The 72,089-nt window shown below is 30.6% G+C and overlaps 2 protein-coding genes and 1 long non-coding RNA gene across 4 annotated transcripts in view; 1 reads left to right on the top strand and 2 right to left on the bottom strand.

Moving 5' to 3' along the window:
- The first annotated feature begins 21,678 nt into the window (after positions 1 to 21,678).
- Positions 21,679 to 23,158, top strand: LOC147806725 (uncharacterized). Its single transcript, XM_087168515.1, has 2 exons — positions 21,679 to 21,745; positions 22,491 to 23,158. The coding sequence occupies exons 1-2, from the start codon at positions 21,679 to 21,681 to the stop codon at positions 23,156 to 23,158; spliced, it is 735 nt and encodes a 244-aa protein (XP_087024641.1).
- Positions 23,159 to 28,178: 5,020 nt separating this feature from the next.
- On the bottom strand, positions 28,179 to 40,170 carry LOC147806724 (uncharacterized). Its single transcript, XR_015435744.1, has 3 exons — positions 39,641 to 40,170; positions 28,382 to 28,509; positions 28,179 to 28,297 (listed from the first exon to the last, which is right to left on the bottom strand). It is a non-coding gene; the product is annotated as an uncharacterized LOC147806724 (long non-coding RNA).
- A 31,910-nt stretch (positions 40,171 to 72,080) lies between these two features.
- LOC147806723 (E3 ubiquitin-protein ligase RNF10-like) overlaps positions 72,081 to 72,089 on the bottom strand; it is a 141,265-nt gene continuing 141,256 nt past the window's right edge. For both annotated transcript variants that reach the window (XR_015435090.1, XM_087167099.1), the window contains exon 16: positions 72,081 to 72,089. This exon is cut by the window's right edge and continues 185 nt beyond it. The gene's annotated coding sequence lies outside the window, so the exon portion shown is untranslated.

Below are 72,089 nucleotides of genomic sequence, written 5' to 3'. Positions count from 1 at the left end.
GTGAAGAAAAAATTCTCGATTTAAAAATAATGAATTCATGGCATAAGTTACACATCAAGAACTTAATTAATGTTCTTAAGCATTATTAACAGCAAAATTATTCACAAAAATTTTTACCGAAAGTCAAAATTAGAATAAATATTCTGAAGTAAAATTGTTTAGCAAAGAATTTAAAAATATATGTATTAAACGAACGTTACATTACCACATAACATTAGTAAGAATTTTGATTTCTATGTAGTTCAATAACGGTACAATGGCATAGTTTTTTATTTGTGTATTGTTTATTCTTATCTCGACCCACCCTATTCAAGGGCACACGAGAGTAGAACATGTATTCTACAGATAAAACATACATTAAACATACATAAAACGCATAAAATTACAACAATAATAATGGCTTATACAGAGAATAGAAAATGAAGCTGAAAACAACGTCAAAAAATTTTTAAGGTAAGAATAAAAAATTTTGTAACTGGAAAGCATTCAAACACTTAAGAAAAACAAAAGGGAAATTTAGAAAAGAAAAGAAAAATTCTAGACTGTAATGGAAAATTATTATTATTATTATTTTTTTTTTTTGAAAAATAAAAAAATAAAATTATTATTATTTTTTTTTAAATATAATTTTTAGAAAAGGAAATTTATCAAAAGCCTAAAATTGAATCCTAAACAAGAAAGTCTATTAGTTTAAAAAAGGATAAGAAGAAATATTTTACTAAGATAGAGAGTTATAATAATTATTATTTATTTTTCTTTTTTTTAAAGAAAGGGTAAGAACAAATAAGTTTTTTTTTTGAAAAAGGGGGTTTTGAAAAAGTTGCAAGAAAAAAGAAAATGAAAAAAAATATATAAAAAAAGTAATAAAAAAAATAAAGAAAAAAGGAAGTTAAATTTAAAATTATTGTAATTACTTATTTTTTTTTAGTAGGAAATTTTGAAAAAGAATGTTTAAATACATAAGTGAAGAACAGGCGAACCTATGGAACGAATTGTTGAATTCGACGTTGAACAAAATATTTTAGAAAGAAATTTTTAGTGGAGACATCAAAATAGAATTAAACAAATGGTTTGACCTGAGAAAGGAAAGTGTTAAAAACTTTTTTTTTCTCCTTTTAAATAGGAATTTGCAGAGTCAATTATGATCTGGGAAGATTAAATCTAAGTTCTTTTAGTCTAAGTAGATATGTTGGGCAAAAAGCGTCGGATGCTTTGCGGTTGGTGTTGAGATTAGCCTCTGGGTGATCTTGATTGTAGTATAGGCAGTTGACACACTGTATTTGATTTGAATGATAATGGGAGGTTGGATGTTCTTCACCACAGTTTCCACAATAAGAGCAGTTGACGCTACAGTTGTTTTGGTGATGACCAGGTTCTTGACAATTCCGGCATCTGATAAGGACTAATCTCTTTTTAATAAAGCATCTCGTGAAACCGACAAAGATGTAGTTGAGCTGTAATAGTTTGTTTGCCAGGAGATGTGAACATTTGAATGGTGCTTGAGAGGATCTCTTTTGTGCGGTATGGAGATTTTGTTGACTTCCACTCTGTCCCCGTCGTTAATGAAATCGCCGTTCGTTTTCACAAAATCGAGAATTTCATCGGGGGAGTAATCAGTTGGAACATTCAGCAGAATAAGAGATCTAAGTTTTGTTTGTTTATCGCTGAGATTGATACCTGAATTGAGCAGTTTTTCTTTAAGACAATTCTTATGTTCGTTGCTATGAAATTTGACCTCGATGAAATTGTTATTTTTGTAGATTTTTTTGACCAATGGTTTGGGAACGTGTTTTTGGATATCTTCAAGTAAACCGTCTGTTGTCTGATTCTCATTAGGTTTTATGATAAAAGGTGTGGGAGATTTGGCTTTTTGGAGCATCTCACTGTAAGTATAATCTTTCGATGGTTTGGAAACCTGTTCCTTTATTATGCCTAATTTTTCAGACACCACGTTGATACGATGTTCAATGGATGTGAGTTTGACAGCTTGGCTTGTGGATTTTGGGTTTTGATGTTTGTGAAAGTCTTAAGCAAGGCCTCTTTGCAAGCTAGTCTCTGGGAGACAGGAAGTCTAAATTTTCCACCCGATTTGTAGTCGATGTTTGTAGCTAGGATGGCAAGCAGATTGTCCAATTCATCAGAGGAGTCTAAGGCTTCTGAGACATCCTTTTTCTCAATGACGATTGAGTTAGATGGGGATAATGTTGGACTGGTGGATTCCAAATTGTTATTGTTGAGAGTTCCATCACAGGTTGATGTGTTGATAGAGTTCTGTGGCAGACATGGACTCTAATCAATTGAGGGATGGATGTCAAGGCTCACTATAGAGAAGGTTGGACGCTTAAAAGGAGATTCAAAGGATCTGTGTGAAGATGGTGTTGCTGCGTTCAGGAGATATGTCTCGAGGTGGCCTGGATAAACCATTTTTGTTCCTGTGAGTCTGTTTAAGGGTCTTATCACTTCCACTATTCGAACTCATCATAATAAATTCAAGGAAAGAAGCAAGAGGAAATAAAAATTTAAAGGGGATGAATTAATTTAGACAATGGAGAAAATAGCAATGGCGAGTCAATCCCGGGCCCCCTGGAGGCCTCCTAACTAATCAGTGAAACTAATTAAAGAGATGCATAAATCCAATGTTCCATTAGAGACTGTTAATGTCTGCTAATGACACCACCAGTCGAACTCTAGTAAAATTATACGAAAAATGCATGAAGAAATGCAATAGGGTCCGGTGGTCGGAGCGAGCGAGAAAAATTTCTATTCATTAGTTAAGAAGCAAAATATATTAGAAACAACCATCAGAAATTAGAAAAACGTGTGAAAACACGAAATAATAGGAAGTGGGTCCGGTGGTCGGAGTGTGCATGTGAGAAATTTATTTAATAATTTAATATAAAACAATTTGGTAGCTCGCGTCTGAGATTGAAAACTCCTGGAAGCAACAGTTTAAGGAAAATGGGTCCGGTGGTCAGAGCGAGAATGAAAAAGTTTGATTTTGTTACTAAATAAAGAAATGTTTTAGTTACAGGCATGAGATGTAAGAAAAACCTGCATGTAAACAAAATAACAAGAGTTGAGTTCGGTGGTCGGAGCGAGTATGAAAAATATTAAATTTAATGTTAAGTAAAAAATTTTGATAAGAACAATCGACAGAAGTTAAGAAAACCTGTAAATATTCAAAGGAATAAAAAGTGGGGCCGGTGGTCGGAGTAAATAAGATGAGTAATAAAAGAGGTAGGACTATGATCAGGCTGATAATTGTTCGACTGATAGTGACAAGCAGACAGTATTTAAGAGAAAATGTCTGATTACTAAACTAAAAATTTAGAATGAATAAGAAATTTGGTAATTTGAGTCATAGGAATTGTGAGAAGATTAGCACATAAGATATTTGTTGAGTTGGGTTAGGTAAAAAAGGAAAATTGGGTTGTAAATAAAATTAATGCTAAACAAGTTTAAAACTTGAAGAAATATTGGTCAGATAGAGATTAGCAAAAAACAGATTGGCACTTCGTCAGGGATAAAATGAAATAAAAATAAAAAATTAAAATAAAATAAGAAGGAAAAATAAATAATAAAATTTAAAACAAAAAAATATTGGTACAGGCAGTCGCTATGTTAAATATAAAAATACAATAAAACAACAAGTAAATTTGAACTGTTGTAAATGTTTTAAGCAACCACAGCAGATGATTTGGCCAGGGAAGGTCTTCCTTGTTCTTGAAATGGACCAGGGACTGACATAAATAAGAAGCTCTAAAATGTGTATTCAAATGAGAAATAACATTGTACTAAATTAAGTAGAAAAATAAGTATACAGAGACAAGGCAAATAAACATTTTAATAATAAGCATATAAGTAACTATATATAGAAGAGAAATAAGGCCCCAACGTATGTATGATGGTCTGAAAAAGCATTGTCCTAACCTACGTAGAACATAAAAAGAATATTAAATGAGATTGTAAAAGTTGACTTTGAAATTGATATATGACAGCATTTTGAGATTATAACTAAAAGTATAAAACTAAATGAGGGAAAAATATTTATGAATGGATGGGTCAAGCGTGATGAGAAGAACTTGACTGTATTTGTCAACATGAAGTTTGTTTTGATTTTGCTATGGAGATTGAAAAATCATTTATAATAGAAAAGTAATGTAACTTTAAAATTAATAAAAATCACAGGGTGGGTAAAAATTAAAAAGAAAGATATCGATCACTCACAAACAATTTAGAGAAATACATATTAAAATTTTGAAGAAAAAGATTAGGATAAAGTCAGCGTTTACAAAATGGTGAACATAGCGAAAGTCTATTCCCAAGACATGTCAAAATTTGGAAAGATAACAATCTGAAGGGTACCAGACTGCCGGAAATATTAAACTTAATGAGAAGAAAAAATAGTAAAAAATGAAGCCAAAGTTAGCGATAAAAATCCGCTTGCAGTGGATGGCACGTTAAAATGGCGATCTGGTACTCTAAGCCTAAGTCAAATGGAACATCGGATAATACCAAAGAATACCTAAAGAGGCCTTTTCATTTCAATTCTAACCTTCAGTAAGGATAGGTTCGAAAAGGGACGAAATATATTGCACCTCCAAAACCCGTTCTACTGTCTCCCTACATTTTTTGTGGGGGTGCGTGTGTGTAACCCGAAACTAATCAACTAACCACTGTCGCAGAAGGGGGATTGCAACCTGCGGGGGTCAACTAGCTTTCAAAAGATATCAGAAGAAACTCACTCTTCATCTTATATTATGCTTTTTCTCTTTCTAAGAAAAACTTAAAAAATATTTTTTTTAACTCTAAAACGACTTTATTTATTTTCAAAATAGTTTTATCATTTTATTTAACATGCACTTTTTCTAATTATATCTTGAATTGTTTATTATTTTGATTTGATTATTTAGAGAACTAATAATAACCAGAGTATTTAAATTTATAAAATTTTACTATGTAGTCATATGAAAGTAATTCATATAAAGTAACTACATTAATAAAAAGTTATTTTACATGAAAAATCCTAATTTCGGTTTAAAAACTTTACTGATAGGAACTTTGAGAAAAGTAAAAAAAAAAAAAATTTATATATTGTTGTAATATGAATAAATTGTTTGTAATATGAATAGAAAATATATGAAAGGAGCTAAAATAAAGACAAATTAAAAAAAAAAAAAAAAAAATTATTGCTGTTTGCAATATGAATAGAAAATATATGAGAGAAGCTAAAATAGAAACAAACTAAAAAAAAAAAATAAATAAATAAATAAACTGTTGCTAACAGCTCAGTATTTTACGACTCCTATGTTTACGGAAAAGACTCCTAGTTCTAAAATAATTGTGTTTTCGTATTTTAAGAAAGAAATTCGCAAGGGATTATGCCTCGTAATAAGCAAATAACTTCTTTAAAAGTACATTTATTACTGATGCAATGTTTTTAAGACATTGTAGAAGTGTAGTTGGCAGAATAAATGCTAATAAAAGCAAAAACTCAATGACAAAGAACTAATGAAGCAAATTATTTCAGATTCAAAATATTGCCTTGAGTTATTGAAAAAAAAATGCTGATATCCATAAAATGTTTGAGTAAAAACTTGCTTTCCGCGAAATAATGAAATCTTTCATGGGGAAACGAATTTTTTAAAAAATAAAGAATTTGATCCATTTTAGAAAGAGCATATTAAGAATTAAAAAATAAATTTGATCAAAACAGTGTGTAAAAAATTTCTACAGAAAATGAGGAAGAGGATTTTAATTACCTAAAGTAATCAACTAAGCCAATCTAAATATTTTTTTATTTGTAGGGTGACCCGGGGTAATTCACGATCACTCTGTTTCTGGGGTAAATAATGATCACCTAAGTTTTATTTTTAAAAAATTATTTTTTTTTAAATTTGAGACATGGACAAGAATGCTTGTACACTTTACTAAAGTATAACTACATTTAGTTAATAATAGTTTTTTGTTTAATCTAACAAAATAAGTATCTTTAAACTGCTCTCTGTATTTTCCATTTCAAAGATGGGTTTCAAGATGTGCACATTTCTGCAAAGATCCCCCTCCTTCTCTTAATAATAAATATTTTGAGTTACTTTCTTTTTCTTTGATATAAAAATAGTGTAAGCTTTTGTTTAATTGTTTCACATCTACTGTAAACATTATAATTGATTATAGGAAACTATATCAAATGTTGCCCCCTACAGATGGGGTAATTATTGATCACTGGGGTAATTCCTGATCATTGTCATTTCTTCTTATAAATAGTTTAATAAATAGCTAATAAATAGTTAATTTTCTTTTCTTAAATAACAGTTCATATTTATTAAGTGGAACAACTATAAAATATATTTTAACTATAATCACAAAATTTGTTTTTAACTGTATACAAGACAAATGTGCTCTGATATGCACCATTTCTAGCTTGTCTTACCTTGCTTCTATCTTAATTTTATGTCTGTACATTGTTAGAATAATTTTTAAGTTGATAAATCAACCTAATATAAATATGGTGAGAAATTATAAGCTTAAAAAGGATACTAAGCTTCTAGAAAGCAAAAATAGTGAATTTCTTTTAATGATTGAAAATGAAAATTTCAGTGTGAGAGCTGCTGCCAGAGCTGAAGAGTTAATCTTTATTCCTGCTTTTAAATAAAACGTTTTATTAGCAGCTTAAACATATCTTTTTGGTTTATTTGTTTGATCTTAATGTCTTATTTGTTAATTACCATTGTATAATTATTTTTAAACAGCCCATTTACTATAAAAACTGGTGATCAGTAATTACCCCAGAAATGATCAAGAATTACCCCGGAAATGATCAAGAGAAGGGGTAATTCCTGATCACTAAAAATTTAAGATCTTCTAAATTCTAATTAGATTTTCAAACAAAAAAAGGTAGAATAGGACTCATCTCATATAGCTTCAAACTTCCAGTAAATATTAAAATTCTATCTTGAATAGTTTTTTCACAAAATAGATGTTTGCATTTTTTGATCAATAATTACCCCAGGTCACCCTAGATTCTACGCTAGATTTCTCCAATATAAACCAATTGCCCCATAAATACTTAAGTTAAACATTAAGTTGAACACACACAAAGAAAAAAAAATCACAGTTGAAAGTATTCAAATCTAAAAAATATATATTGAGGTTGGCAAGCTAGAGTGCTAGGTTTAAAGCAAGTTAAATCAGTCATAAAATCTCAAAAGTGTAATTATGAAAAAAGATATAAATATACAAAGAAAAAAAGGGTTCACTAAATTTTTATGATAAAATATCTTCAACATTATGTAGTAAAAAAATAAAAAATTTCGAAATTATTTAAACTATTTGCTTTTTGAATGACAACAAGGAATTAAAGCATTTTGGCGAGAAGTACAGAAAACTTTTACGAAAAATGTTCTTATTAGGCTTGGGTATGAAATAAATTTGGCTCTTCTAATAACTGTCTTTCTTGGTACAAGTATTTAGGTTTTTAAAGAAATGTAAACAAAGTTTGTAAAAACTAAATTACGATGTGTTGAGTAACTGGTTGTGTTTCGGGTTAATTCGTTCATTTTTATTAAGTAAGAAATTTAATAGATTTGTCTTGATTATTGACAAGTTTATTTTTGTTACTTTTATAATCTAAACCTTCAAACTGATAAGCCATAGTGAATATAAGAGTGTACCTATACGTGATATAAAGTTAAAAGAAAATTAATTACTATTTACCTTTTATTTTAATGATAGAATCTGCACGAGATAAATCTTAATTAATTTTCCTATTCTACAACTTACACTATTACTGGTATATTATCAAATTCTGATAAATTCTTAAAGCCTGCTGGTTTACGCGGGGAAAAATAGTTCTTAAAGTATGGTATGAAATTACAAGAAACAGATAGATTTTGAAAGGATGAGAAGAGTTTTAAATGTGTACCGTGCAAGAAATAGTCTGGCCGAAGCAAATCGAAGTATTTATTATTATTAAGTAACGCCCACTAATGAAACTAGTTTAAGAAGTAGGAAACCAGGTTGCTGTATAATTTAGAAAACCTCAAGTATTATCTGGATGATATGGAAATAATGTAGTGGTACTTGCTAAAAGTGAAGCATTGGTAGATAGCACGATGAAAAAGAAAAACCAATGAATAAGGCTGAAGCAGCGAGGAAATGGAATACCAGCATCTAGTGATTTTTATATATGAAGTAGAAAACAAAAAACGAATCAAATATCAAGAAGTAGGTAGAATTATAAAAAGCAAAATGATGGTTAATACTAAGGAAAACAACAAAAAAGGGCTGTCTCTGAATCACTAAGTAGAGAGTATTAAATCCAATTTCGACCATTTGTCAGTAATGCGCTTGCGTAGTGCAGGCGAAAAACTTATCAGTCTTCGAATTGGTCACACCAAGTTGAAGCACCTTCATTTGCTGTTTGGAGAACCTCCCCTCTTCAATGCAATAACCAATCGTTTAACGTGTTTCGAGAGTTCTATTTTATGGATACAAGATTTGTTGGATGGCATTCACTATTGTAACATTTTTGCATATTTAAGTGCTGTTGATATTCTTAACTGTATATAAAGCTTTTGTATTTTATATTGTATTCATACATTTTATCTTATTCTATTCAATTCTTCGGTGCAGCATGTCCTGTTTTGTGTCATTAAACCCTACATTCAATCAATCAAGAAGAAAAGATAAGTAGAAATATAAGGTCAAACTTTAAGTGCTCTAGTCTCTATAAGTATTAAAAAAAAAAATTTTAGTCTCTAGATGTATAATGAAAAAATACTGTAACTAAAGTATGAGAGACTAAAAAATGAGAAGAAAAAACGATAAAAAAAGATAACGATGGAAAACGGTCGGTATATGAAGAAAACTTGGCGAATTTGAAATACTTGAAAAGATGCAGAAAAAAATTTGATGTTGGGGCCATCAACGCCGAAGAAGATTGGACACGAAATGCCGAATATTGGCGCTCTCTCTATTTTATATTATTTTATAACCGTCGTTGAACAGCCGACCCAATTTCATGGGTTTACGACTACTAATGTTCAACTCCGTAGCCTTGTAATTTTGAACCAATCCAGAAGACAAGGAAACTCCTGGATCAGTACCCCCAGAGGTATTGATTTGTTATGGGAACATGGAGGACTTTGAGACTCGACAGATTTAACGGGCATCAGTCACCATTTACTACACAGGGAGTCTTCGGCTGGCGAGGATCGAACCCACGACCTCTTGGATATGGGCCCAGCACCCTACCGACCAGGTTATCCCGGCCCTGCTCTCTCTATTGACGTGGTTAGAAAATTTAGTCACCTGAACCAAGGACGGCGCCAGTAGGGGGTCAGGGGGGTCAATTGCACCCCTGTCGAGCATGGCCAGCCCCTATATCGGGAAAAATTTAGAGTCTCGTCGGGAAAATGGTCTGGTCACATTTTTTTCTAAATAATGTCAAAAATTCATTTACAAATGCCTAATAAAAATTTTTTAGTTGATTTTTTATTTATTTATTTTTAAGAATTAGTAACAAAAATTAGTAAAATATATGGTAAATTCTATGTAATTGTAGTTTCACTGCACTACTTGTAACTTTGCCCATACATTGTTAAACTAGAGACCGGATGTGATTAGACATGGTTGAAATTGACTACTTTTCGAAGTCCCTCTATTGTTTGGCGCAGCATGTCCTCATTTGGACCTTGTGCCACTAAACCCTACATTCAATCAATCAATCAATTTCGAAGTCCCTCAGAAATCCTTTCCCACAGACACATCTTCATTTTTTTGGAAACTTATCTTTCACACTGCTAATAATCGCACCTTTTCTCTGGGGAAATATCTGACAAAAGCCTGAGGGACAGAAAGAGACGCAGGTCCTCTTCTTTACAAATTCTTTTTATGTAATGTGTTTATCAATGGCTTATGTGATCACATAATTGCTTTTTGAAATTTTCAAGCAAAATAAAATAATAAAAATAAAAAATAAAAAATTTAAATTTTTTCATCTTTTTTTTTAATGTTTTTAAATGAGGAAAATCATTTACTTATTCGGATTCAAGGTTTACATTTTAATCAACGCAGTCAATAAATATGCAGTCTGAAAAAAAGAAAAACGAACAGTAACAAAATATTATTAATTTATTACTTTTTTATCATTTTCTTAGTAGTTAAAAGATCGTTGATTGATTCAGAAAAACAATTAAACTGTTCGTATTCAATATCTTTATATAAACTGCTGTTTGTAGAAAATGCAACACCATGAAAGAATCATCAGAATCAAATGAAATTTAATGCAGAAACGACTTGTACTGATACAAATAAATGATGAAATTTTCAAAACAAAAGAAACAAATTAAGCGTCCGAAATCAGTATTTGGTGCAGCCACCACGCGCTGCAATAAGTGCTGCTATACGACGTGGCATGGAGTCAAACAGATGTTGAATATCTGCTTGAGGAAGAGAATTCCATATCGCTTGTATGCGCAACCAAAGTTCGTCTTTGGAAACTGCAGGACGCGGATCACGAGTGAGACGCCGACCAACCATATCCCACACGTGCTCAATAGGCGACATATCCGGCGAATAAGCAGGCCAAGGAAGAAGTTGCATGCGTTGTGCTGAACAGAAGTCTCTAACAGTCCGCGCAACATGTGGGCGTGCATTATCCTGCTGAAAGATAGCTCCAGGGATGCCTTGAAGGAAAGGAACGACTTCGGGCTGTAGCACTTCACGGACGTATCTGTTGCTATTGAGATTACCCTCAATTCGTATCAAATTGGATCGTCCATGATACGAAATCGCACCCCAGACCATAACTCCGGGTGTTCGACCACTATGTCGTTCAATAATACACTCAGGAAGGCAGCGTTGACCGGCATAACGTCTAACACGAACACGGCCATCATGGGTCCACAAATTGAAGCGTGATTCATCTGAAAAGACAACTTGGTGCCAATCAGCTCGCCAGTCTCTGTGCTCAAGAGCCCACTGCCGACGCAGCCGTCGATGATCCGCCGTGAGGGGAATCCTGTATAATGGCACCCTTGCACGCAATCCACGGCGCAGCAGACGACGACGAATTGACGAAGCCGACAATTGTACACCTGTAGCAGTAGACCAATGTGCTGCCAGCTGCCTGGAGGAAGCTGTGCGATCATTCACCGCCATGCGGAGCAGGTGTCGATCATCGCGCTCTGACGTCACCTTCTGTCGTCCAGTGCCTGTTTTTCGAGTTGTTCGGTGCTCGTCGGTCCACTGCTTCCAAACTCGCATCACTGTGGAACTGTTCCGCTGCATACGAGCTGCTATTGCGCGATAGGAAAATCCTCCTTCTCGAAGGCCGATTATCCTCCCTCGTTCAAACTCCGTAAGTTGCTTGAATTTCTTATTCTTCCGTCGTGGAGGCATACTCAGGTCTCACTAAACGTTTGCCACTAACAAATAATCATAGACTATTTTCAACGTCCCGCTACAGCACTTTATTTATACGCTTTCAGCATCAATTCAGAGGGCGCTGCGCGCGCCACGCACGCGCGATGGCTCTGAAACTTTATTAATTTGCATAATATCCTATAATTGACATTTGCTGCGAATTTCATTTGATTCTGATGATTCCTTCATGGTGTTGCATTTTCTACAAACAGCAGTTTATTAATCATCATAACAAATTCTCATTGACTTATTTTACGTACAGTGTATGAAATGAAAAAAGGGAACACCCTGATTAACTTTTCATTTAATCATATGTTCACGTACAAAGAGTCAATACCATATTTTAAGTTACGAAAATAAACAGAAAAGCGCATTCTGTTCTGGATAAACATACAAGTTTGTGTATAGTTTAGGCTTTTAATTTTCAAAATGCGGAAACAGCCGCAATCTGGAAGATATGGTCTGAAGTTATGGCAAAGAGATAGTTGGAAAGTTTGGGTCCTTTATTATTAACTTAACTCTTCGATTATAGCCCATTATCTCGAGAACTTTTTGAGTGTATTGAAAAATATTTGCATAAAATTACAAAAAAAAACATTTTATACACAAATTTTTAAGCAAAAATAATTTTAAGCAATTATTTGTTATCTTTTATTAGTTTATTAAATAATAGTAAAATATATATAATTATATGTTCTACATATTTTTACATTCTTTTAATTTCAAAATACAAGCTTTCAGAGCAATCGATCAATTACTTTCTGAGTTATCAAATTTTAAAGAAGTCAGTTTGCCTAAAATTTTATTTATCTCGAATTATTCAACCGATTTCATTCAAATTTTGTATTTTACAATTTAAAATTACCTTCCATAAAATTATATAAAAATTTGAATATCTTGCTATTTTATATTATTTTATCCATCGTTGAACAACCGACCCAATTTTCGGGTTTACGACTGCTAATGTTCAACTACATAGCCTTGTAATTTTGAACCAATCCAGAAGACAAGGAAACTCCTGCATAAGTACCCCCAGAGGTATTGATTTGTTATGAGAATATGGAGGACTTTGCGACTCGGCAGATTTAACGTGCATCAGTCGCCATTTACTACACGGAGATTTCAAAATTAGGGATTCAGAATTTTTCCAACGTATATTATAAATAAAAATATAAAAATTATTAAATATTTTATAACTATTTAAAACTATATTTTTTGCATGGCATTCATTACCTTTAGAAAAACGAGTTTTTGCAATTGTATGAAAATTTTTTCGATTCAATCAAAACGCAAAACGCTCTTGAGATATGACGAGATTGAGATATTATTATTGAACTATTATTTCGAAGCTATTACTATGCAATTACTATGAAATTAACAAAAGAGAACAAAATGAAAGGCGTTTATATCTAATATTAATATTGAAAGTGAACATCATTTCACCTTATTTTGCTCGTTCAATCATAATCCTTAGAATTATCAAAGCATATATATATATATGGATAACCACCAGGTAAATTGCCTTTTTATATAAAAATGAAAAAATATTTTGCTCTTATCAGCAATATTGACATATACTTCAAACGAATGTACAGTGTGCAAAAAAATAAATGGACCCACCGGAATAATTTTTAATCTTAAGTTCGGATCTTCATGTTCTAGGACTCGTTCTTAATGGTTCGAGAGGGTGACATCAAATATACTAATTAATTAGTCCAAACGATATTTTAAGTTATGAAATTAGACATGAAAACGTACTCCGATTATTAAACATAACTTTTTTCGACCGATTCGGATTTCTGACTCCCAAAATATAGTAGTTTCAATCTAGAAATATTGTTTTAATAGTATTTTCAGGAGCGCGCTTGAAAGTTAGGACCCTTTAATGTTAACATTAGTTTTTGCGTATTTCACTATATCCCAATTTTTTTTAAGCGAATTGAAAAAGTTTTGCATACAATTCCAATCAGATCAATCAATTCCTATTCGTTTTTCTGAAGATAATTTCATGCAAAATTAAAATTTTAGTAAACATTTATTATTACTTTATTTAAGAGAAGTCGAGAAACTTAAGAAATGTGAGGTATATAATTTTTTCATCATTTGAAATTTTAAGTGTCAAAATACAAAATTTAAGCAAAATTGGTCAAATTAGACCTGAGAAATAAAATAAAAACTCTTATTTTTTGAAATTTGGTCCCCTAACTTCTTAATTTTTAGTGTCCATTTTTCGTAACTGTGACAGCAAAAGCAAATTTAAATCGAAGAGGAAAGAATGTTTCGCATTGATATGTGGTAAACAATAATTAATTAACTGTCAGAAAGGTTATTCGCTGCAGGCGTATGTCAATATGAAAAAAGCTTTTGCAGGGCGAAACAGAAATCTTGGTAGAAAGTGTGCTTTCAGCTTTGCAGAGAAACAAAAACATAGGCAGACAAACAGCAGCCATGTGTGGCAATTTTTTTTAAAAATATAAGTTAGTTAATATTCGTTTCTCGGACGCAATTTTAAAATTTGTAAATTGAAAAATAATTACAAATTTGAGGTATAGTGTTTGAATCTTATATTTTAAGCCGATGGACTTACTCTTTTTCTCAAAAGGAGAAATTAGCATTCTGCCGGACATGGATGTTCACTTGAAAAGCATCTTTGAAAAGAAAAAAGAATCGCAAGGAGAAATTTTAAAAGTTTCTTTGTATTTATTTACAATATATATTAACATCGAGTCTCTTGTTTAAAATAGCCCTTTTTTGTCCGTAAAATTATACTATGTAACAATTTTAAAAAAAATTCTAATTTTACAATTTTATGGGCATAACCATTCCGAAGTTCGTTCAAAACGGGGCATGATATCTTTAGATAGAATAAGTGGATGCAAAAAATGTACTTACAGCTTTATTTGCAAAACATTTAAATGATTCAAAAACCAATCAATGCATATAGAAATACATTTTAAATAAAAATGTTCTTTAAATGTTTTGTTAAATGTGCATGAAATTTCAAATTTTTATTAACGAATAATTTTTGCGCTATGAGAGTAAGAAGCGTAGAAATTTTTTGAAATAGCGGTTACTGCTACTACTATTTTTATTTATTACAGAAGTAATTTTTACGCTTACAATGTATGGTAAATTGCACCATACAGTACAAAAGGCATCGATAACAGAAAATAAAATTTAGATTTAAATTTACATTAAAAGGAATCTGCACATTATGGTATCAATATTAGAGATTTTGGGTTCTTAGAAACACACTTGAAAAAAATGGTGTGAGAAAAAAATGTAAAGAATAAAATTCGTTTTAATTTAAATATTTTGAATTAATTTGTTTGAGCCGTTCTTGGTAGGTGCCATTCTTGGCCTGAGCCAGGAAAAAAATGATAATCTCCATGATTAATTGAGATGAAGAATGTAGATTTAGAAAATATGTGTTGGAAGTACAAAAAAAGTGTACAGAAAATTCTGGACTTAGAAATAATGAACTCATGATATAAGTCATGAAATTTAAAAATTAACGATCATGAATGTTAAAAACAAAATTATTTACCAAAATTTCTAGTGAAACACAAAATTAGAAGTAAAAATTGGAATTGCGATAAAATATTAAAAAATAAAATTTAAACTTATGTTAAACTTATATGCTAAACAAAGTATCAATTTACGTAAATAAAAATTTTTATTTCTGTACAGTTCTATGATGATATAAAAATTATTTATTTGTGTATATAATAAAAAAAATTTGGTTATACTTAATGTTATTTTGTATATTGTTATAATGCGTACATAAATTAGTTTTATGAGATTAGCATGTTAGTATGTGTGGCGCTAATGTTAGCTGGCACTCACTCAAATCATAGAATGACGAACTTTTATATGGAGAAATATTTGCCAGAAAAGATGCATATTTTTGCTTTTCGGTGACATGTAGTGAAATTGAAGATTTCGTAGGCTGAATTTAAAACAAAGAGTGGACAATGTCAGCGACATCAGGCAAGGAATGTTAGCAGATCTGTAAAAGCAGGCATATTTGTGAGAAAGTGGAGGTTTTAAGACAGAGAGAGAGAGAGATGGAACAAGTGTAGAAATATCTTTATGATGGTGGTAGAGGACAATCAGCGAGAATATTAGTTTTTTAAATATATATTATATCAAATGTTGAGTTAAAATCTTTATAATGACATTTTTTGTCTTGTTTTTATAAATTTTTAAACTTACGCCAAAATAAATGGATTTATCCGAGTTCATCAAATTCAGGAACTAATTTTCCATAACAATTACAGTAGGCCGTGACGGCAAGTCGCAAAATTGGGTTAAAATTGAAATTAATTTTATCTGGTAGTAATTTTATCTATCTTTTCCAATTATCAATTTTATGTTCTCAAAAATATTTTATTTTACTCTAACTAGAAATAAATGCTCGTTAAAGGGCTAAATTGCAGTCACGAGTATGATAAAATATTCAAAAGTTTACTCTCGATGGAGATACAGGCATCAAAAGAACATGAAAAGTACAGAAAAACAAGAGCAATTCAAATAGATTTTACAATAGATGAGATACAAAGTTCACTCTGGAATGGAACTACAATATTCATGGTAGCAGTGTTATTTTTAAATCAAATTTTGCACGTAATATATGTAATTAACATGAATATTAAGACAAAATGTTTAAGACAGTCATGTCAAAGATACGGCCCGTGGGCCACATCCGGCCCCCGGTTCGTATCAATACGGCCAGCGATAGCGATGTGTCACAGAAAGAAGAATCGTGTTTTTTAGAGCTTTTAGACTTCACTCGATTCCTCTACGGAAGTTTTAAAATGTGCACACTACATTTATAAGTAATTTCAAGGGCAGCGCGTGATAGACAAGCGAGAGAGATAGACAGTAACGTCATTTCTTAGCAACAAGCGGAATCTTCGACTGGAATATACTTAGCAGCACAACTACGGATGGCGCTCCTACCATGGCTGGCAAATATTCGAGAGTTGTAACTAAATTAAAACAGAAAGCATCAGGGAATTTTGTGGGATTTCCCTGTATAATTCATCAGGAATCATTGGCATCCAAACACTTCAAAATGGACCATGTCATGCAACCTATAATTAAAATAGTAAATTTTATAAGGAGCAGAGGACTAAATCACCGACAGTTCAGGCAGTTTTTACAAGATTTGGACGAAAATTTTTTTGATGTCCCTTATTTCACCGAAGTTCGTTGGCTCAGTCGAGGAGTAGTTTTAGAAAGATTTTTTCCATTACGTGACCCAATTCAAGCTTTCATGTTAGAAAAAGGCAACCCAATTGATTATGACAATGACTGGTGGATTGATTGTGCTTTTTTGGTAGATATGAATTAACACTTGACTGATCTGAATGCAAAATCTGATTGTCACTCAAACGTATTCATGTATTCAAGTCTTTGAAACAAAGTTAAGGCTGTGGGAAAATCAGGTAAAAAATCAAACTTTGGATCATTTCCCTCATTTAAAATCATTTGGTACAGTGAACCAAAAAAAATTGGATCAATATTCTCAACTGCTGCAAAATCTTATCACGGAATTCAACAAACGTTTTGAAGACTTCTAAAAAAAGAATGAAACGGACTTCCCAATTTTCAACAATCCATTCAATTTTGAAGCTTCACAGACACCAGTTCATTTGCAAATGGAGTTGATAAATCTTCAATCGGACAGTATTTTGAAAGAAAAATTTAAAGAGGTTAACACTCCTACATTTTATACACAATATTTCAAGAGTTTGGATAACTACCCAGAATTAAAAAAGCATGCAGCACGCATTCTGTGCATGTTTGGTAGCACCTATTTATGGGAGCAGATGTTTTCCGTCATGAAAATAAATAAAAACAAACTTCGCGCAAGACTTACGAATGAACATCTCCAATCAATTCTTAAAATAATTATAACAAATATGAAACCGGACATAAATGAGCTTGTCAAAAACAAGGGAAGTCAGGCATCTGGATTCTCGAGCTCAAAATAATAACCATCTTTTATAACTTTGATATGATTTTTAACAACCGTATATTATAAACTATATAATTAGATAAAGAAAATTTTATAATAATTTAGTACATTTTTTTTATTTGCATCTGGCCTGCCTACATATTCTAAATTTAATATATGGCCCTCTGCAAAATTGAGTTTGACACCTCTGGTTTAAGACGATGTTTTCTTACATCAAATTATATTACTTATTAATTTCTAAAAATGCCGGCCAGGTGGCCGAGCGGTTAGCGTGCCTGACTGCGAAGTCATAGGCTGCGGGTTCGAATCCCGCTCTGGGCATGGATGTTTCTCTCTCTCTTTGTGCTGTCCTCTGTTGCGTGTATGATGTGTGAATGTGGCCCACCCTATAAACGGGTTTGTGGCAGTGTGGCGTGGGCAATGTTGCTCGCCTCCGTGACTTTGGTTCACAGGTGCCCACTGGGTAACGCGAAATGAGCAACAATTCTGGCATAGTATAGGCAAAGATTCAAATTCAGTGCCTGCCATAGGAAAAAAAAATTTCTAAAAATGCCTATTTTGAATATTTGAGGAGAGTTCTTCCTTAATTGTTATCCAAAGACAAGTTTATGAGAAAACTACTCTATTAATGACTAAGAGTTCTATTACTTTATTAACAACTAAGTTTTCAAAGGAGTGTGTTGTTCTTCATCCTGTTAAGATGACCCTGCTCAAATTAGGATTTCTTATTTTTTGTTAACGATTATTGCTCTTCAAGCTTTAATGTCCTGACCTCAAAGGATGTTTACTAACACGGACCATTCTATTTTCGACTTTTACCGGTCTTTGTAGAGCAAAAACCGACCTTCTTATGTAATAGGCATCTACGAACTTAAAATATATCAATTAAGCAAAAAATATTTGCATTACAAATTACACCTACATAAATATTTTGAACTCTTACCACCATTTTGGACAATTAAAATATAGAATACTTAATTTATAACTTCCACCATAAATACGAAATGATCAATAATTTATTGAGTAGTTTTATAATCCTCATTCATTTTATTCGATATGTTTTTCTACGGCATACAATATTACAATGATTTATAACATTACCAAAACTACAGTAATAAAGCGTTTGAAAAAGTTTGTATATTATGAAAATAGATATGCTGAATAATCTTTATATATATATTTCGACTGTTCGTGTGTATGTCACTGAACTCCTCCTAAACGGCTGGACTGATTTAAATGAAATTTTCTGTGTACCTTCAGAAGGATTCGAGAATGGTTTAGATTCACAATAGAACATTCTGCCACAAACCGTTCCAGCGGTATCAGCGAAAATCGAAATGGAATTTTCTGATTGGTTAAAAGTTAGCCATTGTTTTAAATTTTGCTGTATACGAATCAGTTTTCAAATATCTTGAAGATAACAACAGTGATATTTTCTATCTTATAGCTCTATTCTTTTAGAAAAGTAAATTACATATACTTTAATATTTAATCATAATTCGGTTCTTTATTTCAGGTGAGCACAAGCACGTAAAATCAACGAGAATAAGTTTCGTAATTATTGGTCGTATCACGGATTTAGTATTGTGAAAACTGTTTAATAAAAATCAAGGCAAAAGCAAATTTTATTCATCTTGCACGCTTTTAATAATTATTTATATTTAGTATGCAATTTTAGCTCAATTCAGTATGCAATTTTTCATTGCTGACAGTTGTCATTTGAAAACTATTAGATTGTTTATTATTACAAAGTTTGCGAATTCACATTCATTTTAATTATTTCATTAAAAAAATAGGAGTAGACTATATTTGAGGGTGCCCCTTGACTCTCACCAAGTTGTGATAGCGGTTGATCTCCAAGCTGGCCGATGTTGAATCCCAATCGTGATTCTGATTCGTTTAAATTTCAGCGTTATTTTTAAATGTTCAACGGTATGTGTAATTTCAGAAGTCCGTTAGTTCTATGTTGGATACCGGCTGGTTAGGTTACTTTTGCTTCTGATCAATAGGATCGAAGGTATGTGGGCAGTCATAGAAAAAGGACTTTAGAAAAAAATGTCATCGCCATTCCGATACCACAGACGCCATTTTCAATTCGTATTTCGCCGAATTTATGTGGCGATGGAGGAACACAGATTCTATTCATGATAAATTTAGACAGTATCTAACTGCTATTAGAGAATTCTGTGCACCTAAAACTGAGGAAATTCAAGCTTAATGAATAAGTGAGATGTTTTTTTTTCCTTTTCTTTCTGTGCTTACTCCATTAATTTTTATTTCGATTCAAAATGCATTTTATTGGGTTCATTAATTTTGCTTACATTGGGTTCATTGCAATTTTATAAAGTTTAGGCCGATGTCTTGCTGAAATTTTCCAATGTATTATTAAAATATCATTATGTTTCGGCAGCCATTCCTGTTACCGCGGTGTTCCGCTCAAACAGGAATGGTGATCAACATAAGTTACCAATTTCGTCAAGGGGCACCCACAAGTATATTTTTACCAAAAATAGATTTTTGTTTTAAATTTTATCATTATTATATTTCTTATTTAATTTATTTCATTTTTATTGCTTTTTTATTATTTAAAATAAATACGTGAATTTTCGAATTAGCAAATTTGCGACCACTGTCAACTTCTACATTTCTTTTTGCTTGAAAGAGAATATTTGCAAAAATATGCCGCCTAAACGAATCGCTCTTAGTCGATCAACATCTCAAGCACGCAAGAAGAGAACTAACCGTGTTTCAGAAAAATCGGAGCAACGGGAAGAAAGACTTGAAACTAATCGAGAACACAATGCTTTAGCCCGTTCCTTAGAAACGTCTGAGAAACAGGAAAGAAGACTGTTAACAAATCAACTACGCACTACTCAAGCCTGTTCCTTGGAAACATCAGAGCAACGGGAAAGAAGACTGTTAACAAATCAACTACGCACTTATCAAGCCCGTTCGTCGGAATTATCAGAGCAACGGGATGCAAGAATAAAAATCAATCAAGAACGCACTTCGCTATTCAGACGCTGCCAATACTCTGATTTGAATCTGAGTGCATTTCACTATGATCCGACAACCAACTATAGTCTTTCACCCAAGCGTCATCATCGGAAAAATGGATCAATTATGTATGTTTTGTAGTGCTCTCAAATTTAAGAATGAAACAGCTGGAATTTGCTGTTCTGGAGGCAAAGTGTAACTACCAGATTTAACGTCGCCAGCTGAGCCATTATCAACGTTGTTATCGGGTCAAGCAAATCAATAGAAACTTTTCTTGGCGAATATAGGTCAGTACATTCGTGTTTCCAAATGACTTCATTCGGTGCTGCTACAAGTATCGGTGCGCATATGGACAGCTAGAGTTATTTATTACATTCACATGCAATCCTGCTTGAGCTAAAATTAAAGAGCTTTAGTAACTTAGGCAAACATCATCGGATCTTCATGATACATTATCACACGTGAGTTAAAACAAATATTAAGCTCTAAACTTGGTTTTATTGCAAAAAGTCATGTTTTTAGAGAGACACGGTGTTTGATGCATTTTATTGAACGGCAGAAAAAGAGAATTGCCACATGATTTGGCTTATTGAAAAACTCACACCAGGACAAATTGGTCAGCTCATATCAGCAGAAATATTCATGACGCCATTGATCCAGAATTATTTCAGATCATCATCCAAAATATGTTTCATGGTCGGTGTGCATCACCATACATGTCTGTTTGAAAATGCACTAACGATATCCTGGAGAATTAACTGTTGAGACTATCACTGGTTTTTTCACCATTAAATAAAATTCTCTATTCAAATCATAATCACAAATCCACAAATCTCATTTACACACTTAAATACAAAATTTAAATTCAAACTGAAAGCGTTGCAACGCACGCAGGGTACAGCTAGTCTATTTATAAAACTACTTTTTGCAAAAGAATAAATTGTTCCAGGAAAATTAAAGTGATAAATAAACATATTATATATTGGCCATAAGCGATTATAACATTACCATTGGTTTGTTTAGTAAAAAGTGTATGTCTGCTCTAGTTAAAGAGAACCATTAACCATTAAACACATCTAGACCTGGTGTTCTAATTTAAAAAATAAGAGTTATTTTAATTCTAGCTTATTTACTTTACTCTTGGCGAACCTGCATAACGAGACTGTCTAAAGTCGACAAAAATAAGAATGCAAAAGCAATCTACTGAGGAGTGAAATAACCTTATCGAGGCTGTCTGAAGTGGAAAGAAATAAGCATGTAAAAACTATCTAATGAGGGCAGAACAAGCTTACCCAGGTTTTCAGAAGAGGGCAGCCTCAGGGGGTTTATCTTCTTTAGGTAAACACGGGGAGTCACGCCCCGGGGTACCCTAGTCATCTGTCCTCCCTTCGTTTTCTTCTCCCTTTTTTCCTACTTTCTTCTTTCTCTTCCCCCTTGTCGTGGTTGCCATATTAACTGTTTAGGGCTTTTTGTCTGTGCTCGATCACCACCCTGTAGTATCGGACCCAGATGGAAAGAGACCACCCGCGTGTTTGCCATGCGTGGAGACCCGTGTCCCTGGAAAGGGGGATCCTGGCAGTTGAAGGGCATCTTGGTACCCCAATACCCTGCTTTTACCCGTGCTTCAGGTAAACGGGAGGTGCACATTGGCCTGTGTGCTAGTCACAAACGTCATCTGTTGGCTAGGGTCAAGCTCGAGGTCACTTACTGGGCAACTCGTTAAGGATGGAGGCTGCTTCAGTGGTGACTTTCGGGCGTATAACTATTGGTTAGCATCGTTGTTAAATAGCGAATTTGTGGGATCACTAATTTGTTATTTGCATCCCCTTAGTTGGACTCCGTGGTAAGTAGTGCCGCTGGTAGCTGAAAGTTGGTTTAATTTTCTATGGATAAAAATGAAGTGGTGGTCAGTTCCGCACACCAATACAAAAATAGCGGAACACCTTTAGTACCATTTGAACACGCTCAGTATTTCTTGATAGCTTTGAGAACAGTACCTAATACGTCATTTAGAAAAGTTTCTCCATTTTTGATACATAAGGCTCTTCTAGGAGAAGTAGCCTCAGTTAAAAAATTACTTCAGGTGACTTGTTAGTTCAAGTCTCATCCGAAAAACAAGCTACTACTCTGTTTACTTGTACAAACATATGCTCGTTCTCTGTTAATATTACTCCTCATAAAACTTTAAACACCTCACAAGGCGTTATATCACAGTCCGAATTTATCAGTTGTACCAAAGAAAATATTGTAGAGGAATTGCGTGACCAACACGTTATTGCTGTTCAAAGAATAAAGATTCGTCAAGATGGTCAACTTATCCCGACAAAACACCTCATTCTTACATTTGCTACTCCAAACTTACCATCTGCCGTCAAGCTTGCCTGGTATAACTGCCCGGTTAGATCATATGTGCCAAATCCTTTGAGATACTTCCAATGTCAAAGGTTTGGACATTCAAAGGCATCTTGTCGAAGCAAGCCCATCCGTGCTCGTTGCTCCAGCAGTGACCATGCTGATACAACCTGTGAGTTACCACCCCATTGCGTCAACTGCAAGGGTGACCACGCGGCCTACTCCAGGAATTGTACAAAATGGTCACAGGAAAAGGAGATTCAGTCCGTCAAAGTTTTACAGAATCGCCCGAGCCCCACGTCCAGGCGTGTCCTATTCTGCGGCTATAAAGGTGACCAAATGCTCTCTCAGTACGCAAACGAGCCTTCCACCTTTGCATTCTGCATCTCATCAGGTTAAAAATGCAGCCCAAAAATCGAAATGTAACTTTAATGCACCATCAAACAGAACAATATCTCCTCCTCCTAAAATTGTCAACTCAGAAAAAACACACCCTTCCCCAAGCAGCTCGTATCAACAAAAATATCCTTAATTAAAAAACCTGACATATCTCGGAAGAAGAAAGATCCTAAGTTCAATCAGTACGTCAACCAATCCACTTCTGATGCTCCGAAGAAGATGAATTTTGACGTAGAATTCATACTTGACTGATCTTAAAATACTTGGCGTTACATTACAAAATATCCATCCATTCCATAATTAATTTTATATCCTGGACTTGTCGTGGCATAAGAAATAAGCTTTCAGATATAAAGGATATTATTTATAAATATCAGCCTGCATGTTTCGCTCTGCAGGAAACTCATTTATCGTCATGTCATAATTTTAAATTTCGTAATTACTCTTGCATCCGACATGATTTTGATGAAGGAAGTCATCCTCATGGCGGAGTTGCAATTTTAACCTGCAATGCATTACCATCTGCACATTATTTATTATCAACTTCATTACAAGCAACTGTTGTTCAAATTCACATTAATGTACACTGTTTGTTCAATTTATCTACCTCCTAATACATCTGTTTCTCAAACAGAACTAAATTCATTGATTATACAATTACCTTCACCTTTTATTTTGCTCGGGGATTTTAATGGCCATAGTGAATTGCGAGGTAGCTCCGTCTCGGGGGGCTCTGATCGGGGATGTAAAATAGGGCAGCTTATACAGGACCATAATCTATGTTTGTTAAACCAAGACGAAGAGACTTACTTTCATATTCCGACTCATACCTTTCACTCCATCGATTTAGTATTATTTTCACCAGCTCTCTTGCCCTTCATAAACTTTTCTGTTTGTAATGATCTGCTCAATAGTGATAATTTTCATTTCATATTCTATTAATGTTCCCATGAGTCCTAAACCATCAGTTTTCATACATCATTGCGCTAATTGGCACTTATTTACTCAACTTGCTCAGATTACTGATGCTATGGTAACAACGTAAATGCCGCAGTGAATACTGTAATCAGAAAGGCTGCAGAAGAGAGTATTCCAAAATCTTCAACTACTCCTCCTCGCCATCGTAAGCCTTGATGGAATTCAGAGTGTTCAACCGCTTACAAGGAACAGAAACGACTTTGGAGCCTCTGCGAACACAAGCCCTGGGCTCGATGGGATAACTTACCAAATGCTCCGCCATTTGAATATTACGTCTTTGGGTAACGTCCTGGTTCTGTTTAATAGACGGAACAGACTTATCCATCATGTTGGTGTGAGGCAATTGTCTTCCCCATATTGAAACCAGGCAAGAATCCTAAGGATCCGGAAAGCTATCGCCCTATAACAAGCCTTTCAAGCTATCGCCCTATATCGCCTTTAACAAGCTGTCTGGGAAAGACCTTTGAGCGCGTGGTTAACACCCGCTTAGTATATTTCCCAGAAAAGAACCATCATATACCTAAATTCCAGAGTGGTTTTCGAAAAGGAAGATCTACTACTGATAACCTTATTGCTTTAGAGTCACGAATTCGTAACGCTTTTGTCCGACGTAACCATTTTGTCTCTATCTTCCTAGATATTGAGAAGGCTTACGATCGGACATGGCGATACGGAATTCTTAAGACACTCTACGATATGGGACTTCGTGGTAATTTACCCATCTTCCTGAAGAACTTTCTGATGAAATGGTGGGTAAAATTGCGTTCTACGTTTTCAGACCTCTACCTTTACAGATGAGGTGGGAAACGTGCAGACAAAAAAAGGTATTTTTAGTTGGGAAGCCAGTAAAACTTAAAACAAACTATCCTAAATTAGAAAACTTAATAAGTTAAAAAAAAAGATTGAAAAGAAAAGAGAGAGAAAAAATCTTCACTACCTGCGGCACACTGGGCCTCCCTCAGTCTCAACCAAGTTAAGACAGTCAGAACACAATCTTACTCCACCCAATGAGTTTTCCCGTGCCTCTACCTTTACAGATGAGGTGGGAAACGGGCAGACAACAAAGGGTATGTAAGTTGGAATGCTATTAGAGACTATAGAAAACTATAAGAAAAAATAAATTTGCGTAATGAAATTCATTTTGATCAAATTTCTAACTTTGTAATATAACTTAACTCTAATTGCACAATGTAGAATTTTATTATATGCATATAAAATTAAACCAAAGAAAAAAATTGCCTAAGATATAGATAAATAGCAGAAAAAATAAAACAAATAATAAAATATCTAAGATAATAAATATATTTTTATGAATAAAAAGGGGATAAAAGTATAGCACAAGAAGAGTCCTTTGCCTAAAGTATGTGTGGAAAAAAAGGATTAACATTAGAATATCCATTTACGAAATTAATGAGAGTTGAAATCTCCTTTTACATTCCATTTTCATTCTCGAGTAACAATAATTCATTAAGAACAAGATAGATAATTATATAAATAGTAATTAAGAGCTGAAACTTAAGATGAAATTACTTTAGGCTGTTTTACAATGTCATTATTTACAGTCCCTGGCCAAATTATTAGACGCACTTTAAGTTTCAATGAAAAATTTTAATTATCAGGTGATGCTATACCTTATATATCAACCCATTACATGTATGTTTAAATATAAAGCCTATACACTCGTGTAAATCATGCCGTTATTAAAACACTACAGTGCGTCTAAAAATTTGGTCTAACAATATCTAATATATATAATTCTCTTACGTGGCTCCCAAATTTTGTCTGTATTTCTTTTCCACCGGTGGCAACAGTTTTTATTTTTAAAGAAGTACTTTGTACAACTAAATAAGATTCTTTTCACAACACTTAAATTTTTGCTTTATTTTCTTCATATATACAGAGAACAGTCGGCAAAGAATTCTGTTAGGATAAAAAACATATCGTTAAAAAAATAGCGAATTCTAAAAGAAATAAAAATAAACAACTTAAAAAATAAAAATGCTGTTGCCAGCCATAGAATTTTTTGCAAGTTAACTTAGCAACATAAATCAAAATGTCATAGAAGCGCAACTAGATCAAAATTATGATACCTGAGCACCTGACGTAACAAATCCTTCAATACTATAAGTGTTGTATCGCCGAATGCCCAGATAATATTGAAATGTGCAGGTTTAGAATTTTCTACAGTAAAAAGTTTTCGGAACTTCAGTATTCAAAAAAGTATACAAAAGCTAGACGTTAAGAACGTATCCAATGAGCGAGCAAAGCGAGCATTGGATTGCGAAGCAATCCGAAATGAACTGCGAAAGCAGTTTCGGGGGTTGGCGAGTGAGCAGAGGGCGAAGCCTCTTAGTATTAAATTATTACAACCAACATTCGATTTTTTAAACGAAGAAATAATGATTTTTTTTTAATGAACAAAAGCTTTAAAAAGTTTTTATTATTTCCGGAAATTTCTACAATTCATGTGTTAACTCAAGATATCAAAATGTTTAGATCTAACACAAATATTTCACGAATCATTATGAATTTAACAGGAATAATACGCTGAAAATAATAATTTTAAGGTCTTTATCACAAATAGTAAAAGAGTATTTAGGTGATACTTTAGGTGACTGTTAACGTGCAAAGAAGAAAAAAAATCACATAAACTTTTGAAAAGTAGCAATCGGAGGTGCTTGTATTAATATAATGCTTGATATAATAAATATTTTACATTTATATAATATATCGTCTAATTTATAGTATATATCGTCTAATTGTATCCATTGATACACAATCAAGTGCAAACCAGTTTCAGTAGCGTTAAAACAATAAAGCTGTATAGAGTATCACCTGTATAATTAAGATTCTTCATAGAATCTTAGAGTGCAACTAATAATTTGGCCAGAGACTGCATATTAAACAAAAATGATATTTTTAATTTCAAGGCATTTTTTTCCCGATTAATTTCACGTTTTGAGATAATTTTTAAGACTTATAAACTTTAAAAAAATGAAGAATAACTTATAACATTTTATTTTTAACTTGATATGAAGCCGCGTCAAGTATTTTTTACACCACATGTCGATGGGAAACTTTTTCCCCACTTATGATAACACGACCATCTGTTGACAATTTTAGAAAATAGATTTTTAAAAAAAAAATACCAATGAATTGTTCTTTTTTTACATAAATGTGGGAAAAGTTTGCTTTGGGAGCGAAAAGAGAGATTGGTACAAGGGAGCCATTTTTTTTCTGGTGCGTGTTTTGCTTTTGTACATTTCTTATAGAGTATTTTTATAATTTTAAGCACTGAATTCATTAATTTTAATTTTATTTTATAACAGTCGCTGAACAGCTGACCCAATTTTTGGGTTTACGACATTTAGTGTTCAACTCCGCAGATTTGTAATTTTATATTCAATCCAGAAAACAAGAGAATTCCTGGATTAAATGTTGATAGAAATTTGCCTTCATGGAGGACTTTTGACCCAACTAACCCATGTTTGCGTTACATGGAGAGGAAAATCACGAGAACCTCCCACTGTTAGCCTGACGGCAAGGGAACTCTAACCCATGATCCGTCTACCAGTGAGTATATTTCACGTCAGCACTTAGGTTCGTGCAAACCGGATGCGGTATTCGTATAGACCAGCCATCACCGGTATCGAGCCTGGTTTACCTCATTGGAAGGCTCTATCTGCTGCATAATTGAGCCTCTGAATTCATTAATTTCGTTAGGCAGGGATAGTCATGTTGGCAGGGCACTGGACTCACGTCCAGTTGAGAGAGGGAGTTTGAATCCACAATGCCGAAGACTCGCAGTGTAGTAAATGGTTACCTGTACTCGTTAAATCTATCGGGTCACAAAGTCCACCATGTTCCCATAACAAATTATGTATCTGGAGGTACTGAATCGGAGATGGATCGTTCTTTGGTTTAGCTCAAAATTATGATCTGTGGTTGAATAAATAAGGCCGCCCTATAAATGGGTGCGGCTGAAGTAAATTCTTGGCCATAGATGGCGTCACTAGAAAGTAAGAACAATAGCACCCTTTGACTTAATGGCTTACAACAACAACAACAACATTTATTTGGCTATTTATAAGCACATGTGTTCCGGTGAGTGGCCAAATCTTTACTAGAGGTAAAAGCTTGAAACCACCGCATCAACCGCTCCTAAAAAAAATATCGTTATTAGAAATCAAATAAGTTTTAAGTAATAAGATAAATGAATTTCCTTTCATAAATATATCTCAATACCAAAAATATCTTCATACAACAGTGCTCGATTCAATCCCAATACAATCCCTTTAAAGGGTTAATAGGGATTGTATTCCACCATCTTGGTCTTCTCGGTGACAAATCTCTGGAAAAAATTTCGGGAATTCCTGGAATTCGGAAGAAACAATCTGTTACTTTCTGTACAATAAGGAGAAAATGCTGGTATTTTTTTCGATCTTAAAATGGTTTTAAGCAACAAATATCCCGATAATGTTATGCCACGTAAATTCGCACTAATGTTAGGGAACGAAACTTTTAAAGCAGGTAATGGTTGGCGTTTTCGGGAATTACAAGAAGTTCACTGCTGAAAGAACGAAGCAAATGAATGGAAGAAAGAGAACTTCAAAAGTATAAACCGTTTATAACAGGCTGTTTTTTCAACTCCCACCCGATCGAGCATTTAAGGGAGAGAAATGTTACGGTATCAAAGCAAAGATTGACTGTTCTTCTGTGTGCCAATAGCACAGGGACACACAAAATTCAACTTCTTGTTATCGGCAAATCATTGAAGCCGAGGGGCTTCAAAAATGTGAAAAGTCTTCCCGTGGAATATAAAGCAAATAAAAAAGCTTGCAACAATCACAATCTCCATAAATATTTATATTATGCTAAATATTTGTGGAGATTGTAAGAAACTTATTCCTTTGTCCTATGTTTTTTTGCTGTAACTTTAAAAATATTCAACACAAGTAATCAACATTTTTAGAGATATTTCAGATTATTTACAAACATATTGATTAAATATTTTAAAACTGCTTAACATATGAGTATTTAAAGTAGTTCTTTTATATTGCGCATGTACAGAAAAAAATTTTCTTTTGTAAATTATTGTCGGTAACCTCAAATCTCTGAAGGCATTAACCTCTATTGCTAAGTAAGAAAAATCGCACGAACTAAACACCTCAAAGGTTAATGAATAATTTTCTCTGCATTTATTGAGAAATTTAAAAAAATGTCAAATCAGATCAAAACAAACTGAAAGTGTCTTTACCATTATTTTAGGGTAATGTATATATATTAACAAACTAAATCTAATTACTTTTTTAAATCTAGGAAAATACTTACAAAAAAAAAGGATTTCATTTATTTCCCCCATTGAGGTTAATAAAAACATTTACAACAGGAGACACCTGATTATAACAAAAAAATCAGTAATCTTGATTCAAATTATATGACATACTCAGTAATTTAATCCCCCCTAGATGGCAATAGTAATAACATACCCTCAGTATGTTGTTGCTAAAGATTTCATTTAAAATCAATTTAATATTTATTATGGTTTTCTATACTCAGCTATATCACTGATTCATATATTCTCAAGCATGATGTGTGCTATTTCTAATTCATGCCAAAGTGAAATGCAATGTGGATAATGTAAATACAAATCACAATGAATCCCTAAATTTGCTAGCATAAAAATCATGATGTGTAATTTGAAAACGATGTGAATACAAAGCATACTGTATAATTCATAAATTAAACGAATAAGACTAACTCTGGTTATTAGTAACTTACGTAAACATACGAGTTATTTTTAAATATATAGAGGAATTACAAAGAAGATAGATTGATTGAAATAAAATGAGTTTCCTTCTGTTATCAGCTGACATGCGACTGAGGGTGATGGGAGGTCAGAACAAAAAAAATCCTTCTATTTGATAGGTCAAAAATCTCTCAACATTTAAATAAATATAAATGATTTAGTTTTCTGAATAAACTAAGTCAAGAAAATTCATATTGAAGGCAGACAGTATAGTTATGTTAACTTCCAAAAATGGAAAAGAGGAATTTTCTGCTAATTATTCAAAATTACGCCAATGAGAATTATTGAGAACCTCCCCCCCCCTCAAAAAAAAAAGAAATGAATAAATAAAGTTAATATTAAGATTAGTTGTTCTTTAAATATTTTGAAATTTTTTTTAAAAATAGACTAAGATTATTTAGTCTTCAGATAAAAGAGTATATGGCTGCAAGAAATTATAATTTTTATGTGATTAGTTTTATGCTAAGTTTCGATTGTGATATGACATGATTTTTTATGATCAAAAAAAGTTTTTCTTTAGAAAATAGCAATTAAATTAAATTTAATAACTCTAAGAACAAGTTGAAATTTTTCAAAAAGGAAGAAAAATGCAATGCATATCTTCAGATATATGAAGGTAATATTAAGCTCTATACTTTTAAATCAATTTCTAATCTATTAAATATAATTCTCTTACGTGGCTCTCAAATTTTGGCTGTATTTCTTTTCCTCCGGTGGCAACGTTTGCTTTGTTTTGAAAACACCAAAGCATTCTGCCTTTTAATGATGTGTTTCTGATCTAATATACATAATTCTCTTACGTGGCTCCCAAATTTTGGCTGAAGTACTTTGTACAACTAAATAAGATTCTTTTCACAACAGTTAAATATTTACTTTATTTTCTTCATTCATAGAGAAAACAGTCGGCGAAGAATTCTGTTAGGTTAAAAAACATTTCGCTAAAAAAATAGCGAATTCTAAAAGAAATAAAAATAAACAACTTAAAAAATAAAAATGCTGTTGCCAGCCATAGAATTTTTTGAAAGTTAACTTAGCAACATAAAACAAAATGGCATAGAAGCGCAACTAGATCAAAATTATGATACCTGAGCGCTTGACGTAACAAATCCTTCAATTCTAAAAGTGCTGTATCGCCAAATGCCCAAATTAACAACTGTGTTCTTAAAGAAATTCTATAAAAAGTTTTAAATAAACAACCTACTTCTACAACTGCTTCTTGAAGAACTTGGCTCATTGATTAAAAATATTGTTTTAATTTTACAGTACTACTTCTACTTTCATTATTGCTATGACCCTCTTTCATTACATTTTAAAACTTCATGCTAAATTTGAGGACTTTAAGTTGTTTTGTGGTTGAATACTGACATTTAGAAATGTGTACATAAAAAAAATAATATTTAGAGGTTAAGAGTTGCCTCAGAAAAATTTGAATTGTTGACATTGAACTTAACAATGGAAACAATCGTTTTTGTGAAAAATTGAATTGTATTGTTGACATCAAAACTAAAAATATTGTGTTTCAACTTAACAATACTACCCTAATTTATACTTTAGAATTGCCTCGGAGAAATTTGAATTGTTAGCAATGACTTAAACAAAAAGTTTTATTTTAACTGACAAATACTATATTATAATTTTAACTTTTTCTAGGACTATACTCATTTTCTTACTCTTTTCTTTGTTTTTTATACATTTTATATTTTTGTGATAAAATAAAAAACTTATAGTTGTTCTGCTTCTGAACACTGATGAAAACACAAAATGATGGGCTTCATCAACAATCAAAAATGTATACATTTATTTTACAAATTCCATATTATTAAGGTGGCGCCCTTCAGAGAATTAAAAATACAAAATTATCTTCATCAAAGCCGATGCTTTACATCCGACGTTCAGTGGCAGACTACTATTTCATATTGTTTTACAGCACATGGCTTTAGCTCTCTGGTGGCAAAGACTTTAAAACAAAACATACAACAGTTACTTTTCTCAACAACTGAAATTTAGAATAGTGTGATTAAGAAAAATATGCGAACTGTTTGCAATTTCAAATTAATACTGAAATGTACAGGTTTAGAATTTTCTACAGTGAAAAGTTTTCGGAACTTCAGTATTCAAAAAAGTATACAAAAACTAGACGTTAAGAACGTATCCAATGAGCGAGCAAAGCGAGCATTGGATTGCGAAGCAATCCGAAATGAACTGCGAAAGCAGTTCCGGCGGTTGGTGAGCGCCAGCGAGCAGGGGACGAAGCCTCCTAGTAACTATATAAACACTTAAGGATTTACAGTCAATTTAAATTAACATAATAAGCATTATTATTCAGACATCATCACATCACAACTAAATATAGATCAGAGTTAAAATTGCATAGTATTCATAAGCAGTGAAAGTTTTGTATAGTAAATTTTTTAATCCGAAAAATATTTTAAATCTGAAAAATTATTTAAATTTTAAAAAAATATTTATGAGATGAGAAACCAAAAATATTGGGAATTATGAATCAGAATGTGAGGATGATTAAGCCCTAGCCATTCTCAAATAAAAACTAAAATACAATGATTACCACAAATTTATGAAGGGATTTTTCTTCTTAGTTAAGAATTTCTGACAATGTGAGTAAAATTTAATTGTACCTTAAATATATATAATTTTTTAACACCCAAAAGAAGATGATCATTGAATTTTCAATAAAATTCATAAATACCGAGCTATTGGTGAATTTTGAGTATTTACACGGGTAAATATCCAGGGTATTTGCCAAGTTATAAAATCTAAAAGCATGGTATGGTAAAAAAGAAAAACGAATGAGTAATAAGGATTAAAAAAATACACATAAAAAAAGTTAAGACTGTTATATGTACAGCAAATTTAGTAACTAACTATGTATTTTAATTGTTGCGTTATGGAAGAAAATATAAAATCTAAATAATGAAGAAAAATATAACTTATAAGCAACTAATTTTGAAATCGAAATTTTACAGTCATTCATTCATTTTATGCATATTAAATATTTATGTTTTTGAAAAAAATATAAAATCCAAACAATGTTAGAAAATATAACTTATAAGCAACTAGTATTGAAATACAAATTTCACAGTATCTTATCTGCTGTATCATATTTTACAGATATGACTTAAAATTCCATTAAATTTAAGCTAGTTGATAAATATGCATGTTACAGTGCTGACACCCTATTCACAACAATGCTGATAGTACTTTTCTTATTCCTGTGATAAGAAGAAGACTGGAAGAATTTAACACTAAGTAAAATTAATGAGAGGATGATTTTAAACTTTTAAGAAGTGATAATTGATCAATAGGTAACCATACCAATTAAAAAAGTGTTTACATAATAGGATGCTAAAAATATAAAAGGTAATGTAAAGTATTTAAAGGTAAATAATAGTAAATGAATCATTTAGGTAACAAGACTGAAAACCAGCACCTTAGTTATACATTTAGCAGGTTTATTATGTTACAAAAATAAATTAATAACTGACCCACATGTTAAAAATTAATATTGTAAGCACATGACCTTGTACTTTATCCATTAATAAATTTAAAGGTGATTTCAGTAGTTATTAAAAATTTTAAAACACACAAGAAAGGGAATTACTGGCCTAAATTATTTCCTAATTATGTAAATACTTGCAATGTAAATGCCTCTAACTACCTACTGTAAATTCTTGCGAGTGATTTTTTCTAAGCATTCTCCGCAAAAAGGGGAAAAAAATGTAGTAAATTTGAAAAATGACTTCAGAAAAAGAGCAAGAATGTGGCAAAAAATATTTCACATTTTTTTTAAATAACTTCACAGAGAAATACCTCAAAATTATGCTATTTTATGTCAAATAACAAAAAAAGTAACATCGTTCCTCTGTGTCCATACATAAGAGTATAGTCATCTAATGTATTTTATTCTATTGAAATAAAAAAGCTGTACAAAATTTCAAAGTCATGCTAATAATGTCAGTATAGTAGTTTACTTGCCTTCAGTTACTATCTATATTGTCTCACAATAGAAAAAATAATTATTAGTAAGTTATTTCAAAAACTGAATTAATAAAAATAAAATGTTAAACCTTAAGGTGCAGTTTTTCTTATACAGGTCATAAACGCTACAATATAAAATAGAAAACTAAAACTTAGCCATTAATTAGCCATTTTAGAAGACTTTTCAAACATAATGTGAAAAAAGTACACATATTTCAAATTAATGTTTATGGAAAAAAGAAACAAAAAACACTCTTAAAATGTGCTTAAGGTGTACAATAAGATCTGTTTAATTGCTTGCATAAATAATAATCAAATTGTTCTCTTCATAATGTTAAATCTTTTTTTCTTCCTCCAGCAATCGAATGTATTTTAATGATTTCAGTCCAAGTTTCCTCTATAGTGATTCTTTTGACTGCAACATCATGTTTTTAATTTTTCATTGCTTAAATTTGCAAATTTTAATGATAGGGCTGTAAGTAAATTTTAACTAAAGTAATGGGTGTTTAGAGACCTAATATTTAAAAATAAGGGAATAAAAAAATATGCAAATATTTATACAAAATCAAATATAGCATAAACTAAATTCAAAACAGGAAACATCAAATATTTTTTTCCTCTTGCTTCATTAAAAAAATTACATTATTTTTTTTCTTCAAATTAATTGATTTATAGTTTATAAAAAAAATTGCAATAAATGATTTTTTCTTAAATTTATAACAAGGGATAAATCTTTTGATTTTGTAATAAAAAATTTGAAAGAAAAGTCTTCAAAAATACTTTTATATTTGAGATGAGGTTTGATTTATTGAGGTTGTAGCTATAGATGTGGGTCAGGTAAATACCCAAGGTGTAGGGTATTTACCCAAGCATTTACTTTCACATTGAATGAATACCCAAAACCGGGGATTTTAGAATTTTTTTATTTTTAGGTGTGTAAACAAGATTTGTTTTGCTTATAGTACGGAGAATAATATAATTTTATATTTAGTTTTCACAAACAAACTTGAAACTTATATATCAGTTTCAGAATAAATACTTCAAAAGACTATATGATACAATGTTGCATTAGAATAATACATATTTGCATTAAAAAAGTAATGTAAAAAGGTTAGCAATGTGTAATGTAATAAAGTAGACATTATATTAACTCATTTAAACTAAAATTGGTACATTTTGAAGAAATCTTTTTTTATTCAATTGAATTGGAAGAGATCAATTATCACAGAGAATTGAATTTAAATTCATGATTAGATTTAAATTGTATTAAATGGAAGAGATTGTCAATTATCACAGAGAATTAATTGAATTTAAATTTATGAAATTCGTTGAAAGTAAGTTTTTAAACAGGTTTTGCTTATTCAGGGTGAGTTTGTAACTTTAATATAAGTGATATAACTAAAACAATAAATTTCATTTTAAATTCATTCATAAAATTATTTTATTTAAAAAAAAATTTGCCGTTTTTTATTTGTTATTTTTTTAAGAAAAAAAATTCAAGATTATATTCAGCTTTCATCTGTATTAATTCTATTTTTATTAAAATAATAAGAATTATATTAATTAATAATAATTATATTATTAAACATCAGCCATATTTGTGAAATTTCAAAATTTCATTTTAGTCAAAAGAAATATTGAATTATGCAATATAACTTTAATATATTACAGAATTTTTTGTCAAACTTAAGGCAATTCAGAAAATTAACCAAAAGGTAGTTAAATTTACTGATGGTAGTCATCTGCATATAGCATAAAAATTATTGTGTGTGTGTGTCCTTTTTACACTCCTAAACCATCTGACCGAAAGTTATGAAACTTGGGATACAGTTCAAAGAATAAGAAAGGCCACTGTTGACATTAGAGCATTCTCTGACAAACCATTTGAGTGGGATGATGAAGAACGAAATTGAATTTTTTGATTTGTTAAGCAATAACCATTGTCATAAATTTAACGATTCAATTTTCCAAATATTTCGAAAGATAACATTAGTGATAATTGCTAGCTATTTAATCAACAAAAAAAATTGTTGATTGCACGTATTTAAATATTTAATTATTTATATTCACCATATCAGATAAATTCAATGAACATTGCCTGGTAGCATGCTTGGCTTACATCACTAAATGTATACTTTGTCTGATACAACATTGTTTATTTTTGTTTATATTAATTATTTTACAAGTTTCTAAAACACTAATCATTTAAAACAAACAGTAATAGAATAGGAAAAATATATATTTATGTATTTAAAAGCAAAATTAAGGGGAAAGTGGTACTTTTTCGATTAAGAGAAACATAAAAAATCGATGCCAATGATGCTTAATTAATTAAGGTAATATATGCATGTTGAAATAAAAGAAATAAGCTTTGTACTAGAAAGCAAAAGTAATGGAGTAAAGGCATTTATTTTTCTAGAAGAAACGTATTAAATCATCATACTATCATTGATGACAATAATTGCTTAATTAATGTTGGTAATATGTTTTAACTGAAATAAAAAAAAATAACTTATGAACTAAAAAGCAAATATAAAGAGAAAAGATATTTATTCATGTTTTGAGCAACCGTAAAAAATCAGCATGTTATTATTGACACCAATCTTCAATTAATATTGATGTGTATTAATTATAGTAAAATAAGCTATGTGCTTAATTAATAATAATGTGTATTAATTAAAATAAAATAAAATAAGCTATGTGCTAAAGAAGTCAAGCTCAAGGAGGGAAGATTAAAAGAATTTATTTAAAAAATTGTAAAAAATAACCTCTCACAAATGAGGCTTAATACATATTTATCACTGACGGAAATGTGTATTACTGGTATTATGGTGATTGGTAAATTGGTTTTGAGAAAAATTCTACAACAGATTTTCAATAGTTTCAGAAAATATTTTTCCACTGGTAGCTAAGATAGTGTATGCCAAGTGCTAAGTATACTAAGTAATTTTTATTTTTATTTCAATGGTATGGTTTACAATGGTATGAATGGACAATTAATTTGTTGCTTCCTTTTATTTACCATTGCCAAGTATTTGAAATAAAAAATCATGCAAGCATACTAAAAACTAATATTTATTATTTTCGTAAGCAAAAACAGTTCTGTTACATTAAACATACCCATATTGACCCAAAAAATTTGCTATTTTTTCTAATTTATTAATTCCCTTAAAATTGTCATTCACCTGGTTCTTCCATTAAGCTTTTTAATTGTGTCCTATATGCCATTTAATTTTCAGCATGATTGCGTTGTGTTCTCAGTACTGATTTATTGATTCTTTTCCTTTAGGAGAAAAACAGTATATTTTGTTATAAGAAAGATATATTTTGTTATATCCCTATTCGAAGAACGGGTATTCAGCTAGTATCTTTTTAAAATCTCATTTACTATTTTCAATTTAATATTCATAACTACCAACATTGATAGAAAAAAAATCCAATAGATTTCACAAAATTTAAACTTTGTGATAACTGTTGCATAAGATACTAAATATTTTACATATAAAGAATTTTAGAAATATTTTGACATAATGTAAAAACTTTAATATACTTATAGCTATAAATGGTCTACAATATTTTCCAGTTATGATTGATATTAAATGAACTTGAAATTGTTTTTTAGTAGAATTTTAAATAGTGAAAGATAAGTAATTTATTATTAATAGTTAAAAGATTTTTAGTTAATTTAAAAGGAAAGTTCTGAATTAAAATAAACAAAATACTTATGAATGAGATTCCCTTCAATATGTGTTAGTAACACTTATTTAAATATTCAAGTAAGCGATGAATTGTGTAAAAATTCGATTTCTATCAGGATTTTTTTAGGGAAACTTACTCAATTTTAGGGAATTTTCCTTATATTCAAAAACGAATAGAATTTTCCTTAAACCAATAGACCAGGAGAAATTGACAAGATCCAGAAATGTAATGGTAAATTCAATAAAGTTTGAGGTAATGAATATTAAATTGCAATTAAATATTTTTAAAAATTAAAATATCTTGTGTTTTGTATTAAAAATACATCTTGCAATTGGTAATATGATATATTTCATAATTTTTAGCATAAGAAGAAAAGGCAAACATGCATCTTTTTATTCTATACTTCATTATAAACAAAGGCATAAAAGATATTAATGCAAATAAAATTAATTCCAATTAATTATTATTGATTTCAATGCTTTTGTTATATGCAATTTCACTTTTTATGTCCTAATCACACTTAAGTTAATAGCAATTAACCTATGAAATAAAATAAAAAATTCAAGTGAAAAGCAATAAATGATATGTATTTAAATAAAATAAAAAATTCAAGTGAAAAGCAATAAATGATATGTATTTAAATAAAATAAAAAATTAAATACTCTTTCTTCATTCCTGTAAGAATTATTAAATTTTCTCTCTCTTTCTTAAAGATTAGGAATAAAATAATAAAATTAAATATAAAAAACTATTTATTATGCTATTTACATAGTAAAATATATAAATCCTTGCTTAGAGTATCTCAATAAGCTAAACATACAATTTTAATAGGGGGCAAAGTTTTTTTTCCCCCAGATTAGTTTTATTTCAGTGGGGTAGAAATTTCATGATCTCTTTCAAACTTGATATACAGAAATATTTAAACATGTAGCATATATTTTATATCCCTTTGAAAATCATACTTATATTAAGCTACACTTCTTTTAATTTATTAGTAATAAAGATGTAGAAACTCAAAAACTTTTACAGTCAATTTATCACAGACATTTATTATTCAGAAAGGTATCACAACAGAATATGAATCAAATAAGGCATTTTGGATAATTCATATTCCAAAAAAAGATTTGCATGATTAACTTTTTTAAAACAAATTACTTAACTTGAATAAATTTTGCAGTTCAAAAATATATTTCTGGCAAAACTTTCATCATTGATGAAATCAATGATGATCATTGGTGATCATAAGTTACAAATATTGGGAATTATGAACAGAAATGTGAATTTAAAGTTGCCTCAACTGAATGAGATAAAAAAAGGCTTGACTGAATGAGTTTTTCTTCAAAGTTAATTATGAATTAACTATTTGACAATGCAAATAAAGCTCAATTGTGCCTTAAAATATACATAGTTTTGTAAAACTATGTAACTATGTAAAACTATGTAATACAGAACTCATTGAATTTGCAATAAAACTGATAAATATACAGATATTTATGAATTTTGGGTATTTACCAGGCTAATTATCCAAGGTATTTACCGCAAGTTATAAATAACCGGGTATTTTACATTTATAGTTGCAACATATAAATGCATTTTAATATTTGTAGACATAGAAGAATGTGTGAAAAGCTCATAAACATTTAAACTTGAAGCATAATGTGCTTTCTTCCCTTCACTTGAGGGCTATGTTGCTCATATATTTGTTTTTATTATTTAAGATTAGCAATCGGTCTAATTTTTTTTGGACAGTTAAAAAACCTTAATAAAAAAATTCGTGATTGTCAATTAAAATGACTTCACACGATCTCTTGATATATATGAATTTAGGACAATACATGTCCTTCGAAATGAAGAAAAATTACTTTTATTTCTTGAAAAAAACTACTTTGAAAAATTCTTATTCTTAAATGTTTTCCACTAAAATTAAAATGTTTAAATTGTATAGACTAATGCAATATGTTAAAAATATTACACTAATTATCAGCATAAATCTTACTTACCAGATGAAACAGTGAAGACAGAATTGTAGTCGGACATGGTAGCCTGCCTGGTTGAATCATCTTGTATGCATGCAGATTGGTTTTACTTGATTTGTTTGTGATCCTTCTTGCCTTTTTCCAAAGCTCATGTCATACCTTCTTGTTGATGCTCATAATAATTTCTTTTGACCAAAAGATTGAACTTTTCCTTCAGCCTCCTATTGAATCAATGTGATTTTACTTAAAACAATTATTTATACACTTGCAGAGATACACTAGCTATTATTTATACACTGGCTATCAGTATTCAGAAGTACAATAGCACTGAAAGTTTATGGAAATTAAACACTAATACAATTTTAAGATGTTTTTATTACTAAAGTTTATAAAAGTACATAAAGGGTACATGAATTATAAAATTGTTATTTACGATTAAATGAAAAAAAAAATAACGCTTTAGAAAAGGTTTCAAATTAAAAAATATATATCACTGATATATTTAGCTTAGAAAACAAAATGAATTTAACTAATAACATGTCTCATGTGATGCATCAAGCACTTTTATTTTTTACTTTAATCAGTCAAAAAAAAAAAAAAACTGTGAAAGGGTGATTAGATATCCTGCTTTTTTGCTTCTATCAATTTTTGTTTTCTTGTTTCTAGATATCTTTTTACTATTTCTTGCTATCAGCAATAGTTTTAAGAGAGGCAGGGGCAATTTATCATAGAATATCTATTTACACTAAAATTTCTTAACTCTTAATGTTTAAGAAAAAAATGACATTTTAAACAGATTACTTCTTCTAAAAACCATAATTTTTATTACTCGATTGTAAGACTGTCATCTGAACAATGAAATTGTCAAGAAAAATCTTCACTTTTTCATTATATATGATTATTGATAATAAATCAATGATTAAAGATAAATGATTGTAGATAAATCTTAATGGTTGGCATCTCTACATACAAAAGCAAGTTAGAATGAAAAACAACCCCATAAATATTTCCTGATAGAACAGCATAAAGAGAAAGTGACAAAAGAAAAAAGGCAGGTCAAATGACATAACTTTTTGTGTTGAACAATCTTAAAAGTTTAAAGGAAATTAAACATTCTTTTAACGGTTTAGAACAGCACTATAATTATCTTTAAATACTTTAATTTATGAGCATTACAAATTTTATAATGAGATAAATAAGACACTTAATTAACATCCATTGCAAACTAACTTACCAGCTTCTCCTTAAATAAGGTAATAAATTTGAACAAGAATGACAAACATAAATTTTTTAGAATTTTAATAGTTTCCATTCATACAAGTCAGGGCTCGCCAAGTGGGCCCACTTTGATAAAACCTGCCTGTGTTTTATTGGAGGGGGCTCTAGATAGAGTTCATATTGTGACTGTGTAAAACCTTTTGCCAATAATTACCATTGAAATCATGAGATTGCTCTTGAACATCAAATTAGATTCAATAAAAATATGTCAAAAATATTAAATAATGTTGATCTTTACCTAGAAGCTATAAATTTGGAAAAACATTTATCAATTGTTTCTAAAGCTTTGAATACGCTTCAATCAGAAAACACTTCAATTTCAGAAGCTGTTGAAATATGGATGAATCAGAACCACATTTTGTAAAAAGATCCCGGCAGACCGTTCAGCCATCTCATTTATTAGCATACATCATCGAAACAAGAGGACAACTTTTAAATGATAAACAAGAGCAATTAGCAGAAAACTGGCTTTCTAATCATCATCTAGAATTTCCTCCAGGTGTAATGGCCCTCATAACTTCCGATGCTGAATACTTTCCAAAATCGATGATGCTTGACAGTATTATTTAACAGTTTTAAACACAAAAATGGTGCAAAATTATGGCAAAAAAATGAAAAAAATTCTAAGCTTACACAAAATTTCTGACAATTTTTTTTTCTTCCTTATTCTCAGCACCAGCATCCTCTGCTTTCATTGAAAGACACTTTTCGACTTTTGGTTTTATTTAGAGTAAACTATGAAATAGATAAAGCTACAAAACTCGTAAAAGTGAATAGCCATGTAAGAAATGTGGACATTTTGAATCTGGTGAATGATTACATTAATAAAGAAAAATTAACCTTTAAAAAAGTAACCTTTAATTAATTAAAACTTTTTTGACCTTTACGTTAACTCTTAACATTTGCTGACAATTTTTAACTATTTTGAGAAAGTTTATATCACTATTAAAAAATAGTTAAAGAATAAAATATTGTTTTCAAGATTTTTTAAATATTATTTTTAAGATTTCATTTGAATATAATTTATACTGCTTCTTTTAAACATATGTTTAAAAAAATTTAAAACAATTTTTTTCCTACTAAGCGGTTCATTAACAAATTTAAAGTTTTATTCTCCAGTTTTAAAAAAATAAGCTAAAAATGTTTATATATGCTTTTTTTTTATAATTTTATAGACCAACTGGTGTCTTGAAATAAAAATATAAAGTCAAAATTAGTTATCTAAAAATGAAGTCTTTTTTTTTCTACGGTTAAATCTTTGAAAATGGGATAAGTAACTGATAATCTTTATAATTATATGTAATTTTAATTTCACTTTCTATTCATCTTATTATATAAATATGGAAGACCATTAAATATTTATTTCAGTTTAATTTTAGTGAAAATAAAAGTCAGATAAAATGTTAGTTTCTACTGATTATAAATTTATAATGTATACTATATATATATATATATATATATATATATATATATATATATATATATATATATATATATATATATATATATATATATATATAGCATAATAAACAAAAACACGAAGAAAATAAAGTAAAACAATAAGTTTTATTAATTGTGCATAAGCTACAAGTGAATAGAACTCATAAAATAAGTTCAAAATGTCTCTACATTGAATGAGAAATGAACAAATAAACAAAAAGTATGTGTTCATTTTCCATTAAACGAAACTTACTTAATAAGGGTACAATAAATGAACTACATCACAGAAGAACAAAAACATAATCTTAAATGGAAAGTTCATTAAATGGCAACTTGACTTTAATTTTATTACTTAAGTTAGCAAATTTATTAACATTAGTACATGCAGTTGATAACAAAATGAATTGAGCTTTCTAAATAAATTTTCAATTCACTGTTTTCTAAGATAATTTTGTCAGATATTATCATTGGCAATAAAATTTGTCTTTACAAACTCATAACCAATATAGCAATAGGTAGCAATTTAAAAATATATAAGCAATCATTGTTAAATAAGCTAATTAATTACATATGTAGCAGATAAGGAACTAAAATTTTTGCTTTCAAAAATTTTTTCTACCTAACTTTTCATTTACTTTAAGTAAAAGTCTGCAACTAACTACAAAAAGAAGAAAAACACATAACCACTGTTAGGTGCAATTCATAAAATTATTTTAGAAAACATTTGTAATATTCATCCAAATTAATTGTTTTCCTTGGTGCACATAATGGCAATTTTTAAAAGAAAAACACACCAATCAGGGAAATTATTGTTCATGCAAACTTCTAGGCAAGGTTTGCAAGGGGTCCCATTTGCCTTTTGAATAAAAAATTTATTCCCAAATGCTTTTTGAACCTGATTTTGCACCCCAATAGATTAAAAGAAGAAAAAACATGTATTCGATATTTTTAATAAGTTATTTTTATGATTCACAACTTTCTCAAAATTTGAGGATTACACTCATTTTAAAACCAATTTATAGAATGTGCCAATTTAACCTAGGAATTATTTTTAAGTTTAAACTAATTGTCTATAAAAAAAAATTTATCGATAAAATTAAAAATTTTGTATATATTAGGTGTCATAAAAGTGAAGCAAATATTTGTAAATAATGCTCTTTTTTGTGTTGGGTGCCCTTTTCTCAGTTTTTAGTGCCCTGCTCCTTTTAAGGTCAGGAATGAACACTGCAAACTTATTTTCTCAATATAAAAATTACAAAACAAAGAAATAAAAATAATACTTCAATTAAAAATAGCAATTGGAATTCTGAGAACTAAATAATGTTTAAAAACTTTAGAACATTTCAGATTAACAAATCTAAGTATTATACAATACATATAAGTTTATCAAGAAAATAAATAAACAAATGAACAAATGAATATTAAGCACTGTCTTAAACTAGCAAAGGAATTATTTAAGTTTTGTTATCTCTTACTAATGATAAAATTTCTTGTTTACAAAAAAAAAAAAAAAAAAAGATAATTGTTGGAAACAAACCTATTTCCAAAAATTGTGCGAAAAAATATTTTCACGCTTTTAGCTTACTTGTTTTTCATGTTTTTTTTTTTTTTTCTTTCTTTGTGCTTGTAATTGTAGTTCTTTTCGCAGTAGAGCTGCACAATGGGTCTGGGAAACATCCCCGAGGATGATCCGAAGACATACCATCACAATATTGATCATCTCCAGTGGGGATGACACCCTCGCTTCGGTAGAGCGACAACCTGCGCGCGAAGTCGAGCACTTTACGGTAGTACAGTTTAACGAGGACCAATATCGCACACCCTCGGACCCTACGCAGACAGAACCAATTGGTCACCCACCAGTACACTGAAAGCAGCCAGTGAAGCTTGACTTCGGTGATCTGCTGGAAACCGTCTCTTAATGCGGTTAGTCCATTGAGTGTTTTTTTTTTTTTTTTTTTTTTTTTTTTTGGAATGTAAATTTTATAAAAGGTAAGATAACCCTGCGCAGCAGACTATATGGTAAAAATCGCAAAAAAAGATCAGAAATAATAATATAATTCTATTAGTGCAAGTAGCGGGTTTGAAACCCGTTTTAACCTTGGATTTTTCTTTGCAATGTCCTTCTCTGTATTTTATTTTATAGCCGTCATTGAACAGTCAACCCCATTTTAGGATTTTAGACTACTAATGTTCAACTCCGTAGTCTTGTAATTTTGAACCCAATCCAGAAGACAAGGGAACTCTTAGATCAAGTATTGAGGAGAAATTTGCCGTCGAGGAGGACTTTCTGAAGCAAATAACCGGTATTTGCGTTACATGGAGAGGAGAACCTTCCTCGGCTAGCCTGAAAGCAAGCGAATAGTTTAACCCTTGATCCGTCTACTACTGAGGATATTTTTCGTCTGTACAGTGGTCGGTGCTAGTCGGGAGCGGAATTCGGATGGACCAGCTACCATTGGGATCAAACTCAGGTCATTGGGAGGCAAGTGCTCTATCCCCTCAGATACCCTTCTCTGTAGTGCAGCCATCGTTGAACAGCCAATCCGTATTTCTTTAGCGTGTTTATGACTGTGAACGTTCAACTCCGTACCCTTGTAATTCTTATACCCAATCCAGGTGACAAGGGAACTCCTGGATCAAATATTGGGAGAAATTTTGCTTCCTTGGTGGACTTTTTTGATGAAACTATCCGGCATTAACGTTGCATGGAGAGGAAAACCTCGAAAGCATCCCATGGTTAGCCTGACGGCAAGGGGACTTTAACCCACGATTAGTCTACCACGGCGGATTTTCTTTGTATTTTATTTTATTTTAAAATTGTCGTAGAACAGTCGATCCAATTTTTTTGGGTTCACGACTACTAATGCTCTGTAATGTAACTAACGCAGTAGTTTTGTAATTTTTAACCAAATCCAGAAGACAAAGGAACTCCCAGGCCTATTAGTGGGAGAAATGTTTCTTTGTGGAGAGCTTTTTGATGGAACTAACCCGCATTTGCGTTATAAGGAGAGGAAAACCACGAAAATTTCTGATGGTCAGCCTGATGACAAGAGGACTCTAACCCATGATTAGTCTACCACAGCGGACTTTTTATGTATTTTATTTTATTTTAAAATCGTCGTAGAACAGTCGATCCAATTTTTTTGGGTTCACGACTACTAATGCTCTGTAATGTAACTAACGCAGTAGTTTTGTAATTTTTAACCAAATCCAGAAGACAAAGGAACTCCCAGGCCTATTAGTGGGAGAAATGTTTCTTTGTGGAGAGCTTTTTGATGGAACTAACCCGCATTTGCGTTATATGGAGAGGAAAACCACGAAAATCTCTGATGGTCAGCCTGATGACAAGAGGACTCTAACCCATGATTAGTCTACCACAGCGGACTTTTTATGTATTTTATTTTATTTTAAAATCGTCGTAGAACAGTCGATCCAATTTTTTTGGGTTCTCGACTACTAATGTCCTGTAATGTAAATAACGCAGAAGTTTTGTAATTTTTAACCGAATCCGGATGACAAGGGAACTCCTAGGCCTATTAGTGGGAGAAATTTTTCTTTGTGGAGAACTTTTTGATGGAACCAACCCGCATTTGCGTTATACGGAGAGGAAAACCACGAAAATTTCTGATGGTTAGCCTGATGACAAAGGGACTCTAACCCATAACCAGTCTACCACTCAGGTTATTTTACATCAACATTATAGTTGGTGCGAACCGGGTGCGGAATTCGAATCAACCAGCCATCGCCGGGATTCGAGCCCGGTTCACCTTATTGAAAGGTGAACACTCTATCCTTTGAGTCAATATGCTCCACAATTTCTCTATTCGACAATGGCTTATAGTTTATATAGGATATTTCCGTATCTTTACCTACAATCTCCAAGGCACCAAATTGATTTTAAATGGGAAAAACTTTAAAAAAAAATTAATAACGTGTAGATGTTTGCTCGAGAGTTGTTATGAGTTACACCCTTCGAGTTGGTCTCTTTTTGTGACGTTCCTTTTAGTTTCTAGGGGTCCGCTGATCTGAAGTTGCAAGACTTGGCGATTATTCGGCCACACATAACGATACGGAAATCTTTCCAGCCTGAATTGAGCAAACAAGCCTGCAGATCTAATAAATAATAACCGAATTCTTCAACAGATTTGATTCAATCTTATGCGACTTATATGTTGCTGCAGTTATCAAAGTGTCCTCGAATGATGATCAATTAAATATTTTCTTTTTCTTGATTGATTTTTCTTTGAGGAATTTGTTTATTGTTTTATTAAAGGCTTAATAGAGCTGGAATTCATATTCTTTAGATCTATTACTAGCTGAATACCCGTTCTTCGTACAAGGTGAATAAAAAATAACCAAAGAATCAATAATTCAGTACTGAGAAACATTACGAAATCATGCATATGATTTCGTACTGCCTGATGCTGACAAATACCGACACAATTAAAAATACACTTTAATAATTAACGACACACGACACTTTAATAATTTTTTATAATTTTTCTAATCAAGTGAGAACTTTGATTACTTTGAACTTTTTTTTTTTACTTTGTCCATGTCACTTCACATTATTAGCGCACGCATCGCTATAAAGGGCAATTAAGCAAATATTATAAAAGACGGGTTAAAAATATTCTACGTAGCCTACATTTAAAGTATATTAATGTCTACTTTGGTTATAGGCATTTCTCTAGTTTACTTTGTAATTATTATTAATAACTGCATTTGAGTGGGTCATTAAGCGGACACTTTAATAATATTTTATAATTTTTCTAATCAAGTGAGATCTTTGATATTCATGTCAAGCCATAGGACAAGTGTCAAAATTTCTAAAAATATATAGTTATGCTAAGAAATATCAATAAAACTTTTTTTATTTCTTATTTTTTTTACTTTGTCCATGTCACTCCACATTATTAGCCCTCACATCGCTACAAAGGGCAATAAAGTAAATATTATAAAAGTCGGGTTAAAAATATTCTGTGTTGCCTACATTTAAAATATATTAATGTCTACTTTGGTTATAGGCATTTCTCTAGTTTACTTTGCAATTATTATTAATAACTGCATTTGAGTGGGTCATTAAGCGGACACTTTAATAATATTTTATAATTTTTCTAATCAAGTGAGATCTTTGATATTCATGTCAAGTCATAGGATAAGTGTCAAAATTTCTAAAAATATATAGTTATGCTAAGAAATATCTATAAAACATTTTTTATTTATTTTCAGTTTGTCCATGTCACTCCACGTTATTAGCGCACGCATCGCTACAAAGGGCAATAAAGCAAATATTATAAAAGACGGGTTAAAAATATTCTCTGTAGCCTACATTTAAAGTATATTAATATCTACTTTGGTTATAGGCATTTCTTTATTTCACTTTGTAGTTATTATTAATAACTGCATTTGAGTGGGTCATTAAGCGGACACTTTAATAATTTTTTATAATTTTTCTAATCAAGTGAGAACTCTGATATTCATGTCAAGCCATAGGATAAGCGTCAAAATTTCTAAAAATATATAGTTATGCTAAGAAATATCTATAAAACATTTCTTATTTTTTTTATTTCGTCCATGTCACTTTTCATTATTAGCACAGGTATCGCTACAAACGGTAATACTGCAAATATTATACAAAACGGGTTAGAAATATTCCGTTTTTTTTTTGTCCATGTTACGCTATATATTTAACGCAGGTGTCACTAGAATCGATAGTAATGCAAATATGATATAGGGGGTATTGAAAAAATTCTGTGTAGCCTGTATTTAATGCCTATTACTCGTTATTTCAGACATAGGCTTTACTCTCGTTTACTTTTCTAATTATTATTAGTATTAGATTTGAGATTGTCCCTTTGCGGTCACTTAATTAATATTTGTAATTTTTTGTTTCAAATGAGGACTTTGATATTAATGCCAAATCATAGGATAGGTGTCGAAACTTTTAAAAATTTAGAAATATTTATAAAACCGTTTTAAAAAGCATTCTAAGTAAGTATACTGAGTATACTAAGAAAGTATACTAAGAAATATTTATAAAACATTTTTAAAAAGTTTTTGTCCTTGTCCCTCTAAATAATTAAGTTAGCGCATATGTCCCTAGAATCTATAATAAAGCAATTATGATACAGGGAAGATCAAAAAATTCTCTGTTGCTTGCATTTAATGTTGTCCACTTCGGTTATTGGCATTTGTCATCTTTACTCTTAAATTATCATTAATAACTGCCTTTGAAGGTGTCATTTGGTAAACACTGTAATGACACTTTTTCTTGTAAATTTAACTTTAATTTCAAATATGTGAAAAGGTGTTAAAATTTCAAAAACATATACATATGCGTATTTCCAGCTCAGTGAAGGTTTTGAAATTGTCTTATTTATTGCCCTGGCCCCTTTAGTCCTCTTTCTTAAAATGTGGGGTATCAACAGACCCATCACTTTCTTGGCTATCTATTCAAAAATTGTCTCAAACAGGAAATTATTATTCTTGGAAAACAGATGTATAAAAGCTTGGGATTCAAGTAGGTGGAGCCTCTTGTTTTTGTTGTTGTTTTTTTTCCGGTGATTTTCCTAAGAGAATTTCTCTGATATATAATCATTCTAAATCGTCTCATATACAAAGCACTTACAGTTCTTGTGCTCAATTACTTAAATTAGCCACTTATTTAACTTATGTTTCCTTAAATTAGAAAATATTTGTTTACTTTTGCATTTTGTTTCATTAATTGTTTTAACTTAAATTATTGTTTTTAATTTTTTTTAATAAAGTTTATCGTTGTTAACCAACGAAAAAGTCATAAATAAATCCATTTCTGAGGAGGTAAGCAAATGTTTGTATTAAATCACTTAATACATTTATAGTTTTATGTTAATGTACTGTAATTATATTAATTGTTTTATAGTTTGTATACTATATTTATATATTACATTAGTTCATGATTTTACTGTTCATTGTTTGTGCATGAATTCATTTTTAACTAATGGAGTTTGTTCCTATTTTATATTTATGAAATCAATGTAACTTTTAAAACCTTTCTATGACTTTGTTTTTATTCAGAAATTTAATGTCAGGTTTATGATTATAAATTTACATATAACTTAAAAAACAAATTTATATAAATATTGATTATTTTTGTCATAATACAAAAAATTAATATCAGCTTACACTTGAATTAGTTAAAAGAATGAAAATATATTTTAAATATAAAAGTTTCATAAAAAAAATAAAAAATTCATATTATTTTATTACTTGCAGTAATAAAAACGAATAATTTCTTTGTTTTTTGTAGTTTGTTAAACCTAATTCATTGTATGAGTGTTTTAAGTGTACTTTAATTTTATTTGTTTTTTCTTTTTGTTTTTTTTGAAATAGTATGGGATTTTTAAAGTAATTGTTTTGTGCTAATTAACATTTTTTAATTTGGCATTTTTAACTAATATTTTTTCTGAATTAAAAGTATTAATTTTTTAGAACTTTAATACTGAAATTATAAATACTGCTGATAAAGGAAAAAAAATGAGAGTTTTATGCGTTGTCTTCTTTGTGTAAATTTACGTGAAGTTTTTATGGTTACCAAAATCAACCCGTTGATCCACGAAAACCGAATCTTGCAAATAATAATAAGGTATATATACTAAATAAAATATGCATTAAAATTATTCCGACCACAATTATTCTAATGAATCATTTCTTAAAAATATGAATACCATTTCTGTCAATCAGCTGAATAATTTTATTTTCTTTTTCAAGCACAACATTTTCGATTTTTAAAATCATACAAGTTAAACCGGAGCAAGATGAGAAAAACGCTAAACTTAAAGCTGCTTTAATAGTCTTGAATTTTCCACTTTTTTCGTTGCAATTTATAGAGTTCTATAAATATATTTATTTTAATCTATATAATCTCCATTGCAACCAATGTTTACGATAGTTCTTTCAGTATTACTTTTAATGTTGCATCTCTCATCTCAGTCCAGATCAAATCAAATCCACAGTTAAAAAAAAAGTGTGTTTTTATCAAAACGTTTTATGATTTTATCTAATATTTCTTTAAAAGTTCGACTACTATTTAAAATAATAAAATATGTCCAAAAAAATTTATCTCATTCGAGATTCTGTTATTACATAGGATTACATGGCATAGCATAATATTATGCTTTTATAAATCTTATGTCATTCTCATCAAAAATTTTAACAGACAAAATGTTCTGTTTAAAATAAAACTATATTTTTAAGACACTGTACCTACTGGATTTAAGTAACTTTACTTTTACTTCAATTTATTTAAAGAAATAAATTCTGCTTATTTTTCTATGGCGACTTTTGAAAAGGAGGACATACATGATACATTAAAATGAAATGCGTTACATGATACTTCATATATTTTCAATACTTCATATGTTTTTATGTTTACAAAGTTTTAATTTTTTTCAATTATTCAACATATAATATTGTTATAAATACTGTATCAATCAACAGTCTCTCAGGGGCTATATCTTTTAATAATTTAAAAGTATCAACAAAATTTAAAGTTTTTTAATTTAATGATTCAATAAAGAATCTTTAAAACAATACCTAGTCGAAAAAGCATTGTTCGTATATTATTGCATCACCATACTATAAGTGTGTTTTATAGAACTTAAAAACAATTTTAAAAGTACTTAATCCTTTACTACGCATTTTGCATGTTTACAAAGCTACAATTTGAATTGAATTATTATACTTATACATTATATATATATATATATATATATATATATATATATATATATATATATATATATATATATATATATATATATATATATATATATATATATATGAGTATAATTTTAATTTTTGCACAATTATAATTTGAATAAAAATTGTGGCAAGTGAAAAAAATGTGAAAAATAAAAAGAATTTAAATATTATTGTATAATTAATTTTAAAATGGTTAAGAAGTAAAGCAACAAACAGGATTTGTAATTTTATAATTATCAGAAAAAAGTGGTTTGGTACAAAATTTGTATTTCAATTGATGTCAATGTAAAAAAATAATGTAAAAAAATATAAAAAATTGAGAAGCTTGTGCAGTTTTTCTGAATTACTTTTAATATTTTAGTTTACATTGAAGAAACTATGTAAACGTTAGACGTTTCTGACAAAGTTAGGTGTTAATCTCGTTTTTCATCACACGAGGAAGTGGTTTCCTCTCGCAGCATCCGTTATTGTCTTTCAATTTTAAGAACTTACCGACTAGAGTCTTTGAACTACCTATCTTTATCATCACAATAGTACGAATATTTATTGAAGAAAAAGATCCTATCTGTTTTTCATGATCCTCTTTACCTTTGGCAATTTTCACTAAAACTTCGAACAAATGCGAGGAAATACATAGCAAAAATGCATGTCAAATTTACAAATAGAAGTGTTTCTGCAATCTTTGTAGTTCTCATAGTATTCTTTTTTTTATTATACTTACTACTAGATTTTAAAGTTTTTACTTAGGGTCTCAGGCTAAAATACTAATTGTGAGCGTAATTTTTTTTCTGAAAACTATATAATTATAAATCTTGTTTGACGAGTTATTTCTTAATAATATAATTTGAGAATTAAATAAAATGAATTTAAATTGAATTTTTCGATTTTCTTATGTGTTTTCTCTAGTCTGAAAGTTTTTACTCAGTCGGTACTTCATGTTCTATTTTATTAGAAATACTGCAATTGATTTGTAATTCTCTGCTCATTTAATAGTACTTTTTAACAGAATTGTGTATAGGATGTTTCGAAAAAACTATTCCTTAGATAAATTACTTGAGTTCTTGTCACAAATAAAGTGGAAAAAACAAGAATCCCGAATTAATACTTAAGTTGAGAAAAAGAAAATCAAAACATGATCAATCATCAATTGAGAAGATGAGATTAGAAATGTATGTGTAGTTGCTGAAAAAAACATAAAGGAATTGAAAGACACTTTAAACTTAATTCGGCATTCGGCAATCAAACTGATTTCAAAGCTTTATTTCCGTATGTCTTAATAGTGTTTCTTAGGATTTTCATATTGTTTCTTCTCGCTCTTAAATTGTAATTTGCGATCCCTAATTTGTATATATTTTTTAAACTGCATTCTTAAAGATGATTCCAAAATTAAATACAAGGACATACAGTAAAGAACACTCAACATCATAGAATCAAAATGTTTCAGTTTTCATAATTATGCATTGCATTGAATTTCAGTAATTGTAGTAAAAGATATTGATCGGATTGTGAAATATAATATTTTTCTATTTAATGTCACATTTTTGTCTACATTAAGAAAAAGTTACTTTTATCAATTTATATATATATATATATATATATATATATATATATATATATATATATATATATATATATATATATATATATATATATATATATATATATATATATATATATATATATATATATATATATATATATATATATATATATATATATATATATATATATATATATATATATATAATTAAGAAAACATATTGATACAATATTACAATGCACTCTTTTTTGTGGATATAATCATGTGAGCTGAAGAAAAGATTATATATTTTATTTTCAGGATATTTTTCAAATTTTTGTCCTTTTTTTTCGGATTGTTTTTTGTTCTTCCGGTTTCTTATTATTTTTATTATTACTATTTTCCATTGTTCTGTAATTTTTCTTTTGTTTCCTCTACATTTTGATAAATAGCATTGCTGTTAGCATTTTAAAATGACTTTGCACTAGCATTGACTGTTTCGTATACTTAAAAAATTTTAAATTATGTAAAATGTTAAATGTAAAATGTAAAATGTAAAATGTTAAATGTTATGTTAAAAAATTTAATTGAATATCAAAATGTCATTTTCCTGGCATGTCCCAAACAATATTTCCAACAATAACTAGCTTCAAAACTTCCCATACATTTTTCAAAATCTAATTTTTTTTAATCTTATCCTATGTAAGCATTTCTGGAATATACGTAGAGGGTATTGTTTACTAAAACTTCGTTTAAAAATAAATTTCTGTCAATAATTTGTTTGTCCCATGAAAATCTATCATTTTCCTGGCTACTTTTATTTAGTGAATTATAACCAAAATAGATAGCGCCAGGAATCAATATCTTATGTTAATAGATTGATTACATACCCTCCTATCTGAACATGTCTTGTTGCATGAATAAAGAACCAATTTTCTGGCTCAAAATCTATTTCAAAAATTTTTTTCAAGGAGAGTAGGTTTTTATGCTGTCATTTTCCTGGGCTTCTTGAAATCATTAATAACAAAAACTACATAGATTAATCTGAGTTATTTTAAGAAATACTGTTGTTTTCTGCAGAATATAAACGTCTTCGGCCAAAATATTAAATTAAAGTAAAGTTATATGCTATAAAATAGCGAATTTGTCATTATTCTGGCTGTCATTTTCCTGGCTTATGAATGCCACGACATAGAAGTGTTACCAAAAATACTTTTTACTGTAAAGAGGGAAAGCAAATATTAACCTAATACCAAGTTTATGTATGATTGTAATATGCTTGAATATAATCAAAGTTATTTATTTATTTAATGATTGATTATTATACACAATTTTATTCTGTACATATCAGCAGCAAAAAATTTTCTGTTTCTTTCTGCAGTGGATGAGAAGAATTAATTTAAGCAATTTATGGTCCATCTAACATAAAGGCTTACGTTGAGTTACTTACTATTAACTTAAAATGACTATTTTTTAAACTTCTAAGGTAATATGTCATTTTCCTGACATTCAAGATTTGGCTATTTTCTTTTTTTTCTCGAGCAAATGCCAATAAACTACACTGCTGTCTATAAGATATTAATAAGTGTAAAGAAGTATACAAAAAAAATTTTAGATTATTTTGGAGACTTCAAATTTACAACTTACAGTTACAACTTAGGGTGTATTAGGGCTATTTTGTAACGTAAGTATAATTCTGCTTCATTTGCTTACCTGTGGCGCTCTCTATGGTTAATAATTGGACTTTTGCCACACCCATGCTTTACACCCATTCATTCATCCACAGATTGTAACTTTGACCTGAAACAGAGAATTATCTATCTCCGATTCCGTACCCCCAGAAGTACAATTTGTGATGGGATTGTGGAGCATTTTGTGACCCTACAGAATTACCATGCACCAGTCACCATATACATTCATATTCTCGGCCTCACGAACGAGAATCTAGCTCCCTGCCAATCTGACTATCCCGGGACCGTTTTAAAGAGTTTAGATGGAGAAATTGTTGCTCATATATGTGCATGCATGGACCCATATCTCCTATCTAGCTCAGGTATTATATTATAGTATACAAAAGTACCGTACCGAAGGAAATTATTATTGACAAATTAGGGGACCCGCAATATGGCAAAATATGTGAGTATATAATTCTAAGTGCGTTTTAAAGTGTTAAAAGAGAGAAACTGTTGCTCGCACACTACCCTACAATAACGGAAGTAATATTTTCAGTTTCTAACATTTTTTTAAAATTTTTCTAAAAGTACTTAAAGGATTGTTTTGAAACTGTGGAGGTTTTTAGTTCATGCTATTCGTCATACTTGTTAGTAAAATTTAAATCTTTCAGAGATACCTACATTAAATTACGAAATAATTGAACAATCCTATATGCCAGAAAATCAAGCTTTTAACTCGTACCGACTATTTTAGTAGTTATTTATAATAACTGCCTATAAAGTTTCGTTAGCCTAGAGCAGAGGTCGCCAAAGTGGTCTATATAGACGCCCGGAGGTCTATTTAACAAAAGGGGGGGGGGTCGATCCGAACCAGAAGGGTCGAAGAAAGAAACAGTTCTTAATACGCAAATCACACATACCTAATTGAATATGTAAAATTTGTGAATTTTTGACTTAATACCAGTTCCTTTATAGAACATAAATTAATAAACGTATATTTATTCGGGTGAAACAAGTATTTACGTACCAGCGCGCAGTGGCACGAACTGCGTGCTTCTGGTTTATAAGTCATATGCTTATGTGCGTTTGTCCAAATGTCACGTGTGACGAGCATTGACGTTACAAACGCAAATATCATACGCAAATATATACTTGCAATGGATCCCATCTCATGTCGATGTTGAGGGTAATGAGATTGCAGACTCCTTGGCTAAGAGCGGAACTGATCTGCCCCTGCATTCTTCGGCATCTCTGACTTTCTCGGAGCTCCACTCCCGTTTTAACAGGCTTCGCGATCCTGTGGCCCCTCCAGTTCATCATTGGTATCAGTGCAACCGCCCAGGTGGCAGCCTGACCCTTCAGTGCAGCAGGCGGGATCAGACGGTTATATCAAGATTTCGAAGCGGTCACCTAAGATCTATGTTGTCCAATAATGGTTCAAGAGTTTTCTCTGTTTGCACTAAGTGTAACGACCAACAAGCTACTCCTGAACATATACTTCAATGCCTAAATATCTCTAAAGTGGACCTCTTTTCAGATCCACCTTTTGTTACAGACTTGCTCAGAGTCTCTGGAGTCATGGACTTGGTTTAGCTCCGCTAACCGTGTGGGCCAGCAACAACATATCATACGCACTTTCAGCTATCTTTGCAAACTGTGAGCAGTGTTGAATATTTGCAGTGTCATTATTAAAACTTTTATAGTTTTGGATAATTAGTTATTGTTTCGATAAAACCATTCGCTTAGTTTAGATATCGTTTAGTTTAGATATCAATTTTAATTATCAATACATGTAAAAAATAAGGTATTACTACTTATTTATAATTACTTATTATTTAATAAATATTAAGGTATTTAAATGTCAACGTTAATATATTTTTCATTAAACTATTGTCACACAATGTACTTTTACTTTAATAAATGTTTAAAACATAAAATAAATGTACAAACGCAGCATCTAATAGTTTTATTTTAATTAACGGAAAATTACTTTTATGGTGATCAATTTCGAAAAATTATATAGGGGTTGATGATCAAAAAAGTTTGGTGACTCATGCATGGCCTAGAGTAAATATTTATGGAGATATGAAACTTTTTCTGAGAAATTAATTTTTTCGACTTACGTTTTTTCGTTATAACTTTATAGATATTCAATGGAATTAAACGAAATTTTTGAAGCAATTAAAGATTAATTACAATATTGCAAATTGCGATTTAGAAAAAAATCGTTAAAAACTGTGCTAGTTGGAAATATTTAAGGTTGTTCTTTTATACTTATCATGCACTGAGAAAATTTGAAAAAGTTTTTTCCCAATTTAGTAATGAAAGATATTTTGCAACTAATGAGAATACGTTTTGATTTGAATATCATAAAAATTTAAAAATTTTCAAGCATTTTTCAAAGTAGTTTCCGTACTTTTCAAAAGAAAGTTCAATACGATCAGGGTTTTTTAACGAATTTTATTTTGTATCTTAAGGCAAAATTTAATAAAAAATTATAATATCTTACAATAATCTTCCGAATACTAAGATTTTATGTTATAGACAAAGAAAACATACGAAAGTAAACATACTTTTTACATGTTTTTCAGACATACTTTTTTATGTAATATACTTTTTTTTAAATATTCTTTTTTAGGCTGTCTTATTTTTAATGAATCTTGTTTAATAGTACAAGATTAAATTTTTGGATAACCACTTATCGTTTTGAGCTTTCTCTTAAAAAGTACGGAAACTACTTAGAAAAATGATTGAAACTTTTCCCTACAATATTAAGAATAATTTTAATTTTTAAATTTTTCTGCGCAAGTGCAGTAAATAATAACTAACTTGAATAGTCCTATCTTGAGCAGTTTTTATGGAATTTTTTTTAAAAATTTCAAATTGACAATTTTGTAATTAGTCATAAATTTTTCGAAAAATTTTGTTTAATTCCATTAAATATTTATGAAGCAAAAAATGTAAGGTGAAAAATAAAATTGCTCATAAAAATATCCGTAAATATTTACACTAAGTTTACGAAACTTTAAGCAGTTTTTAAAAATAACAACTAAAGTAATCGATAACAGGTTACAAAAGCTTGATTTTCTGGCATAGGGTGTTCAAAAATACTTGTTTTCTTTCATAACTTATTGTCGGTCTTTCAAAACTCTGAAATCTTTAAATCTTATTGCCAAGTAAGAAAAATCTGAATCACTTCTAAAATAACAAAATAATGCTTTAAGTATTTCTTGAGAAATTAAAAAATAAATGTTAAAAACTTAAAGTGTCTCTTCAATTATTGTTGGCTAGTTATATATTGTTCATACATTTATGGCCCCATATCTTCCCTTAATATTAAACTATATGTTTCACGCTCGGTCAGATAAATGATAATGAGATACTGTATCACCATACCACTGTGAGCCAGAAGACCATAATCTTTGGCAGAAAGTAAAAAATTAAATTTTCAATTAAAATATGTGCAGGCAGTTTTAATATAGCCCAAATTAAGTATTCATAATCATTCCAAGCACTATAATTTACTTTTTGGACAGACAAGAGTACAATGTAAAAAAATATGTTTAAAATTCTTTTTTTTTTAAATGTAACATCTAAACCTATAAATTTCAAACTGGGGCAGACATTAGAGTTTAAAGTGACGAACAACTGTACCCGAGCACATTTTTATAGACCCATTAGTGGGCCGAAAATGGGCCAAAATATGTTTTGTTGACTAACCGGGAGGAGGTGTTTTAAGCTGTATATTCGCTGGCCTGGCATGTGAAGCATGGGTCAGTTGGTAGCTCTGTGGGAAAGTTAGATTTGAGGGCACAGAGGTCCCGGGTTCGACACCCTGCAAGGGCCGACTTTGAATTTTTTTTATTTATTTCATATTATGTTTTTTAATATACTTTTCAACAATTTAACGTGAATCAAGTGTTCTGTATATAGGAATAACTATTTTTCTTTTCTGAAATAGCGAATAATAGCTAATAAACGGTTAAATTTTGAGAATTTTTATTTGTTTATTTATTTTATTTTATGTTATTTTTCAATATTTTTAAGTGAATAAAGTGCTCTCTATAAGAAAAAAATTAATATTTTTTTTAAAGAGCGAATAATGACTGTAAAAGGGACAAAAGTCATATCAGGAGGCACGCACACTTCACAGTCGTTACTCCCTATAATATTAACCTATAAATTTAAAACTGGGGCAGACACTAGAGTTTAATGAGACTAACAACTGTACCCGAGGACATTTTTATAGACCCATTAGTGGGCCGAAAATGGGCCAAAATATGTTTTGTTGACTAACCGGGAGGAGGTGTTTTAAGCTGTATATTCGCGGGCCTGGCATGCGAAGCATGGGTCAGTTGGTAGCTCTGTGGGAAAGTTAGATTTGAAGTCACGGAGGTCCCGGGTTCAACACCCTGCAAGGATCGACTTTGAATTTTTTTTATATATTTTATATTATGCTTTTTAATATACTTTTCAACAATTTAACGTGAATCAAGTGTTCTGTATATAGAAATAACTATTTTTCTTTTCTGAAATAGCAAATAATAGCTAATAAACGGTTAAATTTTGATAATTTTTATTTATTTATTTATTTTATTTTATGTTACTTTTTAACTTCTTTTTCAATATTTTTAAGTGAATAAAGTGTTCTGTATAAGAAAAAAATTATTATTTTTTTAAAGAGCGAATAATGACTGAAAAAGGGACAAAAGTCATATCAGGAGGCACACACACATCACAACCCGTAACTCCCTATAATATTAACCTATAAATTTAAAACTGGGGCAGACACTAGAGTTTAATGAGACTAACAACTGTACCCGAGGACATTTTTATCGACCCATTAGTGGGCCAAAAATGGGCCAAAATATGTTTTGTTGACTAACCGGGAGGAGGCGTTTTAAGCTGTACATTCGCGGGCCTGGCATGTGAAGCATGGGTCAGTTGGTAGCTCTGTGGGAAAGTTAGATTTGAAGGCACGGAGGTCCCGGGTTGGACACCCTGCAAGGGTCGACTTTGAATTTTTTTTATTTATTTTATATTATGTTTTTTAATATACTTTTCAACATTTTAACGTGAATCAAGTGTTCTATATATAGAAATAACTATTTTTCTTTTCTGAAATGGCGAATAATAGCTAATAAACGGTTATATTTTGATAATTTTTTTTATTTATTTATTTTATTTTACGTTATTTTTTAACTTCTTTTTCAGTATTTTTAAGTGAATAAAGTGTTCTGTATATGAAAAAAATTATTATTTTTTTGTTAAAGAGCGAATAATGACTGAAAAAAGGACAAAAGTCGTATCAGGAGGCACGCACACATCACAGTCGTAACTCCCTATAATATTAACCTATAAATTTAAAACTGGGGCAGACACTAGAGTTTAATGAGACTAACAACTGTACCCGAGGACATTTTTATCGACCCATTAGTGGGCCGAAAATGGGCTAAAATATGTTTTGTTGACTAACCGGGAGGAGGCGTTTTAAGCTGTACATTCGCGGGCCTGGCATGTGAAGCATGGGTCAGTTGGTAGCTCTGTGGGAAAGTTAGATTTGAAGGCACGGAGGTCCCGGGTTGGACACCCTGCAAGGGTCGACTTTGAATTTTTTTTATTTATTTTATATTATGTTTTTTAATATACTTTTCAACATTTTAACGTGAATCAAGTGTTCTATATATAGAAATAACTATTTTTCTTTTCTGAAATGGCGAATAATAGCTAATAAACGGTTAAATTTTGATAATTTTTATTTATTTTTTTATTTTATTTTATGTTATTTTTTTAACTTCTTTTTCAATATTTTTAAGTGAATTAAGTGTTCTGTATAAGAAAAAAATTATTATTTTCTTTTAAAGAGCCAATAATGACTGAAAATGGGACAAAAGTCGTATCAGGAGGCGCGCACTCATCACAACCCGTAACTCCCTATAATATTAAAATATAAATTTCAAACTGGGGCAGACACTAGAGTTTAATGTGACGAACAACTGTACCCGAGGGCATTTTTATAGACCCCTTAGTGGGCCGAAAATGGGCCAAAATATGTTTTGTTGACTTACCGGGAGGAGGTGTTTTAAGCTGTATTTTCGCAGGCTTGGCATGTGAAGCATGGGTCAGTTGGTAGCTCTGTGGGAAAGTTAGATTTGAAGGCACGGAGGTCCCGGGTTGGACACCCTGCAAGGGTCGACTTTGAATTTTTTTTATTTATTTTATATTATGTTTTTTAATATACTTTTCAACATTTTAACGTGAATCAAGTGTTCTATATATAGAAATAACTATTTTTCTTTTCTGAAATAGCAAATAATAGCTAATAAACGGTTAAATTTTGATAATTTTTATTTATTTATTTATTTTATTTTATGTTACTTTTTAACTTCTTTTTCAATATTTTTAAGTGAATAAAGTGTTCTGTATAAGAAAAAAATTATTATTTTTTTGTTAAAGAGCGAATAATGACTGAAAAAAGGACAAAAGTCGTATCAGGAGGCACGCACACATCACAGTCGTAACTCCCTATAATATTAACCTATAAATTTAAAACTGGGGCAGACACTAGAGTTTAATGAGACTAACAACTGTACCCGAGGACATTTTTATCGACCCATTAGTGGGCCGAAAATGGGCTAAAATATGTTTTGTTGACTAACCGGGAGGAGGCGTTTTAAGCTGTACATTCGCGGGCCTGGCATGTGAAGCATGGGTCAGTTGGTAGCTCTGTGGGAAAGTTAGATTTGAAGGCACGGAGGTCCCGGGTTGGACACCCTGCAAGGGTCGACTTTGAATTTTTTTTATTTATTTTATATTATGTTTTTTAATATACTTTTCAACATTTTAACGTGAATCAAGTGTTCTATATATAGAAATAACTATTTTTCTTTTCTGAAATGGCGAATAATAGCTAATAAACGGTTAAATTTTGATAATTTTTATTTATTTTTTTATTTTATTTTATGTTATTTTTTTAACTTCTTTTTCAATATTTTTAAGTGAATTAAGTGTTCTGTATAAGAAAAAAATTATTATTTTCTTTTAAAGAGCCAATAATGACTGAAAATGGGACAAAAGTCGTATCAGGAGGCGCGCACTCATCACAACCCGTAACTCCCTATAATATTAACCTATAAATTTAAAACTGGGGCAGACACTAGAGTTTAATGAGACTAACAACTGTACCCGAGGACATTTTTATCGACCCATTAGTGGGCCGAAAATGGGCTAAAATATGTTTTGTTGACTAACCGGGAGGAGGCGTTTTAAGCTGTACATTCGCGGGCCTGGCATGTGAAGCATGGGTCAGTTGGTAGCTCTGTGGGAAAGTTAGATTTGAAGGCACGGAGGTCCCGGGTTGGACACCCTGCAAGGGTCGACTTTGAATTTTTTTTATTTATTTTATATTATGTTTTTTAATATACTTTTCAACATTTTAACGTGAATCAAGTGTTCTATATATAGAAATAACTATTTTTCTTTTCTGAAATGGCGAATAATAGCTAATAAACGGTTATATTTTGATAATTTTTTTTTATTTATTTATTTTATTTTACGTTATTTTTTAACTTCTTTTTCAGTATTTTTAAGTGAATAAAGTGTTCTGTATAAGAAAAAAATTATTATTTTTTTAAAGAGCGAATAATGACTGAAAAAGGGACAAAAGTCATATCAGGAGGCACACACACATCACAACCCGTAACTCCCTATAATATTAACCTATAAATTTAAAACTGGGGCAAACACTAGAGTTTAATGAGACTAACAACTGTACCCGAGGACATTTTTATCGACCCATTAGTGGGCCGAAAATGGGCTAAAATATGTTTTGTTGACTAACCGGGAGGAGGCGTTTTAAGCTGTACATTCGCGGGCCTGGCATGTGAAGCTTGGGTCAGTTGGTAGCTCTGTGGGAAAGTTAGATTTGAAGGCACGGAGGTCCCGGGTTGGACACCCTGCAAGGGTCGACTTTGAATTTTTTTTATTTATTTTATATTATGTTTTTTAATATACTTTTCAACATTTTAACGTGAATCAAGTGTTCTATATATAGAAATAACTATTTTTCTTTTCTGAAATGGCGAATAATAGCTAATAAACGGTTATATTTTGATATTTTTTTTATTTATTTATTTTATTTTACGTTATTTTTTAACTTCTTTTTCAGTATTTTTAAGTGAATAAAGTGTTCTGTATAAGAAAAAAATTATTATTTTTTTAAAGAGCGAATAATGACTGAAAAAGGGACAAAAGTCATATCAGGAGGCACACACACATCACAACCCGTAACTCCCTATAATATTAACCTATAAATTTAAAACTGGGGCAGACACTAGAGTTTAATGAGACTAACAACTGTACCCGAGGACATTTTTATCGACCCATTAGTGGGCCGAAAATGGGCTAAAATATGTTTTGTTGACTAACCGGGAGGAGGCGTTTTAAGCTGTACATTCGCGGGCCTGGCATGTGAAGCATGGGTCAGTTGGTAGCTCTGTGGGAAAGTTAGATTTGAAGGCACGGAGGTCCCGGGTTGGACACCCTGCAAGGGTCGACTTTGAATTTTTTTTATTTATTTTATATTATGTTTTTTAATATACTTTTCAACATTTTAACGTGAATCAAGTGTTCTATATATAGAAATAACTATTTTTCTTTTCTGAAATGGCGAATAATAGCTAATAAACGGTTATATTTTGATAATTTTTTTTTATTTATTTATTTTATTTTACGTTATTTTTTAACTTCTTTTTCAGTATTTTTAAGTGAATAAAGTGTTCTGTATAAGAAAAAAATTATTATTTTTTTAAAGAGCGAATAATGACTGAAAAAGGGACAAAAGTCATATCAGGAGGCACACACACATCACAACCCGTAACTCCCTATAATATTAACCTATAAATTTAAAACTGGGGCAAACACTAGAGTTTAATGAGACTAACAACTGTACCCGAGGACATTTTTATCGACCCATTAGTGGGCCAAAAATGGGCCAAAATATGTTTTGTTGACTAACCGGGAGGAGGCGTTTTAAGCTGTACATTCGCGGGCCTGGCATGTGAAGCATGGGTCAGTTGGTAGCTCTGTGGGAAAGTTAGATTTGAAGGCACGGAGGTCCCGGGTTGGACACCCTGCAAGGGTCGACTTTGAATTTTTTTTATTTATTTTATATTATGTTTTTTAATATACTTTTCAACATTTTAACGTGAATCAAGTGTTCTATATATAGAAATAACTATTTTTCTTTTCTGAAATGGCGAATAATAGCTAATAAACGGTTATATTTTGATATTTTTTTTATTTATTTATTTTATTTTACGTTATTTTTTAACTTCTTTTTCAGTATTTTTAAGTGAATAAAGTGTTCTGTATATGAAAAAAATTATTATTTTTTTGTTAAAGAGCGAATAATGACTGAAAAAAGGACAAAAGTCGTATCAGGAGGCACGCACACATCACAGTCGTAACTCCCTATAATATTAACCTATAAATTTAAAACTGGGGCAGACACTAGAGTTTAATGTGACTAACAACTGTACCCGAGGACATTTTTATAGACCAATTAGTGGGCCGAAAATGGGCTAAAATATGTTTTGTTGACTAACCGGGAGGAGGTGTTTTAAGCTGTATATTCGCGGGCCTGGCATGTGAAGCATGGGTCAGTTGGTAGCTCTGTGGGAAAGTTAGACTTGAAGTCACGCAGGTCCCGGGTTCGACACCCTGCAAGGGTCGACTTTGAATTTTTTTATATATTTTATATTACGTTTTTTAATATACTTTTCTACAGTTTAACGTGAATCAAGTGTTCTGTATATAGAAATAACTATTTTTCTTTTCTGAAACAGCGAATAATAGCTAATAAACGGTTAAATTTTGATAATTTTTATTTATTTTTTTATTTTATTTTATGTTATTTTTTTAACTTCTTTTTCAATATTTTTAAGTGAATTAAGTGTTCTGTATAAGAAAAAAATTATTATTTTCTTTTAAAGAGCCAATAATGACTGAAAATGGGACAAAAGTCGTATCAGGAGGCGCGCACTCATCACAACCCGTAACTCCCTATAATATTAAAATATAAATTTCAAACTGGGGCAGACATTTGAGTTTAATGTGACGAACAACTGTACCCGAGGGCATTTTTATAGACCCCTTAGTGGGCCGAAAATGGGCCAAAATATGTTTTGTTGACTTACCGGGAGGAGGTGTTTTAAGCTGTATTTTCGCAGGCCTGGCATGTGAAGCATGGGTCAGTTGGTAGCTCTGTGGGAAAGTTAGATTTGAAGGCACGGAGGTCTCGGGTTTGACACCCTGCAAGGGTTGACTTTGAATTTTTTTTATTTATTTTATATTATGTTTTTTAATATACTTTTCAACAATTTAAATTGAATCAAGTGTTCTGTATATAGAAATAACTATTTTTCCTTTATGAAATAGCGAATTGTAGTTAATAAACTGATAAATTTTGGGAAATTTTTATATTTATTTATTTGTTTTATGTTATTTTTTTAATTTCTTTTTCAATATTTTGAAGTGAATAAAGTGTTCTATATATGAAAAGAAATATTTTTCTTTGTTAAAGAGAGAATAATGGCTGAAAAAGGGACAAAAGTCGTATCAGGAGGCACGCACACATCACACCCCGCTACTTCCTATGATATTAACCTATAAATTTCCAACTCGGCCCGAAATTGGAGTTTATGGTTACAAACAATTGTACTAAAGGAATGATTTATAGACCAATTAGTGGGACCTCAATGGGCCAAAATAAGTTTTGTTGACTAACCGGGAGGAGGTGCTTTAAGTTAAATATTCCGCGCGATGTGCCCACTTAAAGCTTGGGGGGGGGGAATTCTTACACTAAATAAAACGAATAGTTTGGGGGGGGGGGAATTTAGACGAGAGAATTTTTTTAAGTACATAAATAAAAGAAGCATTGTCATATTATGAGCAAGCAAAGTAGCACTATTTCGAACAAGCTAACATGGAAGGGGGAAGTTAGCAAATTTTTTTTTTGGGGGGGGGAATGAATGCGTTCAAGTGCTAGGGGGGATGGGGACCACTGCCGCATGCTAGTGTACCCAACCAGAGGAAATAATTATAGGCTTAATAAGGGGTAAACAATATGACAATCAAGTTTAATATGTATGTATATACATAATAGAGTGTTTATTATACTACGTTTCACCTTAAGTTGGCACTGCCGGGAAGGGTAGGAAATGTAATAAAAAAAGTATATTTTTATTTTTAACGTTATTTAATTTTCTTATTTAAAATAAATTATTTGTGATACTGAAAAGTGAAATAAGTTCTCTCTATCTCTTTATTACATAAGTATCATTCCTCTATGCTTTGTTTTAAAAAAATTAAAAATTTATTATTTTTTTTTACATTTTATAAAGAAAACTAAATAAAAAGATCATAAATAAATAAATTTCTCATTTAAAAAAGAGGATTGGAGCGTGTGCGGGGAGACTGTTTCATTTATGTGGAGAAAGGGACAACTCTGTCCCCTGAGTCATCACGGCTAAAATCTCCAATTCGTCGACATTTTACCACCTGGAGTAAAATTATTCTTCCTGGATTATTCCTTACTGCCATATTCTCAGTTTGGAGAGGAAAACCACCCTCGGTTAGCCTAACGTCAAGTAAACTCTAACCAGTGATCTGTCTATCACTGAGGATATTTTTCATCAGCACTGTGGTCGGTGCAAGTCGGATGCGGAACTTGTATTGACCAGTCATCGCTGGGATTCGAACCCGGTTCACCCCATTGGAAGGTGAACGCTCTATCCCTTGAGCCATCACGGCTCTAGGTAAGTGATATTAGTGAACGCCTTATAAAGCCACTCAGCTTCTTGAAGCTGGATATATACTTTAGCTGCGAACTGTCAATTTCTTGATCAACGAAACAGGGGTTCGAATCCCAGCGTTGACACCACACTATTTACTTCATTCCTTCAGCACATCAGGAGTTTCTACTGCCTGGCACTTCTCATTTACACGGTATGGTGAAATGCAATAATATTCATACTTACAAAAAATACATTTACACAGACCCAGAACCGAAGCAATCAATCCGGAGCTCTCATATAGCTCCCCACGTAACTCTTAGTTTTTTTTTTTTTTTTAATAATAACTTATTATCAGTCTTTTAAATTTTTCAGGCTTAACATTAAAAAAGAAAGATTCTCGCGTTTTTAATGCATATTTTATTTAAATACAGATAATTTGTGTCGGGTCGAAATATTTAATTTTCGATTGGATTATGCAACATTAGTTTTTCTTCTGATGTTTAATAATTATGACATACAAATCCTAATACTATCTAAAATTCCTTAAATATCATGGTCCATTTTATAAAATAAATTTTAAATTAAAATCTAAAATTTAAAAGGGCGCATAAATAAATAGTAAAAATGCTAAGGCCTTAGCAGAGTTTAGGTCATGCGGAACTGCAGCATCAAAAACTGTTCGGCTCCCCTGATCATTAGCTATGAAAGCATTATCTCATTCTAAAATAGTCTGACAATAAATTCCTTTGTTTACCAGATTTTTTATTTAAAATAAATACTTTAGGCTAGGCTTGAATGAACAACGTGAAGGTATCTAAAAAAGAAAATTAATGGCAAAAAGTTTTTTAATATATAGAAGATTAGCATTATTTGGTCCTTATCCATGTTTAGCTTTATTTATGATTACATAAAACGTGTCTCATATAAGGTGATTAAAAAAATCATTCACTGAATGATAAACTGAACAATCATGTGTCTTTTTTTTTTTTTTTGCACTCAGTTTGGCTTTTAAAATAGTGATTTTGTATTTTGATTTTAGACATTCTGTGAAACTGACGTAAAGGAGTCTCGTAATATCGGAAATGACAGAAGGCAATTACATTGGCAAACACCACTCTTTTTGAAAACAACAAATTTTCAAATGTAATTGGGGTTTTCATTTTTCTTTTTCAGACTCTTATGATTTTGCTTCTAAATATTCTGCATTCCAAGAAACCTTTTAACTGTGAATCTTTTATAATAATAATAATAAAATACAAACACTCGAGTGTTCAATATTTGCATCATAACCACCGTTTGTAATTAGTTTTCTTTTTCTCAATTGATTAAAATACTGTATCAATCATTCATTTTATTTATGAAGATTAAGCAAAGAATCATGTGAAATTTTCAAAAAAAAAGAAAAAAAAAAAAAAAAAGATAAAATTAATTTACGTTTTAAATAGTCTTCTAGATAAATTTTAAAATTTTCCAGTTTTCAATTCTTGAATAAAAACGTCAGCAAATTAAAAAAAAAAATTAACTTTGGTATCCAGTTAACGGAGATCTGTCTAAGTGAGATCTCTCTGACAAAAACTTATACTATATATCAGGGCTCGAAAAACCACCCGTCCTCGGCGGTCAAAAATTCCCCGCGGACAACGAATTTCTTGAATCCGACGTCCGCGCGGACGGCCATTTTCCCGTTATACATTTCAATGAGTGGTGATACATTTTCAATTTTTGTTATCTTACAAGAGTCTAGCGCCTCACTTCTAAAATGACCCTCTAATCTAGAAATACAGTAACATACTGAGCATGGTGGAATTGATGTTTTCTCTGTCTCCCGTACTGCAGCGGTTGAAAAGGACTTTTCAGCAATGAACTTGCAAAAAATAAGCATTACGTACTGGTCTTAAACAAGAAGCGTTAAACGCATTTATGAACATCTACCTAAATGGAAAACCCCTTTCAGATTTTTGTGCAGAAACCTCTGTAAATCATTAGCTTGATTGCGGAACTGGCAGACGTCATATTTGATTCATTTAAAAAACGCAGTATCCTCGGATACATTGTCATTTAAATTATTTCATTAAAGAAATAAATTATTTCATAAAAGAAATAAATTATTTCATAAAAGAAATAAATTATTTTATAAAAGAAATACTAGGTTCCTATTAGTAACCTAGTATTCATTTTATTACTGTATAATGCAATCCTAGTAATTGTAATCCAAGTAACTACTAATTCATTGTGCAATTTATATAAATATTTGTAATAAATAAGAGAAAATTATATTTTTATTTATTTAGAAGCGACGGGTTAGTTTCAAAGAAGGACGGGTACATTGTTTTACAAGCCGTCCTCGGGGACGGGTAAAATTTTTGAGTTTTTTCGAGCCCTGCTATATATAGGTTCCCTGATATGGAAATATATTGATAAAAACTAACTGCAATCAGAGCAACGCAAGAATCAAGCAAGCTGATCATCAGGCTTAAGACTCTAAACCAGTAATTTTGTCGCGGCACACTTTTAACGATCTCGAAATTTGACTGCATACAAAGAAAAAAATAAATTTAAAAAAATGTTGTTTACTTACCTTTAATACACTGTGAAAAATTACAGGTCAATGAAAATAGGGAAAAAGAAAAAAAGATAATAATAAAAATCTGGAGAAAAAAATATATATGATTCACACTATTGTATTGATATATTTTGCTTTGGCTATATTTATACAATATTAGAAAGCACTCCTTTTTGCAGTCATAATCGTGTGAGCTGATGAAAAGATTATTTCTTTCATTTTCCGGATTTTTCTTAATTTTTTTCCTTTAGAATTTTATTATTATTTTTTTCCCCTTTTTTCATTGTTCTGTAATTTTTTTTCATGTTTTCTCCAGATTTTGAACTTATTTTATGAGTTCTATTTACTTGCAGCTTAAGTGCATCAAATAAAACTTATTGTTTTTCTTCTTTTTGTATTTATTTATTATGCTATATATATATATATACCTTGTAACTATTCACATAAAGTGTTGGTCAAAATCTTTTTAATCCAAATGTTGAAACAGAAATTCTGTTACCCCTATAAATATTTAAGAAAAATCTCTGACTAAAAGCCAGAGAAGTTGACAGGTCTATGTTTGTCATGAGATTGCGGAGCCCTAACCTTCATCACCCTCTTGGCATACAATGGGCTGTTGTATGAATGCTTTGCTCTTATACTTGAACTATAATGCAGTGAAGAACAATGCTTGGTGCTAATTTTCAAATAAATCTCTTGGCATGATTCATTTATTTTTATTCTTTAATTATTCATTCTGCTTATTTTCTTGATGAATGTAGCAAGGAAAAAGTTATTTTCACAATTTTAAAGTAATATTAAAAAAATGAAAAAAGATAACTTGTAAAGCCAAACTAAAGCATTATTTAAACTATTAGCAAATGTTGATACATGCCTTCAAATCATATTTAGTACAAAACATTTGAGTTAATTTGAACACTTGCGATAAAAAAATTTTTATTTTAAATTCTACACATGCAGCAGCCTATGAAGGGTTAAAGCCTACTGAGCCCGTACAAGTTTTTGTGACTCTAGGCTCTGGAGTGCCAGAGCAAATATTGGGTGATCAAACAAATGTCCCCAATGTTTGGTACTCATTCAAGGTTCTCACTCAATTTCAGAAGGAAAAAAATTCCCTGACTTTTCCAGGTATTTCAGGAAAAATTCAGTGAAAAATAAAAAATCAGTGAAAATTTTTCATCAGAAACGATTTTACTTTTTATTTGTAATGCCAAATACTAGATTTTGTGACCAAAACAATATCATTGGAAGAGGAATAAAACATGCAAGTTTGGCTAAAATATTAAATTTTTGCAACAAATAACTGTAATAGATATCAGAATTATTTAACTCAAAAGTTTACATAAAAACTGTGGTCTACCAGTAAAAAACTTTTTAAGAGAGCGGGGGAAAAAACTAATTATTGCGAGTAAAAACTTTTATTTTTTAACATAAATGATACTATCTTGTGATTTTTTTCTACTTTTACATTTACATAATTAAACCTATTTTGCAGCAGGCCTCCCACTCAATTTCTGAAGAAAAAAATTCCCTGACTTTTCCAAGTATACTAAGTAAATTTCAATGGAAATCCAAACCATATTTTATCATACTGCAATTTTTCATCCGAAAATTTTAAATTTTTTAATTATTTGTAATGTCAAATATTAGATTATGTGAGTAAAATCATATAATCGAATGAGAATGGAAATATAGAAAAGTTTCTCTAAAAAAAGAATTCCAGTTTAGACATACTTTAATATAGTCCTTTTAATATAGACATACTTTATAAAATGACTCTACTAGATGCTAAAATTAACTCGAATCTCGATAACTGATTACTGTTACTGACAATTCTAAGACTGATCTATTACCAGGTATGTTGAAGAATTTTTCCAGGTATTTTGTAAAAAATTACAACTTTCCCTGACAATTAGAGTAAAAATAAAATTCCCTGAAAATTTTAGGTTTTTTGTGTTATCCCTGCCATTTTATTGACCCACTGAATGGATGAAAGGCTGTGTCAACCTTGCCTGGTCCGAAGCAAGAACTCTGGACCTAAGAATAAGAGTGCAACTTTACCACTGAGCCACCGGGACTATCTACAGTTAAAACAAAGGCATAACAGACAGAATTTTAGATTTTCAAATCCATGACTTTCCAAGAATTTTTCTTTACTTACAATTGAAGTTACAATTTTCGCCGACAAAAACACAACCATAAATTTGAAAAAGCATTGTAATAACATTAATTGAAATGATAGGTATAACTAAAACTGTTATACTCTGCATTTTCATATTAATGGATTTTAAACTTAAAAAACAGAGTAAAGAAAGAGTTGCAGCAATAAAATAGCTGGAAAAAAATACGAAAGCAAATAACTAAATACAGTCAGATATATGTTGTCATTTAAAGTTGTTTTATTTCTTCTTAAAAGTGTTATCTAAAAAGCTTAAACTAGAATTTTAAATTGATAAAATAAAAAAAATAAGTAAAAAAAAAATTCTGAAATCACATAACTTTAAAAGTTAATTAATTCACTCCAGAAATGATGTTCTTTCCTTCATTTTCTGAAAGAACACTATACTTTTTAAAGAACAGGTTAAAAACATTTTATATTTTAATAAAATATGACTGTGAGTGGGGATTTTGTTACAAATTTAGATATTCGTTTTATTGAAACACTGTGAAATTGGGAAAATTCTATTTTAAAAATTAAATTTTTCGGCGACCTAAATCCATGACGTATCATGTTTTTTTTTAAATAGTTAAAATCATAAGATTTTATGACAAATTTTGTTCATTACTTTCCATGATTTCTCATGACTTTCCAGGTGCGCAGTAGATATTTTTTTCCTTTGAGGCACAGTAAAAAGTAGCTGCTATTTTTTAATTATTCAAAACTATTATAAGCTCTCGAGTTTTAGTAATATTTTCTTATGATAGTTAGAGCCTATAATATATTAGTAAAATTATTATAAGCTCTCAAGTTTAGTAGTAGTCAAGTTTAGATTATCAGTGTTTATAGAAATATTTATCTGTATCAACGTACATTTATAAATGTATTCTTAAAAAATTCAACGCTATTTTTAAAGGAATATTTAAAACTAAGATGAAACAATATTTTATTTTTTTATTAACAGGAAATCCATTCAGAAAATATTTTGATTATTTACAGTATTATGGGCTTTAAGACAGCTTTGGAAGAAAATCTCAAGTGATACTGTCAAAAACCAGTTTACGACATCCAAAAATTTCAGCCTCCACGGTATAAAATCCTCTTTTTTTAAAATCCAGACACAAATCATCACTTTTGTATTCTTTTTTTTACAATAAAAATATTGTATTTCTTTACTTAAAAGGATTAATTAAAATGAGCACTGCATAACACTCATATAAACAAATTGCAATTAGATTAAATGTTAAAAAAAAATTATCTCTCGTTTGCAATTAAATTGACATTTAGTCATTAATATAA

The sequence above is a fragment of the Parasteatoda tepidariorum genome, chromosome 7, assembly GCF_982258835.1.
Source record: "Parasteatoda tepidariorum strain Cologne lab strain chromosome 7, Ptep-v5.0, whole genome shotgun sequence".
NCBI classification, from domain to species: Eukaryota; Metazoa; Arthropoda; class Arachnida; order Araneae; family Theridiidae; genus Parasteatoda; species Parasteatoda tepidariorum.
This window is presented reverse-complemented; position numbering and strand designations above follow the sequence as displayed.

Coding starts and splice junctions, on each gene's coding strand:
- LOC147806725 (XM_087168515.1), top strand. CDS start 21,679: ATGAGGGCAGAACAAGCTTACCCAGGTTTTCAGAAGAGGGCAGCCTCA. Junction 21,746..22,490: donor AGGGGGTTTATCTTCTTTAG/GTAAACACGGGG, acceptor AAATTACTTCAG/GTGACTTGTTAGTTCAAGTC.